Below are 72,089 nucleotides of genomic sequence, written 5' to 3'. Positions count from 1 at the left end.
GACATCTATTAGAAATGCTTCTGTTCTTTTTGATCTAATGAGAAACATTTTATTTTAAAGAACTCTTGTCTATTTTTTATATCAATGAGACTAAAATATCTAAGGAATTCTTTATGAATTATCCTAAGGGATGAGGTTTTATCAAGCTGGGCTGCTTGAATCTTTTGGTACTCACTAAGGTTCTAGAACCATTCTATCAAGTTTCTAGTCATTCTAGAGAGGAATTCTAAGAGTACCCCTTGTAAGCTTACATTTAGTCTGGTCATCTGCAAATCAAATCACGTGCCAAACTCATGAAGTCTATCTCTCCATTTATGCAGAGGTGGATCATCAAAAGTAAACCAATGTTTAGAAGTAGGTCAAGTGTTATGATTAATTTTCTCCCATGATTTCTAACTCATCATTATGAAGATCTTTTACCACAATTATTTCTAACTAAGGCTAAACCATAGAAATTTTTAATAGATCAATCAGATGCTGATCTTCTTCAAAATTTGTGTTTTTTATTGAGAGCTTGATTGAACAAAACTAAGTCATATCTTCTTGGTTGAAATAGACCTGGTCAAAGATAGCTTTTCAAATAGAAGCAATAGTTCCTAAAGGATATGGGTCTGCAATCCCTTTTACCTTAGTAGTCATTGAGGGTGGCTTTTATTTCGGTGCTGAAGGAGGTGTCTTGATTGTCAAAGGTTTTTTAAGTGGTTTGGTCAAAGATGGTGAGGCTTGATAATATGATGGTTTATAATGTGGAGGTTTATGAGTAAAAGGTAGATTTTCTTGATGTGTTAAAGGTGTTTTTGTTTTCTGAGATGGCTTTTTTTGGGCTTTTCTGTGGACAGGGTAAGACATCTTAAATGCCTTACTATAATCACTTTCTGTTGAGTAAGTCGAGTGTATAGAGGTATATGAAAGGAGTTGTTTGGACATAGTTGGATAGGTAGGATAGGACTTATAAATGGTATTGGATTACTCTTGAGCCAAATCTGCTTCTATTTACTTCAATTGCTTTTTTACTTCAAAAATTTCTTTTTCTTTTTTGAAGAAATCAATCCCATCATACCTTTCTTTGATATACCTCTAAAGTTTTGTATCCAAATATTATTCTTGTTTGTAGAGTTTATCATAAAGGCTCTTAACTCTTTCATTCATGTGATTCACTTGTAAAGGAAAATTATTTGTCCTTGTTGTAAGATGATCAAGCTTAGAGTCTATCTTGTGAAAGACTCTATTTTGGTTGACAGAGTTTTGAGACTATTAGTTTAGAACTTCTTCTAGTAGTAAAATAGGCATGAGAGTACCTTGAGGTGTTACCTCTATTGTTGGAACAAGCACTGGTGACCTTTACTTTATCATCAGTTCTTCATTCTAGAGGAGGAAATTCTTCCTCATAAGGTCTAACTATTGCAATACAAGGTGGAGCTTATGCTTGTGTAGGTGGGAGTGTTGGAATAACTTGTTCTGGCTTCTCCAGGGGGAAAAGATCTTTATGGCCAAGCTCCTTTTCCTTCTTCATTTGGAAACAATTATATGTTATTGTGTGGTGATTATGTTTCTAAGTGGATTGAAGCTATACCTACTCATACTTGTGATGTTGGAATTATTGTGAAGTTTCTCAAATCTTTCATTTTTTGTAGGTATGGGGTCCTTAAAGCATTAGTGAGTGATCAAGGCTTACACTTTCGTAACAAAATGATGAATGCTCTTTTAGCTAAATATGGCGTTAAACATAAAGTGTCAACATCTTATCGCCCCTAAACTAATGGTCAAGCTGAGATCTCTAATAGGAAAGTCAAAGCCATTCTCTTAAAGGTTGCCAATACAAATAGGAAGGATTGGTCCTTATACCTTGAAGATGCACTTTGGGCATGATTACATTAAAGACAACTTTAGGGATGTCCTCTTTTAGGCTTGTCTATGGGAAAGAATGTCATCTTCCAGTTGAGCTTGAGCATAAAGCTTATTGGGCAATTAAGAAGCTCAACATAGATGAGGAGCTCATGGCTAATGAGAGGTTCTACCAAATTCAAGAGTTGGAAGAGATGAGACTTGGTGCATTTGAGAACTTAAGAATCTACAAGGAGAAAACAAAGCTCATCCATGATCAAATGCTTCTTAGAAAGGAAATCCATATTGGTGATATAGTGCTTTTGTATTAAAATGGATTTATTCATAAGATTGCCAAACTCAAATCTAAATAGGAAGGTCCTTTCCTTGTAACCAAAGTTTTTCCTTATGGAGTGCTTCAACTTCTTCTTGAGCCATTATCATCAATTTTACAAGTCAATAGACATCTTTGCAAGCTCTTTAAGAAGGGCAATGGAAAAGATAGGGGGAAGCACAACTTCAAGCCACCATGACAAGCTTCAAAGGTTGTATCTATCCTTGCTTATTATTTGATTTTACTTGTACACATCGCACACAAGTGGATATACTTCTTGGCATATGCTTGCTGCTACTTTTCACACATGTAGAGCAATTTTCTTGCATTTGTTTTGTAACATCTTGATTTTTTAATCCTATAATTAATTGTTAATCAAGGGTAAAGTGGTAATTAGTAAAAGAATTAGATATTTGAATGATTAATTATTGGTATGTGTCCTTTGAATGTTGAATGGGCATATACGGGTGGAAGGATCTCATTTTAGGTCGAAGTAAGAGTACATGGTGAGGATTCACCTCACTATGCCATATGTCATGGCATAAGTTACGTGCACCATGGTGCATTAACTTGAAAATGACCCCTTAAGTTGTGAAATTCGAGTGAATTCTATAAGGAAAAATTAGAAAAACATGAGAGGGAGAAGAGAAAAAGCTAAGGTTGGCTATGAAAAAAGGTTTTAGAGCATTGGAAGGCACTTTTGATTAGTAACTTATTAGGTAAGCTTTGTATAACCCTTATCTTCCATTCTACCCAAATTTTTCTTAGTCTAAGTTATAAAAAAATTGAATTGTGGAAATTTAAGGGGTTTGATTCTTACTCAATAGTAATAAAAAGGTTCTTGAGAGTTAAATTAGAGCTTTATGACTAGTTTAGAGCTGAATGATAGAGCTTTGAACTCATAGGCTCCATTTGGCCCTAATTTAAAGGAAAACAAGGGTGGAAATTGTGTTCAAGCAGAATGGGATTATTTAGAATAATAGAAAGTGGTGATTGAGTGATAATTAACTTAGACTGACTAAGTAAAAATGAATGGACAACTAAATATAGCTATAAGTAACAAATTAGTACTTTGGTCAATTGGACCGATTGACTAAATGGTGCCAATTGTGTGTAAATTGGCATATTGTGCATGTAAGTTGAGAAAAGAAGCTTGTAATGCACTATAGTGGTAATGGAATTCATGGGTAACCTTTCTAGTGATAGAAGGGTTGAGGTAACTAAATAACTTCTTTTATTTGACTATTCATTATAATTGTGTGTGAATATGCTATCTATTGTATGAAACTATTTTAAACTAAGTATGTTTTATGGAATTGCATGGTTACTGAATGAAAATAAACTTTGATTGAATAAACACGTAAAATTGTGCAGTTATGTATATATGTATGTGCGATTAATGGTGATTGAGAACTTATGATTGGTTTGAAAAGTATGATCATATGGGTGAGAGTTCACTTATGTAGAGTGTAGTGATAAGATCATATGCCATTATTTTTCTTAATGCTCGACTGGGTGCGGTATTGGAGAATTGTATTTCCTTAGTGTCTTTCGAGTTGTGATATTGGAGATTACCTCTTTAGTACCTATTGAGGTACGGTGTTGGAGATTGTTACTCTTTAGTATCAAAGTGATGTGGTGTTAGAGTCAACAACAACCCATTATATGTATTGGGGGGAACTATAGTCCAAAAGTGAGACAGAACGCCTTTGGTTGGGCGATTCTACTACTAAAGGTGAGTTCAAGGTCAATGAGCATGTATATTGGTTTAAGGTGAGCCTATGATTTCAAGTTGGGGTGATTTAGAGATACGTGGTAGTGATCGTGCTATGTGTTAGAAAAGTGATGAATAAGTGATAAAAGAGGTGAAATGATTTATATAAATGAAATTGAAGTGAATATATGATATATGTTTTGTTTAACTATATATTATACTATACTTCCATATAGTTGCATGTGATAGTTGATAGTAGAGAGTTATTCTGTTACTGAGATTTTTATTTCACCCTCGTGATTACATTTTACAGGATTGAGCAGTGAGTAAGGAAGTATAGCATAATATATAGTTAAACAAAACATATATCACGACACCACTATACTGGTATAAACTTTGATTATATTACACAAAAGAGTTTAAAGTAGTATAGTGGTGCCGTGACTGTGGGAATCTCTGAGCTTTGTGTAATGAACTACTTTAACATGAATTTGTGTAAATGAGTTGCCATATGGATTGCATGCATGTTTTAAGTTGTAAATTATTGAAATTATAGTGATTCTATGTAAATCCTAGCCCATGTGTATGAATATGTAGTGAAATGATTATCTGGGCTAAGATTATAGTTGTGAATATGCAAAGAAGTGATTTGTGGTGATAATGACCAAGTGGGCTAAATTGTGCAAAATTGTGAAAAGTTAGGATTTATGGAAATTAGCCGTTGAATAGCCAAATTTTGATATATGTGTGTATATGTAATGAAATGTGGCCAATTAGGTGTAATAGGTCCTTTTAGACTTGTTTCAAAGCTTATTATTGTCCAATGAGAATTAGGGATCGATTTGAGCGATTGGATGCTCGAAATTTTTAGAAAAAGTAACTTTTTGTGCCCAGGTGTCCAAATTTTGATCGAACTATTAGATCGTATCCAAACCTATCTCATTAGTTAGCTTATGAGATGAGCTATGTGTGGGTGCTTAAACCACTCTGATTGAAAGTCATATATGAAAACAGCACATGCCGGAAGTTCATCATTTGTGCTATTAAATGACAGTAGCAAAATTAGACTTATGCACCTCGACTTATGACATGTCACATCGTGGCGCATGATATAAAGAAGGTCAGAGCATATGGCTTTGTGCCATATGCCACAGCACAGGTGTTGTCTGCTGTGGCACATGGCCCATAATCTGACCTAATTTTATAGTTTTTAATGCATGCAATGATTGATTTAGATGTATAGGATTTATTTTTGCTACGTAATGCTCTGATGTAATATTATTTTGGTGGTTTTGCAAAACAATTCTTGGGCCCAAGTTTTTCAAATAAAGTATTTAATTACTGAATGGTATTTGTAATGAGGTAATTTAGTTAATCCTTTCCTATATCAAGTGGATATAGGGGAAGGTTACATACTTGTGCTTTGTGTAATCCTTGTTAAAGCATAAGTGTAAGGGAGGTACAACCGAGTTCTCTAGTTTAGGAAATTTTAATTTTGTTTTCCTTTGTTTTGTTTTAGAAAATAAGTTGTATCAATGTTTTTGGTGAGTTGGTTTGGTCAAGTTGCAATTTTTAGGTTATTATAGTAGTGTTTTGTTTTCAATTTTGCAAAAAATAAAATAAAAAAAATTGCCTTTTAGTGTGTCAAGTATAGAGCTTATTAATACTCTATTTCTAGTATCTTTACCTTAAATTCAAAATTTAACTGGGAATAAGTCTGGAGGAGTTTTGACTTGGAATTTGTTCTTTTGAAAGTACACTTCTTAGCTTCAATTTAAAATTGGTTTGGTCAATTTTAGACGTGAGGATCATTCTGTGCATTTTCTAAATCTATCAAGGTTTCGGGAGCCTTTACAGAGGATTCCAAAATCTTGAGGTAACTTTGAGTCAGTATATCTCTCACACTGTGTCCATTTCACTTGGTTCCAGTTTCATATTTCTCCTCATTGTCTTGTCTTTATCTCTTGTGTTTAGTATTTTCTTTGATTTTTCCTTTATTATATTGGAAAATTTGTGAGAAACTCATAAGGTTATCTGGATGAAATTATATTTCTCTAAAACTGTAGAAGAATTTGTAAAAAATTTTGGGACCAATTGGGACGGAATTTTGAGTTGAAATTTTTATATCATTATCTTGTATATCTATTACGTCTCTCAAAATTTTCATAGGAACTTCTTGTGTCGATCTACTATTACAAAATTCACAAGTTTACTGTCTCTAGAGAGATACTTGCAAGATTTTTAGAATAGTCACAACTTTGATCTTTTAGGCCATATGTCCGTTTTTGCACCTAAATTTTTTTTTGTACTTTTCATGCATTCATTCATGGAATTATTTTCCTAGGACATAATTGAGCATACATTAAGGACAATGCATGGTTTAAATGTGAGGGGAGAGATATAAAATTCACTACTACAAAAACAAGCAAAAATGACTGTTATTTTTACCTATAAATGACAGTCAACAACTGTCATTTAAAGTCTACCCCTTTATATAACGGTTATTTCCTTGTCATATATATTTAATTATATATGACGGTTAAATATCCCCGTCACATAAAACTCCTCCCACTAAAACAATATATGACGGTTATTATAAATAACTGTCCTATATTGGCAGTGCAATATATGACAGTTATTGCAAATAACTATCATATTTTCCTCCCACTAAAATAATATATGACAGTTATTTATCTGTCACACCCCAGCACAAAGGGTATGATCGGCATGAAAACTGAGATAAACTCACATTCCATATGCCTTAATTATATGACATTAAGTTAAAATATTGATAACTAATTTATATATATATATATAAGTTTAAAAAAAATCTTAAATATTCTGTAAAAATTTCAGCAGAGTCTCCCCTCTAAATTAGACCTCTTAAAATTTTTACAATAATAAAACCTATCAGCCAATTCAGTAAAGGAGCTTAGCTCCACACCATTAGATTATATATCAGCAAAATAAAACTAGGATCTAACTATGATATACGGGAAGCACTAAATTACGACCTAATAATACAATATAGTTTTTACCTAAGAGATGATCAAAAGGTACTTCCACTATCCAAAAGGCTATGGGGCCTCTCAATGATTAGTAAGAGGCACAAGGTTAGCTCTTAATATCTGAGACCAAAGAAATTTTTGGTAAGTAGCGTTCCAATTTTATCAAATGTCCCCAAATAACCGTCATATATTGGCAATACAATATATGACAGTTATTGTAAATAACTGTCATATATTCTAGCAAAAATGACAGTTATTTATAATAATTGTCATTTTTTACACTTTTTTCCCTTGTAATAAGGGGTTGTTTCTACAAGCAGCCCTCTATAAATATATATTAGCTATACAGAATCTATATCCAGACAAAAATATACTAATATTTCTAGAAAACAATACCAATTGAATTAGAATGGAAATCAATTCAAAAGAAACAAAAATAAACTCATTAAAATTATTAAATCATATTATCATTAAAAAGCACAAGAACTTAGCTGTTCATCCATGGCTGTGAACATAAAAAACAAATTCATCATGGCTGTAAATATTGGATTCTCTTTTCATTTTCATTTTGATATTCAAAATTAGACATGTATCACTCAACAATATGATGAAATTGTAAAATAATTAACATGTTATTTTTTTACTAATGAAGACAAGGCAGCATATAGTATATAATAACTATATATTAACATATTATTTTTTTACTGGATATTGATTAAATTGATAATTCAAGCAACACAAATAGAACATTCTGAATATGGAGCCTACTAAAACTATTTTTGACAAATCTCATCTTTTTTGGCCAAAGAACAAAACTCAATTCACTCCCCCAACAGTAACAACTAATAAATCTGGTCAAAAGAATAATAAATAAATGGTGACAAGATTATTATAAATAAAAATTAAGAATTAGAAAGTATTAACTATATACAATATTGCGAATGGAAAAGAATGAGATTTTAGATTTTACCCATTCAATATGCACAGGGTAAAGTGAATTTTTCCACTTACATTTTGGAAGAACAATGAGATCTAATTTAAAAAAAAAATAGAAGAAGAAGAAGAAGCAAGAATTAAAAAATGAGGAAGAAGGAGGGATTAACCTTAACGTTTAATCACTGGACCTTTGCGAACAAAAGCATGAGAAGGGTCAACCTTGGTGAAATTGGTGGAATCAGAAGGAAAATATAAGCACGAATCTGAAAATGAAAATGAAAGAGGAAATTAAACATTTTAAAAACAAGCATATATGATAGGATTTTAAATCCTTGTCATATATTGTTACACATATATATGACGGGTGTTTGAAACACCCCTCATATATAGTGTTATTAATTTTTTTTGAAAAAGATTATAATTTGAAGCATTATATGACAGGTTTTTAAACACCCATCATATATTACCATATCTATAAATGACGGGTATTTTAAATACCCATCATTTATTTATTAACTATCACCCACCTCATCATTATATGACAGACTTTTTTATAATCGTCATATTTTTAGGTATCTTATATTTAAAATTCTGTAGTAGTGATTGGTTTTGATTTTGCTTGGTTTTGATTTTTTTAGAAATTTATAAAAATTTGGTTTTGATTTGTCTTAGGGAATTGAAAAAAATTATTTTGGAATTTAGAATATGAACCTTTGAGATGATGTTGCCCTAATTTTTATACTTTATAAAGCAAGTTTTCTATTAAAATATGTGCATTTGATTAGAAAGAAAAATCAGCCAATATGGAAGGGCTTTCAACCAATGAGAGATATGTCTTTAGTGTTTGCACCCTCTAGAACTTGTTTTTCCTCTTAATCTAGGCCACATCATTGCATTTTTTGTAGAGAAGATGAGTTTGACATTCATATAAAAAGCAAAAGGCCTTTTAGCTAAACTTAATTTGATTGATTATCCCTTATTAGCCAATTTAAACCTTACTTTTATTTCATTCATTTTTAAACACTATCCCTTTGTTTCTCTATGGATTGCATGTATTCTTTTATAGTGTTCTTCAATGTCCTTGATTTTCTTGGTTTAACTTAGTGGATAAACTTATTCCTACATCATTTTCCTACATATAGTCCATCTTCTTAAAGGAACAAGGCTTTCTTTTATGTGACTCTTATCTTTAAACCTGAGGCATTTCGTAACTTTTATATGAAAGAAAAGAAAAAAATATATGGAAAAGAATGGCAAGAAAAATAAAATATGAAGAAATAAAAATAGAAAGAATAAGAAAGATCAAAAGAAAGAAATGAAAAAGGTTGCCAAAAAAAGGAAAAAAAGAAAAACTGAAATCAAGAAGAAAATGAGAGAAGAAAAGAAAGGAAATGCAAAAGCAAAGTTCAAGAAAGAATGTAAGGGTTTCTTGAGTTACAAGTCATCTTACTACTTTATTCCTTATTCTTTTATATCCTTCTTATTCTCATTATTCACTTGAGTTTATATTCATTTAGTTAAGGTTTGGAAAGTTTTGAACATTGTTGCATGCTCACATTGTGGCTAAGATATGGTTTCTTGAACCAAAACCCTACCTTTCACATAGAAATCAAGTATATCCTTTTGATAACCACATTACATCCATAATAAAGACCAATTGATTCTTGAGAACTTATGCAAATTAGTAGTGGAGAGGTAGAAAAATTACAAGCTTATGGTAGGGTGCTTTACTAATGTACAAGGAGTGAAATGATATACCCTTCAAACACTTGAGTAAATTGAGAGGAAACACTATATCTTTGTGAGGCTTTATCTATGATTTTGCACCTCTTTAATGGTTTATTTGTGGGGGATAATGTTCTCTAATTAGGGAAGAAACATTTCATTTATTTATATGAAAAATTTCCTTAACTTTTGGTTTCATTTCCCTTGGCATTTCACTTACGTTTCTTTCTTTGTCTTTTTGATTTTTGAGGAAATTGTAAGGTAAGAGGTATTATTTTGATTTAATTTTGCCCGAAGTACAAAAGATTAGAGTGTGAGAATTTTGATAGATCATATTTGTTACACACTTTTCTTAGGCATTTAGGACCACATTTCATAGTAAGAAACTCTAGAATGTGCATCTTGGTGTTAAATTAGGGTTTTGAGCCCTAGAGAGAATTTATGCATATTAAGGGTATTTTGGTCATTTTTTACTTTGTTGGGAATTGAAGAGAAAATCTGGAATTTTATATGTGTATTGGTATTAGATCTATTTGGGTTGAAATATTTGGTCTTGAAAGTTGTATTAAGCCTAGGGTTAAAAAGTCAGCATTTTGGGTTAACTTGTCAATGTGACAAGTTTGACTTAATTTACATGCACGCATAGCCATCTTATACTTCTCATGTGTTGTGAAGTCTTAAATGGATTTTGAAGGTACATGCAAAAAGATATTAAGGTTTGAATATTTTTATATTTTATCACATATGCAAACACCTTAGTCAAATTTCATGTTGTTATCTTAGATGACACTTTGCATGGAAGAGACTTTTGGTTCAAGACTTGGCTTCTTGACACATGAAGAAGCTTTGTGGCACATGAATCATAACTGAATTGGTTTCAAAAGGGTGTGGAATTACAAGGTCACAAGAGGAACACTTGAGTTTTACCATGCACTTACACACAAGGGATCAAGGTTGACATCAAGTTGACTTATCTTGATTCAAGATGGTTGCAATGTGTGAAGAGGCTTGCTTTGGCATGATTCCAAGGCTGATTAGGGAATACGAGATCTTACAATGGTCATGCACGTATGAGATTGGAGGAATTAGCTAGAGCAATATTGGAATTATCACTCTAATTGACTTGCAACCTAGAATACCCTTAATCTCACCGTGCCTAATCACTTATGTTTAGTTTTAAGGAAACTTACTAACCAAGTAGCCCATGGTATTTTTTGGCTAAAAAAGATTTTAATGAGGTCTTGGATTAATTTTTAGATCGTTCAACTTATTTTCTTAGTTTTCAAGTTTCAAGTTCATTAAATTTTCTCACTTTTCTCTCTACACTTTCACTTTCTCTCCTCTATATCTTTCATTCTAACCATCCTGATGTCACAAAAATTACATTAATCTCTTCCTCACATCTTCCTCTCCATAACCTAGAGCTTTCACAGGAATTAAATATTGTTTTCTTTGGGCGATTTCAAGAATAACAATGGCCATGATTTTGGAGCTTCATCTTGGTGATCACTTGAAGATGCAAGGCTAGGTTCTTGAAGGAGCTACTATCACTACTACAAAAAGGCAATTCTACTACCCTAATTCAAGTCGCATTTTGAGAATGAGACTCAGAAAAAACATAATTCACGTCACCCAAATGAAAAGAGGATGTGAATTTAAAAAATTATTTTTTTTTTAATTTTTAATAAGCCACATCCCCCTACTATCTAGTTGACATGGATTCTAACTAATCTACATTCCTCAAAATAATTTGGGGGATGTGGATTTGTCCCATGATTTGGGTGACGTGGATTCTAAAATAATCCACATCCCCCTCCTCTCTGGGGGACGTGCCTTCTACAAAAGCCACATCCCCCAAGAGGAGGGGGATGTAGCATCCTTTTTTTCAGCCCCATGTCACCTTGTTTTCAAAACCCACATTCATTGTCTTTCAGTTCAGTCTTATTTCTCCCAGTTGCTTTGCCTCTTGTCTCTCTTAGCTCAACCTCATCTCTCTTAGTTACTTTGTCTCTTGTCTCTCTCAGCTTAGCACTGTCTTTATCTTTGAACTCCCTCCCTCATTCTCTGTCTCTGTCATATCTCTCTAAGCTTCCTCGCTATCTCTCGTCTCTCGTCTTCATCCTCGTCTCTCATAGCTCAGTTCAGTGTCTCTTGTCTTCATCTTCTCTTGGCTGTTGTAACATCCTGATTTAAATTTTATTTGTTAATTTAGATTAACAGAAATTTTGGAAAATATTTTAGAGGTAAGTAAACTAGTAAGAGATGATTATTAGATTTAACTTAGAATATAATTCTAAGTTAAGATTTTTAAAAAAATTATTATTATTATTATTATTATTATTATTATTATTATTATTATTATTATTATTATTATTAGGAAAGAAGAAAGAGAAATATAATAGAGAGAGAGATTGAGAAATGAAATGTGTGTGTGTGTGTGTGTGTGTGTAGGAATTAAAAAAATAGAAAAAGGGGAGGTGGACAATTCCGCGTGCATAGGTGTAAGGTGTAATGTACATATATATATATATATATGTACACACACATAAGGGAAGGAAAGGAAAACAAAAGGCAGTGCGACCTACACTTTTTAAAACCACACGCACACCCTTCTCTTCTCATTTTTCCTTCGTTTCCTTTCTCTTTTGTGCGCTAACAGAAGGAGCATCTGGGAGCACGTTCACCAATGTAGGGGAGCTGGGTTTTAAAGGTGAGACTTCCTAATATGATATTTAGGGTGAGATTTCAAGTTTTTCAAGACTAAGTAAGTGTTCTAAAATTTTTTCTTATTCATCTAGCTCCTTTCGTTTCTAATTTTGTGATAGTGAAAAATTTAGAGTTTGGAAGAGGGATGAATTTATGTTGAATAAATGTGATTGTTGAGGTTGTTAGTAATATAATAAATGTTCTAGAATATAAATTTATTGATAAGCTTTGAATTTGAGGCTTATGGATCAAACGCTAGACTAGATTTTTTAAATCCGAAAACATATGTTAATTTATTGAGATTTAGATGATTATTTGGGATGAGAAATGGATTATTATGGCTAGAGGATGATGATTCTAAGCTTCAGACTCAATTTTCAATTTTGGGTATTTTAAGTGCGAATTTATGAAATAAAAAGAAAAATTTTGATAATAGAAATTGGTTTAGAGGTTGATTTTAGCTTATTAATATTTATTAATGACTAAAAGAGAATTTAAAAATTTTACTTAATAGTACTAACTCTAGATTTGTATTAGGATTGAGATTAAGAATTATGTTATATTCTCTAGTTCTATTATTAGAGTTATTTTATTAGTTTCAATAATTGAAACTAATATTTATAAATAATATGTTATTTGTAGATTGTGTTGTTGGTGAAGATTGTGATGGGAGAAAAATTGTAAGGAATAATTTATTGAAAAAGTCACGAGATAACTATACTTTTAATTTGTGATTAGTATTATTTTATGTTAATTGGGTGATTATTGAGAAAATTATGAATTAGTGTTGAGAAATTATTTTATTATGTTTATGAAAAAGAATTGTGAAATTGTGAATATGCATCTTGAAGTATTTTTTCCAAGTGGGATATCATGTAATATTGTTGAAAATGAGAAAATTGTGAATATTGTAATATTGTATAATTGTACAATATTGATATGAATTTGTTTGATTATTGTGGGAGATGTTGGGAGACTTGTTATTATTGTTGTATTTATGTGTTATGTGGTACGCCCCTATTGGAGGCCCAATAGGTGGCTTGTAAAAACTCGAGCTAATTTACCTTTGGCCGAGTAATTTAGCACCAAGTGAGAGTTACAACTCGTGGTTAATGGAGGGAGATAAGAATGGTTGTTTGTTATGCATTGTAATATTTCTTGTAATTTTGTTGGAATTATATGACTGTTGTTTCTCCACTTAGCAAGCATACGTTTAATTGTTTGTATACACTATCATAAATTGGCATTGGTTACTGGGACTTTTGAGTCTCATTATGTGGTTAACAATTTTTAAGAGAAGAGCTACGGGTGGCGCGTGGAGGAGTCCCTGAGGCTTACTGGCATAGATCTACTATCTCTTTTGAGTATTTGATTTATGATTTTCAATATATTATATTGCCAATACTAGGGCTTTTTGTTTATTAACAATTATATGAATGTAATGATGTAATCATGCCTTTTAAACTATTTCTGCTTTTGGTACACTTTGGATGACTGTAACTTATAATTTGATTTATTTTGAATGATTTGAAATGGCATGATTATGAGGCCAAATAATTGGCTTGTTTTGGAAATTGATTAAGTTGTTTATTTTAGTTGTTAGTCTATGGTTTGCACTTGGGAAATAAGGATGGAAAAATGTGGTTTTAGCCTAATGACATGTGTGAGGTAAAAATTTATTTGAGATATTGTATTGTGTAAGCTTAAGCCAATTATAAAATTTTTATATTGAATTTATTGGTATAAAATGTGTTGGGTGGCTATAACCTAACTATGATTGTAAATGTGTATTAGTTGTATAAAATTGTTTGTATTATTTGAATGGGGTTTAATCTTTTCTACCATGGTAGTTAATTTAAAAGGTGAAATATTTTATAAGGCTATGTTTTATCATTTTTTATCATGGTAGTGTTTTAAATTATAGAATTGTTTAAAAAAAAGGATAAGTTGACTTCTATTTTCATGGTAGACACTTTTCTACTATGGTTGAGTTAAATTGTTTAAAAAAAATTTTTTTAGGGTGTTATAGCTGCTCTGTGTCAACGAAGCCCCAGCTTAGTGTCTCTTCCTGCTGCCCCTCTCCTCTTCTCTTCTCTGCTGAACAACGAAGCCCCAAGTACTGTTTCTTTCTTTGTTTGTTTTTTTATTTGAAGTTATCTCACACACAGCTTTGCCTCTATATTATCCACAATTTATTTTTTCTAATTTATTTTTAATTTATTTTCCCACATTATGTCTTGAATGTCACTATAAAATGCTTGGCTGTGAAGAGTTTTATGCTTGTGATTTATTCATTACTTTCTCCAATATAAATGTTCGTCATACACTTCATGCCTTGATGAATGGGTAGAAGGAAATGTTTTTGAATCTAAATTGTCCTAGAATATTTGCAGTATGTATTTCTATGTTCCCTTGGTAGAAGCTTAGGACAAATATGAAGGGGAAAAATCTAATAAATTAAGTAGTGCGATCTCCACTTAGGTGAATTATTTGCTCTAATTTAATTAGATAGTTTAATGAAAATTTAGATAATATTGGACCTGAATATTTGTGATAATGGTTAGGTCTTCTTGCATGTATATATTTTATCCAATTTTATCTAATTGAATTATAGATTTATAAAAAAATATATAATATTTTGATAATATTATAATTATAGAATTATAGGTCCTCCTTGCATTAAACCTTCAACCCAAAATAAATAAGAATATGCTTTAATTTTTATTTATACAATGAATATATAATATTAGTAAAAAAGAAATTCATGCATTGATTTAATTTGAGAATTAGTTTAAGTAGGAAATATTTGTTTAATTGCTTGCTACATCTATTGATTTATAATTGTTGTAATTTTAGGATGTTCAATTTTTAATGGGGGACTTTGGTTATTTTTTTAAATTTAGAAATTGAACTTGGATAAGCTAAAAGTTTGATTTTTTCTAGCTTTAATAGGTAAAATATTTATTTGAAGAAATATCATATGACCAGGGGAAAGAGCTGCCCACCAAAAAATAAATCTCAAAAAATTCCTCATTGACTTGGATTTTTTCAAATGTAAGTAATTTCAATTCAATACTTTTATCCACAACTTTTTCGTATATATTTTTGTTTATATTTATTGTTCGATTTTAAATTTTTAGTGCCATCACCAGATAAGGAGTACAGAGTGTGGATATTATATTATCCATTATATATATGAGATTATTCAATCCAAAACTAACGAAAATTTACACATGGTAAGTTATATTGTTATTTATTTTAATAATACTAGTTTTGCAAGGCTTTAGAATTTGGATATCTAATGAACATCTGATGAAATTTTGCAGCTTTTTGATAATGAGTACCCCTATACCAGTGAAGACATGCATAACTAACATTCAAAATAATTTAGCAGGTTATCTTCTTCAAGAGTTATTTACATAGTGATTTCATAGTTTGTCCATTAAGTTAGAATTTTAGCAAAAGCAATGGAAAGTTAAAAGGATATAAACACTAATGTGTTCAAGTAGTTTGTTAAAATTTGGCTATAAATATTTGACACTTGAATAGGTGACAATAATTTTGTTGCAATACATTTGGTATATTTGGTTGTAATAGTGTATGAATGGCTGTAAATGAGTTACCATTTGCTGGACTTTTGCTAATGAATTTGCTGTTCCTATGGCATACTTTAGCAGATTCTATTTTGTAGGGTGAGCATTCGATCGGTTTGGTCGATTCGGTTCCAATTTCTCTAAAACCAATCGACCAAGTTATATAAAAAATTGGATCAAATCGAATTGAAATACATAACTGATCTGAATTTTAATGGTTCGATTTAATTGGTCTATTCGGTTCATGGGCTTTGATTCGAGTCTATGAAGTCTAATCATTCATATATTCTTCTATCTAATTTTTTTCCCTTGATGTTGAAGACCCAACAAAAAAATAGCAATCTTATACCATATTTATGAGAAAATTAATAAGACTAAATACTATTACACTAAAAACTAAATTATAGAAATAAAAAATTAGAACATCACATTAAATTTTAAAAAAATACTACTACTACAAGTAGTAGAAAGATGTTTCTTACCTACCTAGATGAGAATTTATTCATATTTTTAAAAATATGGATAATTTGATCGATTCGGTTTATTTGATTTAAGAATTCTTAGACTGAATTGAACCAATCAATCAAAATTTTCTTAAAAGAAAGCTGAATTGAACCGAAAAATCAAATAGACCGAATCAAATAGATAAAATGTAATTCAATTTTTGATTTTGATTCGGTTTTGCTCACCCTTACTATTTTGGTTGTAAAGCAATTGCAAATTGTATATTAAAAAAATTATAAAAACCATGTCACATTATTAAAAGAGAGACATAATACATAATAAACTATATCACCCCTATGAAAAGGAGGATGTGGTGTATCAATGCAGCTAGTGTAGGCTGATAAACCACATCTCCCAATTGCTAGAGGGTGACGTGGTTTCTTAATAAATTTCTCAAACTGGGAAATGAGAAACCACATCCCACTCATCTCAATCTATCAACTACGGAATAAGAAACCACGTCCCTCTTACTATAGAGAGATGTGGTTTCTTTACAAACCACTTCCATCTCCTACAATAGGGGACATGGTTTGTTTAAAAACCACATCTCTAGTTAGCAAAATTGGGATGTGAATTTTGAAAAAACCACCTCCCTTAATATTAAAGGGGACATGGTTTATGATTTTTCACGTTATAGACATTTGTGACATGGATAAACTATTATTATATGTCGCCTAGTATGATTTCATTCTAGTTGTGATGTGAAAAGGCCTAAAAATGCAACGTGAAAAGTTCATTTTGTAGTAGTGTATGTGGAGAAGGAAACCTTAAGTTTGTATTGCTTTCTAGTTAGATTTGAATTTCTCTTTCTAGAATTACAAATTTATATAATACTTTGATCTTGAAATTTCAAGTGATGATTCATATGATTGAGAGATGCTAGTTGCAACTTGAGTTTTGTTTTCTTGAGCACATGATGTCAGCCTTGTCAAGTTTATCCATAACCTTGGTGTATCTCGATGAGATTAACACATTTCCTTGTTTGTCATAATCTTGCCAACTTAAATGCATGTGAACATCTTCATGTATCATAATTTTGAACATGTTGATTCCATTAAAATGTGCTTGACCTAATTGACTCATGCTTGTAACACTTTGGCTTAGTTTAATGCTAGCTTGGCCATGGCTCACTCTAAGACTAAAATCTTGGATTAGGGTTGGTTAAGGTGTTAGCTAAGTCTTAATTAATATAACTAAGTGACTAAAACCAAAGAGAAGAGAGAGGAGACCAAACTAACTAGGTTGTAATCTAACAAGGATAAGTGACCAAATCCACATAGGTGTTCATACTTCTAATAGGTTTTCACTCACCCATTCCATTCACTCTAGATTTAGGTTTATTTGCTCATTTAGTTTGAGTTTGAATCTGTCCCAATTATTCCCTAACTTGTAGCACACTTAACTCAAGCTTGTCCAACTAAACCTCCTCATAGAGAGTGACCTAGGTTCATACTACTACTACATTAGTGTAACTTAGTACTATTTTGCTAAAGTAGCAACAACTCTCTAGTCATATGCAGGGTTGGTAAAATAGTGAATGACGAATAAAGGATATAAAGGAAGCCACAAATTTCATGTGGAAGGAAGTTCAAGGATGTGGTGTGGTGGAAGTGTGGAAGAAGTTTGATTCTTAAAGAAAAGAGCAATTAGTACAGATTTTATGTGTTTTGTATTCCCCCCCCCCCCAAAAAAAGGACGCAATGATTGTGGGATTTTTGAAGGCACAACTCTTTTTTGTGATTTTGTAATTACAAAACGAGTGTAAACAACATTGACAAAAAAAGTGGTTACTGAGCATCTTACCTCATGTTATTCGATGGTAATTATCAATGGTATTGCTTGATAAGAAATGGAGGTACTACTCTACTGATATTTCCTTTCTTGGATTGGTTCATGATGCAAAGTTGCAAATTCAACTTACCTTATGTTATTCGAGCAGCCCTTAATTGGTATCTCTCGTCGCTAGAGGTGACCAGAGATCCTTGGCTTCAATAGGATTAGTGGGCTTTCGGAGGAATAGTCTCAGCACCAAACTTTCAGAGAAGACGAAACAAGTTAGAAATGTTACTTGGCAGGACATTCTCTCTCTTCTTTCCCTTTTTGAAAACGTGTTTTACTTTTCCTGTAACTCTTATGCCTTTTTCACGTTCTCTTTTTCGCCAGGTTGTATTTCTTTAAACCATATGTAATCTTTTTATTTAGTTGTTAGCGTTCCCTTTTCAGCTTCTACCAAAGCCAGTTTGATGTTCACTTAGCCACAGTGAGGTTCTCGATCTTTAGCCCACCTCATCGGTGATTTTTTTTCTCCATCACGTCTCATCGACGCTCTCTTTATTTGTTGTCTATCTTTCCTGATTTCTTTTGCTTAACCATCTCTCTTTCTCCGCGTCATCGATAGAGATTGGAGCTCATATCATTAGCTCGGAGGAACTCCCTCTTTTTAAAAAATAAAAAAAATAAAAAATTGACAGCGTGGAGGTACTTAGACTAGATGTTAATTTTTTTATATTTTTTTGTTAATATTCTCTAATTTCAAAGAACAAAGAGGCTTTTCAATTTCTAGACTTATTGGCCTTGATGCCTAATTGAATCTTTTCACCAAATTAAGGAAATGAATTGCATTTTAGTAAATTAGCCAAGAGGAAAAAAGAAAAGAAAAGAAGAATCTTGCTTTGTCGAGATTGTGTTTAGGGTGAGTTTTTTTAAGCTTGTTTAAAAAAATATTCTACTAATTTAATATTGAGTTAAGATTTAATTTTATCCTATACTTATTTTTGGAAAATAATGAAAACATTATACTCTTAAATGGAGCAATTCTCTTCATAAACTATTTTTTAAATAAAGAAGCAAAAATGTCCTTCTATTACTTAGCTATCAAATATTCTATTATATGATGATGTATCATCATGTGCGACCCAGCAAATTGTCAAAAGCCAAATCAAGAAGGCAAATCATGAATTCTTTTTCCTCCTAGAAATATGTACCTAGAAAGATCTCACTCCATTGAGGAGTCAACAGACCTCAATGTGCCCAAGTTTCACGGATTTCACAACACATTTGGGTTGTGGTTCTAGTATGCACGATTGGAATCTTCTATGCTAGAAGGGAAGGAAGCAGAACACTTCAGATATTAACATCTTGGTTTTTCTTAATGACAAGGTAGTTATTGCAGTTACTTGGGTCAAACAAAGAACAGCTTTTCAACCTTCATTTGCAGATAAGTTCTTGCAATCTCTTAAAATGGATTCGAGCCGCACAAGAGGGCATGCAAATTCCAAATTCAACAATTAGTATCTTAAGCAAGCAAAAATTCATATTCCAAACCAGTCTGGGCAATTTTTCGAATGATGTTATATCTGAAGACATCAAGCAACTCCTTTCTGGCTTTGCATTCCCTTCTTTTGAGGATGCTAGTTTTAGCTTTTTGCGTTTTATTTGCCAGCTATATGTGTTGGAATTGGTGGCAGCAGAAAAATTAAAATTTTAATATTCCCAATTCCATTCACAGATCGGACAACATTGTTTAAGTTAGAGTAGATAGAACTTTACTTTTACGCTTGCAACCTTAAGGATCTTTTCGTTTGGATCTAAGGAACTGAATTTACACAATCAATTCCCTCTACCGATATTCACATGAACAACTTTCCTACTTGAACAACATGCTAGCACTCCAAACTTCTAACGTCCATTTGTTTGTTGTCGAGCCTAAAGAAGTCACGATCTCCTTTTCTGATACAACGTCTCTCTCTTTTCTCTTAGAGTGAGGGTGGCTTTCTCAACTTTTCATTAGCCTTTTTTTTTAAAAAAAAAAAAACCCTAGCCTGTATCTTATATAGAAGTTGATTATTTAATTTCTGAAGAAATATTTAAATTTAATAAGGATTAATTTTGAAGATTTGATTTCTTTGTTAATCTTTATTAATTTTGAAATTAGATTAAATATGTTAGTTTAAATTTAGATCATTAATTTAAACTATTTTATTTAATCCATCTAAGAGCCAACAAAAAATAATTTAATTTATTTTCATAAATTAAATTTAAGATATCATATCTTATAAGATTTTTTTCAACTTGACTTTATCTCATAAATTCAAATTTTAAAACTTATATGATATCTTTCTATATCGTATTAGTTATTAAATTTATCTTATAATATATAAATAAATTTAATGCTAATATAATATTCTAATATACATCTATATGATATATATTTTATAATATTAAATTTGAATTTTATATTATATATAGATAAATATTTATCACATAAGACACACACACACACACACACAAATATAAAATCTATTCACCCTATATTAAAATGTTGTATTTATTAAATCTAGACACAAATTAGATCAATGAATCTAAACATTATAGCTAGATTGAGTTAGGCTATTATTGTGTGTGACCCTGTAGGCCTATATGAAATTAGTAATGGGCTAATAGCATCGTTAGTCTACAAGTTGCAGCAGCCTCTAGCAAGACGTTGTAACTACCCAAATCATATAGGGATTTGTGATTTGATACAACCTATAATACAACCACATCACGTCCCTTTGTCATATGATATTTTGGTCAAGTATGAGGTATGAAAATGTCATCCTTCTTTATGTGACTATTACTTTCTCAATCCTTGAGTAGATGGATTATAGAAATGGAAACCCTTTTCCACTATAACATGGCCATGCATTTCTTAGTTTCACTCATCAAGGGACCTAGTAATATCTCTCTACTAATGTGAGTGACAAATTCCATCTCAATCATTCACATTCCTCTACATAGAATCCACAAAACTCAATTATAGTCTCTATGATCACCCAGTCAAAGGTGACTTTTGACTAAGTCAAAGCTTCGCGATTCTCATGATCTCAAGTCAAAGGGCTTGGTAACATGGTTATATATAGATAAGCTTATGACTTGATTTATATATGCAGCTTTCTCATGATGGATCAGTCCAACACTTTGTACTCTTACAAATGCTTATGATTTTGATTCGTATCTCCATACATCAATTAAAATCATGCCAGTCTTATTTTATCTTTGTTCCCATAAAGATGATTGACTAGGGACATTTAGGACAATTACTACAAATTATCCTAAGATAGAAACAGCAAATAGTATAATAATAAAGGAAAAATTCATTATAAATTATAATGTTCATAATAAAATGATTGACCTAGGGCACAATTGAAAAATTCATTATAAATTACAATGTTCAAATGGGCCTAGAGTACAATTTCCAACAATATATTCATCATTTTTTTTCATTTTTTCATTTTCTTCCAGCTAATGTACTGTTTGCATTTATTATATAAATATTTGATCTCCTTTCAAAAAAATATATTTCATTATATTCTTTTCCAACAAGCAAACAGGCCTTTTAAGGTTTTATTAAGTAGCTTTCTCCATAACAATAGAGCTAACATTTTGCAAGTGTAGACACTGTTAACAAGTTGACTCTCAAAATGAACATTTAAAGTTTAGTAAATTGACAAGTACGCTTATAGTTGTAACGAGTAACCCTCTGCTTAATAACCCACATATACCAATTTGCAACTGCACAGCAAGTTTCCAACGCTTCCTTATGTATATTGACAATTGAACTATACTATATAAAATTACACTTGTGTTTTTCAAAAGTAGCTTGCTGAATTATAACCAAATTGAAAGTGCAATCCATTAACAACCTCTAAGCTTGAACTGTTGCCGTAATTAGTTACTTTAACAATAGTTCCTTTATCGATTGTTGTGAAAATTCTGTAATTACAACTATACTTAGTTCTCCTATACTCTGTCTTATGTCTCAAAAATTGCTTTTTGCACTAGGGTTAATAGTAACAAGTTTGTTATATTGATTTCACAAATACGTTTCAAGCTTTTAACCACTTGAATTATAATCAACTCCACTGTGAAAGTGCAGGGAAAATTGAAAAGTAGGCTCATCAAAACAACAAGTACATGAAATGAACAAATACACTTTGTGACTTAACTACTAACAATAACATGAAAGTATGGGGGCTGCAAGTAGATATAGAATTGTCGTGAATTATGAAATTAGTATGTATCATTTTGTCATTAACAACTAAGTTCCATCACTGGATTTGCTGAAAAAAAAAATCTTGAATTTCCTTAGGCTTAAAATTTGTGGTTTCCTTTGTCCTCGTTTACAGTTAACCATTTTACTTATTTACAGTTGTAAAAATAAAAAGCTTTCTCAATTCAGACAAATCACATAAATGACATATCTTAATTAACCCTGCAAGTATTTTAAGAACAATCATAAATGTTCTACACTCAACCTGTCATTTATTAAAAAAGAAAAAAGATACCTATAAGTGAGTTACGTCAGTTTACATAAATCAAGCACATACTTTTTATGCTTTTACTTGTAAACCTTATGTCACGAGTCCTACATTGAGAAACTGAAAATCTATAGAAATTTATATCATCTTTGCTCATTTTCCTACAATTTCATATGTTTTTTTGATGAAATTGTGCATACTTTTGGTACATATAATAGAAAAATATGCATATCTCATATTTGGGTTTAAATGACAAAATCTTGGTGTAAATTGTGCATAATTCTTATCTTGGTATAATTAATCTTAGATTTACAAAATTTCTTGCCTTTTTAGGTTTTTGAAGCATTATTTAAGGAGTAAAGAAGGGTTATGAAATTATTACATCAAGAAAAAGTCAAGACAAAGAGTGAAGAATTAAGCTTTAGCCTAAGCACTTTCAACCTCAGCCGAAAGCCAGAGACAGAATACTATTAACATTTTGGCTGTAGTCGAGGAAGAATTGGCTACAGCCAAAGTCTTGACTGAGAGGTTTTGGCTACAGCTAAAGAAGAATTGGTTGTAGCCAAGAGATCCTGACCGAGAGGTTTTTTGGCCAAATCTTCTTCAAGAACCCTAAATCTTAACAAAGCAAGCCTCAAGGAACCTCTCAAAATTGCAGCTCTCCTTTTAAAGTGCAAGAATTTTGCATTTATAACCCTAGCTTCAAGTCTGATTCAAAAATGCATAGTTTCATTAAAAGGCTTTTGGCCGTAGCCAAGGAAGAATTGCTTAGGTGCTTGTTTTAAACCCTTCAAAGTGCAAGAATTTTGCATTTGTATACAGTTCCTTTTTAAATTTTCTTTCAGACATGTGAGAAAATTATTACTTTTAAAATATAATTTCTTTTCTTAATATCAAACTTGCATGAAACATATAAAAGTATCAATATTATTAATAAAAGCATTTTCATCAATATGAAAAGTATAAGCCATGACTTCAAGAAACAAAGCAATTTAATTAATAAAAGTAGCTAAAGCAAGAGAAATATATAAATATCTATAAATTATTAAAAAAATATTTTGATAAAGAAAATTTTTCAATATATATTGATTGGGACGTTATCTACTTACAATGTTCTCAATTTCAAAGATTTTCTTCCTTTTAGTTCCTATCAAAATTTTATTCTTCCATACCTCCCAAGAATTAGTCCTCCCACAGCATCAGACCAGCCCTTCATTCACTTATCACTTATGAATGGGAAGGATGAAGGAGGAAGAAGAAACTTCAACAACACAAATAGTGAAGAAAGGCATAAAGATTGATGGCAGAGTGAAGAACCATATATTCATAACACACGTTTGCAACGTTGGCGACTTGACTCTCATGCACACCAGTTACGTGCACGTGAACAGAAAAAACAAAGTAGTAATAGAGAAGACAAGTAGAGATAGAGAAGCACGATGAAGAACCTGGGTACCGCACAGCGGCAACGACCTCACAGTAACTCATCTCTCTTGTTGGCAATAGCAAGGGATGAAGAAGAAAGATCAAAGGTCTGGAGATGGCAGAAGAAACGAAGATAGAGATTGCACCGGAGGTTCCAGACTTTTCTCTCCCTCTCTCTGATACAGAAACATGCTTCCGCAAAATGGAAGAAGAAAAAAAATTATATCTGATAGGTCGATGGCATTTTGGTAATTTTAGAGGCTGAATATAATAGTGAAAAAAAACTCCCTATATGCTTCAACAGAATCAAACTCTGGACCCATTGGATAAATCATGTGCACACTTCCATTATACCATCACCCCCTCTTATCATAATTATCCCAAAATTAATATAACTACAATTAAAACATAATAATATATTTAATTATTTTATTTAAAATCCTTGGATTATTACACCAAACTTTCAAATTATTACACCACCACTAAGAGTGAATATATAACCACTAATGGATTTTGTCTCTTTTGAATCCGAGATCTAGTTAATATCACTGTATCCTTCCAATACAGAAAAAAATCCACTATACAATATATCATAGCTCATAGTACCTCTTAAATATCTCAAAACTCTCACCAAAGCCTTTTAGTGTTTACTACTTGATAGTGGGTATATATACTCAATCTGCCTACAGCATAAGCTATATTAGGCCTGGTAAAATTCATCAAATGTAATAGACTCCCAATAATTTGTGCATACTCAAATTGAGCAATTGGGTCACCCTTGTACTTTTTTCATTACAAACTCAAATAATAAGGAGTATTCAGAGGAGTATTTTCAAGATGTTAAAACTTCCTGAGAATTTTCTCAACATAGTGTTCTTAGGAAAGTAAAATCTCATTATCATTTCTTATGATCTTTATAACCAATATTACCTTAGCTTCACCCATATCTTTCATATCAAAATTTGAAAATAGAAATTTTTTTGTTTCATTAACAACATACAAACTATAGCCAAAGATTAGCATGTCATCCACATGTAAGCAAATAATCACACAATCATTATTCACAAGCTTTGTATAAACACATCTTTCTACTTCAACAATAGAAAATCTACAAGTTATCAAAACTTGATCAAGTTTTTTATGCCATTGCTTAGGTGTTTGTTTTAAGCCATACAAAGATATGACAAGTTTATAAACTTTATTTTCTTACCTAGGAATCACACATCCCTCAAGTTGCACTATATAAATCTCTTCTTCCAAATCACCATTTCAAAATGTTGTTTTAATAATCATTTGGTGAACAAAAAGCTTGTAAATCAAAGCTAAAGCACCAAGAACTCTTATAGAAGAAATTCTAGTAACAAGAGAAAAAATGACAAAATAGTCAAAATTTTCCTTTTGAGTAAAACCCTTGGCCACAAGCCTTATTTTATATTTATCGATTAAACCATCTGAAAAATATTTTTCTTAAAAATCCATTTACACCTAAAAGCCTTAGCTGCTTGAGGAAAATCTGCTAAAACCCAAGTTCTATTTTTCCTTAAGGAATCAATTTCAATTTCAATTGCTTTTTTTTTTCAAAACTTAGCATCAGGGGAAGGAATAGCTTCATAAAAATTCAACGATTCATCTTGCACCAAATAAGTGTAAACATCATCTTCAAAACTTGTTTCTTTTCTTTTCCTTTTACTTCTCCTTAAAACCAAATCCTCATTTGAATTTTTTTCAACCTCAGAACTCTAGACAAGTTTAGAAGCATGCTCAATTTTTTAAGAAAAAATATGTTCAAAAAATTCAGCATCCTTGGTCTTAGCAATTGTGTTTTTGTCTAAAACATCACTTTTCAAAACTAAAAAGCAATAAGCTACACTTTGTTCAGCACATCCAATAAACATGAATTAGAAGTTTTAGAACAGATTTTTCTCTTTTTAGGATCAAGCAATAAAACTTTTGCAAGACACCCTCATACTTTCAAATATTTTAAATTTAGTGTAAACCCTTTCCACAATTCATAAGGTGTTTTCTTTCTTTTCTTATGAGGTATCCTGTTTTGTAAAAAACATGCAAACAAAATAGCTTTACCCTATAAGTTATTAGGTGTAGAAGAACTCACAAGCAAACCATTCATCATTTCTTTTAATATTCTATTTTTTCTTTTTGCAATACCATTAGACTCAGGAGAATAAAGAGGTGTTTTTCTTGAATAATACCTTCTTTTTCACAAAAATAATTTAATAAAACATATTCTTTACCTCTATCAGATCTAACTCTTTTAATCTTTCTGTCTAACTAATTCTCAACTTCTGCTTTGTATAAAAGAAATTTTTCAAAAGCCTCATCTTTATTTCTTAACAAGTATACCTTAATATATCTTAAAAAGTCATTAATAAAAGTGATATAATATTTTTTACCACTTCTAGTCATGGTTTGTTTCAAATCACCTAAATCAGTGTGAATTAGAAATAGTAATTCAAATTTTCTTTGACTATAAAAATGAGATTTTTTACTTTGTTTGGTTTCTGCACACACTTGACATTTTTCAAAATCATTGTTTTGAATTTCAAAAAATAGTCCAAGTTGTCGCATCCTATTTATATAGCCTTTACTAGCATGACCTAATCTATCATGCCACAAATCAAAAGAATCAATCATATAAACAAGCATATACTCAGAAGACGTAATATTATTCATTTCAACATTCAAAACAAATAGTCCCTGATTATAATACCCTTTCCTCACAAATACATTATTCTTTATCATTACAATATTGTCATATTTAAATGACACTTTAACCCAAGCTTTCCCTAATAAAGAAACTAAAACTAAGTTTTCTCTAACTTCAAGCACATGTAGAACATCCCTCAAAGCCAAAGTCTTCCTTAATATGAGCTTTAAGACTACTTTCCCTTTTTCTTGAACTTTAGTAGTTTGTAGAATTAGCAAGGTAAACACATTTTTCTCCTTCCTTTATAGGATCATAGGAGGTATACATCTTTCGGTTAGCACATATGTCCCTAGTAGCCCTAGAGTCTACCACCCATTTCATCACATCAAAAATTAAGAGAGCTTAAAACACCATTGCAACAACGATGTCATCATCTCGTTGTACTAAATTTACATTTGGCTTTTGAGACTTATCATAGTTCGCTCTCTTCCTGCACCGTGTTGCATAGTGTCTTAGTTTACCCTAAACAAAGCAATCTCCTTTTTTTTAAAGAGGGGTTAGAAGCACTAGGTTTGTAATTAGATTTTCTATTCTTTTTATTATCTTTGATTTTAAGATCATATCTCTTATTATTAGGCTTTGTCTCTATTAGATTGGCTTCGGATGTCATTTCTTTGGTTCAAGCTACACGCACTGCCTTACAGTTGGTGTAATAACCCAAGAATTTTAAATAAAATTAAAACATATAATAATATTTTTAATTGTAGTTATATTAATTTCAAAAATTATTTTACTAAGAAAGTTTGTTGGTTTGGTGGGATTTCATTAATATTTTATATATATCAGATCACAAGGTCCACAAGGTCAGTTCTTACTCTTTCAAAAAGAAAGATTTTTATTTTGGTTTTAGCTTTGCCGATTTACCATTTTGACCTTAAAAGCAATCAAATTTTTTTCTCTTTCCTAGACCATTTATTTTCTTCATTTTTCATTAATCCATCAGAAATAGAGGATAGAGATAGGAGAGAGAGTGAAATCTAGATTTGAGCCTTTTATTCTTCTCCTTGCTTGGCTTTCCTCCATTATGGTGAGTTGTGCATCGTCTTCTGCCACTGCAAGGAGTTCCGACGAGGTGACCAATGGCCTTCTCCCCTAGTGTGTGAGTTAAGAAACCGTCATTATTGATGGTAGGTGTCGGATCGTTCTCCTTCCTCTATTCTTAGTGTCACTGGCATGGGTGGCAAAGATTTGACTTGCTACCACCACTTTCTCCCTACGCTTCACTTCGTTCAGGTTTTTCTGCCATCTCCTTCTACTCTTCTTGTTCGACCGCTATAGCAAATTGAAGATCGTTCCTCTTTCCCTCACCGGCATCGATTGCAAGGAGTAGAGCTCATCCTTTCTTCTATCCGTGTACTACTGTTAGTATTGCCATTGAGTCCCTTATTCATTATCTTCCTCTATTTCAAGTGCATATGAGCTTCTCCCTTCTTGTTTGTTTTCCTTGTGCATGTGATTTAATGATAAAGATTATGATATTTTTTCCTTTTATTCTATTCTGTTATGCTCAAATGGAGAAGAGGGATTTGGGCAAGCTGAAATGTTTAGGCTATTTGAGCTAGATGAAGTGGTGTAGATTTAAATTTTAACTAACTTATTTTGATTTGGTTAAAAGAATGAAACTTATAAATTAATCTAAATATTGATATGGAGAAATTTTGGAAAGGCAATTAAGAAAGCGGCTTGGTGCTTGTTTGAAGTTTGATGCATATGAGATGTTTGATAAAATGCCTATACTACAAAAAAAATTGACTTTCAGCAGCAACAAATGTCGCCACTGAAAGTCAAAAAGTCACCGCTAAAAACAAAAAGTCGCCACAATATCTTCACAAGAGCTCCTGTCGCTAATTCAATTTGCGGCGACAATAAAAGTTGCCGCTGAAAGTTGTGAATCTTTGGTGACATCTATCACTATCGAAAGTCAAAAAGTCACCACTAAAAGTTTTCAGTGGCGATAAAAAGTCACCACAATGTCGCCGTGAGAGCTCCTGTCGCTGATTCAATCTGCGGTGACAATAAAAGTCACTGCTGAAAGTTGAGAATCTGCGGCGACATTTGTTGCCGCTGAAAGTTTTTAGTGGCAATAAAAAGTCACCATAATGTCGTCATAAGAGCTCCTGTCATTGATTCAATCTATGGTGATAATAAAATTCATCACTGACAGTTGAGAATTGGCAATGACAAATGTTGCCACAGAAAAGAAAATTTGTTGCAGCTAAATAATAGTCGCCGCTGAAAGTTGAAAATTGAGGACGACATTTTGTCGCCGTAAAAACCACACATCAGCGGCAACTATTTTTGTCGTCACTGAATATTAAGTATTAGTGGCGACATTTGTCACCACAAAACCTACCAATTAGCGGCGACTTTTTTGTCACCGCTGAAAAGTAATGTCAGTTTACTTACACACATGGCACCACGTCATTGTCCACGTGGCGCCCCACCTCACGCTATGTGGCGTCATGTCACCCTCTACGTAGGGCCCCACCTTACACCACATGGTGCCATGCATTCTCCATGTGTCGCCCTCACCTCACGCTACATGGCACCATGTCACTCTCTATGTGTCGCTCTCACCACGCGCTACATGTCATCATGTCACCAATTTATATTTCCATTTTAAAAGTTAGCTCTTCCAAGGTTTGAACCTGTGACCTCCTCCTTTTGTGTCTAACCGTTTTGTCACTAAGCTGGAATGAACCTGTAGTCTATTATTGCATAATTAAATACACACACACATATTATTAAACTATACAAACACACACATATATTAAATATTAAATATTATAAAATATCATTACTATCCTTAAATACTTCAATTTAATTCTTTTAATTTATAAAATTACAAATTATATTATTTATTTTGTTTAAAGTAAACTATAAATATAATTGATACAATATCATTTGTATTATTTATTTTAATTTTTTACTTCTTGAGGTTGTTATATTATTTATTTTAATATTCATATTTATAATTATAATATAAAATATCTAAGAATAAATAGTAAAAATACTGATAATTATATATTAGTTTATAATTATTTATGTTTCTAAACTAGCATCAAGCTTTAAAGTTACTGGTGCTAAATCTAGAATTTAAATTGAAAAATTAGATTAGATGAAATATCATTCTATGAATGAATAAATTTAAGTATCACATGTTTAATTAGTATAAACAAGTAGTGTTATTGACTTCTACATTGATCTGATGACTAATGCTTTCTCTCTCTTCTCTTCTATCTTGAATATTTAAGATTTTCTACTTATTAGTTATAATTTTAAATTTAATTTGTTTTAGTTATTAATTAGTCAAAAAATATATATTAAAAATTTCATGCTTATTTTGGCCATTAAACATCTTAACTGGCTTTTAAATAAAATTATTCAAATAAATTTCAGTTTATCTAATAGACTTCTAAAAAAACATATCTAAACATAAATCATATTACATTTACTGACTTTTTTTCTAATCTTAGCTTGCTAACCTCGGTTGAATCTTAACCTTAGTTGTAAATTTTTTAATACAAACACACGCGTAAAATAATATGCTTTGGCTTAATTCTTTACTTTAGTTCATTAGCATTAAATAATACCTTAATCTTATCTTAAAGTTAAAATTTAACCATAGAATATATTAAATGAAAACTCATTATGTAATTTTATATATTCATTATAAAATTACAATAATACAAAAAAATTAATATCTTAAAATGTTAAATATTAGATAAATAAAACTAAAAAATTATGAAAATAATACAAAATTAAACTTTTAGCGGCGACATTCGAAGTTGCTGCTAAAAGCCTCATTTTCAGCGACGACAGCAAAAATTTGCCGCTGAAAGTCGACTTTCAGCGGCGACTTATATGTCACCGTTGAAACTTACAACATAATTTTTTTTAAAAAAATTATAAAAATATTGACAATCAATGGTGACACCAAAACATCACTGCTGAAACTTACAACATAATTTTTTAAAAAAAATTATAAAAATGTTGACAATCAACAGCGACACCAAAAAGTCGCTGTTGAAAGTCGACTTCCAGCGGCGATTTGTATGTCGCCGCTGAAACTTACAACATAATTTTTTAAAAAAATTATAAAAATAGTTTGATAGAAAATATCAATAGAAAATAAAACTTGTAGAAATAGAAATATGAGATGGTTTGATAAGATATTAGGATCTAAGTCAAAAAAGAAGAATAAAATAAGTCTTAATAGTCTCAGTCTACAGCCAAATAGGAATAGTAAACCTGAAGGAGAAATAGAAGAGGTAGAAATAAAGAAATACATTATAAAGAATTGAAGAACAAATAGAAATCCCAAAATAGAAAATAGAATAAATTAAATAAGAGAAAAATTTGAAAGAGATATTTGTGTAGAATATCCAAATTCTTTTTGAAATAGAAAAAGACACAAGAAATCATGGGTGAAAAACAAATATGACAAAAGAAGAAAAAGAAAAAGCAAGAGAAAAACAAGAGTTGAATCTTGTCAAAAAATAATTTAAGCACAAAAAAAAGGTAATTAGGTGAAGCAAATCAAAAGAGCTAATTTAATCATGATTTTTCTAAGCTTCTATAAAATTAGAAGACTTTTGATTTTGCAGGCATTGAGTTAAATGGCCCCTTCTCTATCTCTTAATATAAATCTCTCTCCACTTGTAATATTACAAGATATGTATGTGTATCTATACATACATACATACAACTTGGTTAAATAAATGGAAATAAAAATAAATTGAAATTTAAATAAAAAGAACATCATGAAATTGGTAAAACAAAAAATATATTTTTTTCTATGAAAAATACTTTAATCTAATTTTGAAAACACATAAATTGAACTTGTCATAAAATTTAATTTCGAAAGCGTAAGAAATATCACTACAAAAAAATTATAAAAATGTTGACAATCAACGGCAATACCAAAAAGTCACCGCTGAAAGTCGATATTGTTTCATGGGCTTCAAGGATCCACACATTTTTATGGAGTGGACACGAGCTAGGATTGTACATATAGCCACGACACTGTTTATGGCATGCAGTGGCGTCTCTACGCTATTGACTTTGATGATTATCACCAGACCCGATTACCATGCATACAGGATGCTGATGACGATTCTCAAACTAGTCACTTTTTTAGTGACTTCGATATATTATTCTACTTGAAAGTAGATTTTTATGAATGTTTTAGATAGATCTCTGTCTTTCTTCCAGTTGCTTTTTTGTGGTATCAGCCACTTATCTGGATGAACTACATATGGTTGCTAACAAGGGTACATATTTTTAGATTACCAGTATTTGCTGCTCTTATCATAGCCGTTGGAGCTATAGATAATGTCATCAAAGCATGTGAATGCTCAGAGTTAAAGCCATTTTGATTAGACTGGCATAGTTGTGCACATATGATTTACATTAAAGTTTGAACCTAGGATATCTTCCAAGTGGGGGAGTTGGTGTTGCTACTAGGACAACTAGCCATTGATACAATATAATATTTTTTTAAGTACAAATTATGCATATATTTCTTTGATTACTTTATATGTTGTGTATTAAGTTTCTTTAAATGTATAAGACTTCTTAAGAAAAAGGAGATGTCTATATAATTTAGACAAATTATTAAAAATATGTGTTATTTTGTTAACAAATTAAAACTATATTTTCAATTTAAAAAAGTTCAAAAAATAAACGTACACCGTCTGATTGTGATAAGAAGTAAAAAAAAAATGGAAAGAATTTATTTTAAAAAATTGTTATTCATTGAAGAATGAAGAGGGAGCCTGCAGTAAGTTGGAAGACCTCTCATGAATTTCATGTTTTATATTGATATTAATATACATGTGTGGAAACTTCCAGCATTAACCTTATGCTTAGTATAAAAGCTTGTTGTAAGACAGGGTTTCTTTTGTCACGTACGTTTGCCATCCCGTGAGTATAGCTGACTTATGTACATAGTCGGCTCCAACGTTTGAATGCGACATGCAGGACCACAACAATTATATTTGATCTTAATTAATTATTATCTCTTCTTCTAATTTGATTTATTTATAAGTCATTAATTCTACCTGTCTTATGAAAACTAATGAAAATTTAAAAACTCGTTGACTGTATTTAAATTTTAATAAATTTATAACTTTGCCTCTATTTATAAAGGAATGGGTGAGAAGTCTGACAAAATTTTCAATAATGCACACCAACATTTAATTTGAGATAAAAATATGTTTCTGTTGGTCTTTTTTGTAGTAGTGTTGTGATAAAAAAAATTAAAGATATGCTTTATAATTAGGATAAAAAAAGTGTTATTTTTTTGGATCCATGTAATTTCTCATTTTATTACTCAAAGATGCTTTAGACCATATTTGGTATACAATAATCTTGAAGATGGAAAAGGAATTGGAAGAGGATTCCATACAGAAGCAAGTTTCGTACAACTGAATTTGCAATCTCAAGAATCCCAATTCCAGCAAATTAGGCATAATCCGATTCCATCATGATACCCAAATTAAAGAATATGTTTGGGAATCTCAATTCTAATTTTAAGTCCGATTCTAATTTTTTTTCCTCAAAAATTCTTCCATCATACTAAACAGGGCTTAGGGAATCCTGAAATCATTCCACAACGTCCTTGGAAGATGATTGATTCACGGGCACATGTAAATGTCTCTTTCTTGCATCGTTGCATTACAGCTTTATGTCTCACAACTTGCTTGAAAGATCCAAACACTACTTCGGAAATATCTTCATCCGCCAAAGGTTTGGGGACCGTGGGGAGGCGACAATGATTTTTGATGATTCCTCATTTTTTATTATGACTAAGGTGTTTTTGTTTGTATTTTGGGAGTCATCAATGAAAAAGATTGAAAAGTATTTCCTTGCTTTTGTAAAGACAAGGTAACTGAGTCGATCCAAAAAAAAAAAAAGACAAAGTAACTAAATGTATCATATGGGTTTAATGCATCATTTTTTAAGAAAATGGTTTGAGATTGTTGAAATTGAAGTAGGCAAGTGGCTAGCTCACTCATAAGTAATAATTTTGATAGGTGTGCATGAAAAAACTTTAGGCAATAAAGAGGAGAAATGATGGAGGTAGAAATCAATTTTTGGAAGACTCACTGAAGATGGAAGTGCCACGGCACCTGTCGGAACTCAAAATATTGAGTTTTATTTTCTGAGTAAAAAATAATCCTTTTTTCATTTTTATTTTTTGGGCAGAGAGAGCCATCTTTAATTACAACTTTTCAATTTTTCCTTTTATTAAAATTAATGACATAAAATGTTGTATAGAAATTAAAAGGATGCTAACAACTTGTTACAACTAATGAGGGGTAAGGCTGGAAAAAATTAAATAATTTATGTTTGCCATATATTTAATTTAGAACCATAATATAGTGTTAAAACTTTGTCCTATAATTAACACTAGAGAAGTAAGTATGCGTTTATCAAATAAATCATATATGGAACATTTGGAAAGCGGTAGATATAGAGAGAAAAGAGATGGTAAGTGTAATGATGTTATATTATATGGGGAGAATCATATTCAAAGACTATTTAAGTAAATTAATCATAGGTAAGGACTAGGAAGAACTTCTATTCTAAAAAAAAAAGTCTCATTCCTATTTTGATAATAATCCATTTCATAATGGTCCTTATCTAGAAATCATTTAATTGATTAGTCCTTAAATATGATTCTCCTTATTATATATCACATATGAACTCCCCCGCGCGCGTGTATATATACATACATTCACATTTTTTTTTAAATTATTTTCACTGTCTTCAATTATATATAGGCATGGTTAATGTAGAAAAATTATCTCAAAAATAAAATTGAGTTGGAGCCAAATCTCTTTCGTTATATTGATTATTTCGTGGAGAGATGAGGAGTGGGAAAAACATAGAGCTAATCAATTTTTTATTCAGCATTATCAAAAACTTTTTTTAAAAAAGTACAACGCGATATTACGTATCTAAGTCTCATTTAGACTTCTTATACATTATTAGTATAAAAACACTTGCGGATTTGAAATGTTCATTGCGTCTCCCCAACCTCATCTAATGTCTAAAATCTCAACCCTTTATTTGAGACATCAGAATTAGATGAAATTTCAACTTATCATAATTTTTCCCATTCAACAAGAGAATTAATAGACTTTTCAATTGATTTAACTCTCTCTCAGTGACGATAAGAATTGAGTGTGTAAATAGATAGAACTTAAGAGACTAGAAATACTGAAAAAAATTAAAATACTAATACCAAAAGACCGTAGAGACCAACAGTTATATTTTTTCAAAATTATTAAAAAATATTATTAGATTGAGTTGGAGCCCAACCTCTTTTGATATTGATGGTTTCGTGGGGAGATGTGAAGTGGCCGAAATTAAACAGAGCTAATTAACTTTTCAATCAGTATTATATTTATTTCAAAACATTTTTTTGGAATACAAAACACGTATGAAATGAAACATTTAAATCTGATTTAGACTTTCTACACATTGTTAAGATGAAAACACACACACAGTGCTAATAATAACATGACTCCAATTAAGCAGATAAATCCAGATATAAAATCAATACAAACTCTCTCAGTGCGCGCGCGCGCGAACATGCTCTGCATTAAAAAAACAAAGCTTATTCAAGCATAATTACATGGTGCTGAAAAATCATAAGAAACATAAAAGTTCCCTAGAACAAGGGCGGAAAGAGGGGAGACAGCAAGGGCCATGGCCCCCTAACTTTTTAATTTTTTTTAATAAAATATAGAAATTATATATTTTCAATCTCCTAAATTGATATATTATAAAAGTTATGAAACACTGGATAGAATTCTCATTTGAATCATACATGTAATTTTTTACATATGTATAGAGCAAATATTTTAATAGTTTGAAAATATGATTGTCATAGAATTTACTTATTTTCAACAAAATAATGCTATATATACTTTTAAAGTATTGATGTCATTTTATTTTACTTTCATTTTATATTTGATGAATTATTATTAACAAATTTTGTTAAGTATTGCAACAAAAATCTCAAGATATATTAAATGCTATGTGCTTGATATTTTTTATAAAATCACTTATTCAAAAGTTGAGAAGTTTGGTACAAGTGTTCTTCTAGAAAAGAATTTACTTTTTTTAATAATCAACCTATTGAAATTTATGATATAAATGATTTTTACTCTGATATAATTCAATCTCATTGACCTAAAGATTTTATGACAATTGAGCACTATTACTATATTGATATATTTATTTACTATGATTATCAATTGAAAGAATTAAATAATAAATTCAATAAGCAAGTAATAAAGCTTATTATATTGAACAGAATTTTAGATTTCAATGACACATGTAAATCATTTAATGCTCATAGAGATAATAAATTTTTACTAATTTAATGATAATTTATATTGGGAAGGAAATTACTAAAATGTTTATCGTAGACGTAATAATTAATGATTGTTATATAAAAAATTGATGAGAAAAACTTTATATATATATATATATATATTGTTATATATGTATAAAATTGAATATAAATAATATAGCTTTTTTTTAATTATCATATATACTTTGTCATCTCAGTCTCTTCTAATAAAATTTTTTTACTCCACCCCTGCCTTGGAACACGTGGGTGCAACAAACTAAGTAAACTAGGAAATGGAAACATACATATGTAAAACAATGGAGAGGATTAGGGATACACACAAACACACATATCATTATGATCTTCATCCGCGGCAACCTTTGGTAAAGTCGCCACAAGGTTGTTTAGTTGACGGAGGACTTTTCGGATGGACGCTGCTAGTCGTATATCGTGTGTTTGGAGGGCAATTTGGAATAGCTTTATTATTTCGATTACCTGTACCACCCGTAACAATTCTCATTCTAGTAGCCAGAGAGACTGTGAGAGGATCAACGGACAAACTCGTCTCCATTAGATCTTTCACATAGCTCATGTTCTTATTTTGAACTAATGCTATGTTTGGATGCATAGAGATTTGGATTTGGATTTGAATTCGAGCCAAATTTATTATTTAGGTAATTAAAAAAGTATGAATTTGAATTTGAATCAAATTCAAATTCAAATTTTACCTCAATCTCTTTGTAATTTGAAATTCTTTTTAAACTTATAGTATTTTAAATTCTACATCAATCTCTTTGTAATTCAACTGGCCCATCCAAAAAACAAAAAGAAGAGAAAGGAGGACCATTCCAGTTTTTTGATTGATATCTTTATGGTTTAAAATCCTCTAAAGAAATTGTGAATTTTATGAATTTTTTTAAGAAAAAAAGTAACAATTTATATTTTATTAAAAAATATAATGAACAAAAATATTAAAAAGTGAAAACTTCACATTAATTCATAAATTTTAATTTTAGAAGATTTAAATTCCTTCACATGGGGCATGCACATATACTTAATAAGACATGACAATTTAATTTTTTTAGTACCAATTTACATATGTTTCTTTCATTACTTATTTTGATACAATTATTCGATTACTTTTAATATTATAAAGTTTCGTAATGTATAAATATATTATACTAATAAAGGAGATATATCTATCTAATCTAGAAAATAATCATAATTTATTTTCCTTTTGTAACATGCATTTATAAATCGAAATCATTAATATATATATATATATATATATGTGGTTCCTGTTATTCCCCGCCTGAGTGAGCCTGTAAGTTGGATTGACTCATTCTTTATAATTAAGATAAAAAAAAAAAAGTGTTGTTTTTTTGGGATTCATGTATCTTCCCATTTTACTCAAACATAGTTTAGGCCATGTTTGGAATACAAAAATCTTGAAGATTAAAAAAGAATTGGTAGAGGATTCCATACACAAGTATGCATGTTTGGTACAACTGAATTTTATTTTCAAGAATCCCAATTCTAGCAAATTAGGCAGAATTCGATTCTATCATGATATCCCAAAAAAACATGTTTGGGAATCCCAATTTTATTTTAGTTTTGATTTTAATTCTAATTCTAAATTCAATTCCAATTTTTTTTTTAAAAAAAATCTATCATTATAACCAGGACCTTAGGGAACCCCAAATTCATCATAACGTGCTTGGAAGATTTTTTATTCACGGGCACATATATGTAGGTGTCTCTTCTTGAATAGTTGCATTACAGCTTTTTATGTCTCCCAACTTGCTTGAAAGATCCAAACACTGTTTTGGAAATATCTTCATCCGCAAACGAGCTTTGCCACATGATGTTTGGGTCCAGTGGGGAAGCGCCAGTGATTATATATTATTATTTTACATTGTAATATCAGAATTACTATTTTAAACTAATTTTATAATTTCAAAAAGAACATTACATAATAAATAAAATTTAGATGTAACTATTTAATTTGGTGCATGGATGGGGTGCGTGCTTCCTTCACGGAGTGTCATATACGGACCACCTTCTTCTTGGATTTCGATTGGGATGATTACTATAATTGTTTTACAATTTTTTTTATGGCAAGAGAGTAAATTTTGGTTCCTACTTTACATTATATTCTTTTCCATTTTATCACCTAAACCAACTCGTGTGGCTTAATAATAATATCTAAATGACTAAATGAGATTAAATTTAATTTATTCTGGTGGCAAGCATGCCCCCATAGCTTTGATATTATATCTATGAAATTTGTTTCTAAATTTTATAGTGTTTAATACACATAACAGAATAATATTGATGAAAAAATAGATAAAAATAATAATTTTATTTAGACATTATTATTTATATTTTAAAACTAAAAGCATAAAATATACCAACATTCTCAAAGCTAAGGGAGAATTATTTTTATTTTTATGACAGCTATCATTAACATCAATCTACTTCAGACATCTTTCAAAGTTAAAAAAAAAAAAAGGAGAATTGCTTTTTTTTTAATTGCCACAATTTTGTCTGTGGCACAGAAACTGAATGAAAACAAACACTTGTTTATTTTTTCAATCTGAGATGCCAATACATAAAAATACTATACTATTTATACTGTTTTCTAGTCTGAAACAGAGCAAAGAAGATAAATGGTAAGTTACAAATGTTTTTATTATCTGTGTTAATAGTGGTGACTCAATGGACGACAGTTTTCTACTCTTCCATATGTTTCTTCCGTTTCTTCACTATCGTTCCGTTCCAGTTCATCTTATTAAAAGCAATCTTGTTTGGTATACAGAAAAGCAATTTTATTTGAAGTATGATGAGGCAACCTGTCAATGAAAGCTATGTAGTGCTTTTAAGAATATTACTACACACAATTATCATGCAATGCTTTATTTTCATTACTCCAAGTTACATATACAAACTACGTACGGACATATCTTCAATAAAATTAAGATGGATTATTCAAATTTCATAATTACATAATGCTGCAAAATCTTAAACAATAATAAAAGAAACAAACTTACTGCAGCGGAACACGTAGGAGAGACAAGTGAAGACCCATCACCTTGTGACACAATGACAATAAACATCTCCCTTCTTTAGGATTTGTGAAAGCGTACTTTTCAACAAGTTTTCTTATAAATGTCACAGGTGTCTGGGATTTGACCACCTGACATGGTATTTTTCTTGGCTATGCAGTTTTTATAACGGACGCCTGGAGGGCAGGTAGCAATAGCTGGGCTATCTTTATTACCAGTAGGGCCCAAAACTTGGTCCTTTAAGGAAGCCGCCAGAGAGACTGTGAGAGGATCTACGGAGAAACTGGCCTCCATATGGTCTTCCACGAAACTGAAGCTGTTCTAGTGAATATTCTGCCATGAATCTGCAGCAACAGCTCGGTGGCTAAGGAATAATATGGTCAACGCCGTCGTTGTAAGAAAGAGAAGCGCTTTCGAGACGCATTTCTTCATGATCTCCTGATAGATAGACCTCTTATTTGCTACCTTCAGTTTTCTGTGCTGCTAACTAGAACTTGCATTTGTAGTAGGCTGTCGGCCAGTTTTTCTTAGGAGAATAACAATTAAATTCTTAAAAAAGATAATAAATATTATATTCGAATCATAATATAAATTATAATTAACTAATTCATAGTTTATAAATAATATTAATAAAAACTTTGAGTTCTTAAAAATATGTACATCTTTTTATTTATATTCTTATTAAATATTTTATATAATAGCCTTGATAATAATAATTAAAATTGTAATACATATTTTTAAAAAAATAATAAATGAAGTAAGGATAATAGTTGAAAAAATAAATATAAAAATTATCAAATGTCCTATATTTTAAATTAGGTAAGGTTTCTAAAAAATGTCATATATTATGGTCCAGAGGGGGAGTATCATTTAGATTTCAAATAAAATTTTTTTAAAAAATAAATTATAAATATCAATTTAAACAATTACAAATTTTAGAATTTTTAAAAAATTTTGTAGGGAATCTAAGTATAATAAATTTCTTGTTTTGAGATATTGATATTCTCCCAATTTCTTTATTTTGGGGCTTTGGCATATTTTTTATTTTGAAAAGACATAATAACAGCCTTTTCATTATTTCTTTCATTCTTCTTGTTTTCATTTTTAATAATAATTATTAATATTTTGTAATATAACTAAAAAGTAATTTTTATAATGGATAATGTAGGATTTATAGGTAACTAATAATTAAAAAGAGGATAAGAAAACTTTTAGTTGATCAAATTTATCTTAATCATGGATGTAGACTTTAAAACTTACTTCATCTGTTCAAAAATGTAAGGCATTTTTAATCAAATTTCACCTCCAATAAAGTTCTTACCTACTTTCAAACTAACCCTATCTTTTTATATTTATTCTTATTAACTACCCTATAATAAATATAAAGTTACCATCAATATGGGCACTTTTGAAAAAAGAAGCAATGATTATACCTCGAAAGACTAAAAATATCTTATATTTTTAGTATCGAACTCCTTAAAAAATAGTTTACATTTTTAAATGGAGGGAGTAATATTTATCAATAAAGCATCTAAAATTTCAACATTATACATCATTATTAGCCAATTGCAAAGCCATTGTATCTTCCAAAAACAAGTTGTGAAACACAAAAGGGTATGAATGCCACAAGAAGACAGTGTTTACATGTGCGCCTCGCTTGGATTTTCTTGGTCTTTTGAATATTCAAATGAATCAAACGCTTTATGCTTTCTCCAAGTCGCCATCTCCCCATAAAATCATCAATCATGAAAAGGAGTACCCCAGCTTAGTTATTTTAAAATAATTATCAAATGGATACATTCTACAAAAAGTAACTGCGCGCGCGCGCGCGAGAGAGAGAGAGAGAGAGAGTTCATATTTCATCGTTAATTGCACTTATCAATCATCTATATATATATATATATATATTCACTTTTGCAAATATAAGAGATCTATATATGTATGTATGTATGCACCATGTATTTTCCACATTAATATTTCAGGTAAGATTTGGATAGTTCTAGTAAAATTGAAGTTGTAAGAATATTCTTTCATATTTTGATCCATTTAAGATTAAAAATAATAAATAAGAAATTTAAGGATCCAAGTGAGGAGCACCTGATGCACATGTTAAACACTTTTTTTTTCTTTGATATTCTTTGGTCTGAGATGCTAATTATTGACCTAGATTGAGTGTCGTGTACTTTTATTATATTGGAAAAACATAAATGTTTTTTAATTACTTTATTTTTTTTATTCTTTTACGTTCGATGTATAGTGAGAAACTGAGTAATGTTACGTAATTTTTCATATCGCTTATAAATTTTATTTTTTTAAAAAATAAAAAATTGTAAAGTGCTTTAAAAATAATAGTGAGATTAAAAAAAATCCTATTTATGTATTAATATTCTTTGTATTATTTTCAGTTGTATTTCAAAAACACTTTAACTTACCTTTATACTAGCTTAAAAAGAGAGTTGGATTAATGCTCAATCTCACGATCAATTTATTTTTAGAACAAACAAAACTTGACACTGCCTTGAAAAACAGTTATACTGAAATAAATACATAAAATGATTAACGATGACTTTGAAGGATTTTTGAATTTTGAATCCACTCTTCTCTAAATTTTTACCCAAAGGCATGTCCTAACTATATTGATAAGAAATGAATGGTTACAGTCCTATATACATACTGGTAAGAAATGAATGGTCATAGTTGAGAAGACAATAATACAACCAACAAATTGAAGTGCTCCAGTACTCCAGGATTGATTATTTCATGAAGAGATGGCACTTGCTGCAAGAAATAACATTGGTCGTTTCATTTGTTCAATATTCTAATAAAACAAAAAAATCTAAGCAAAGCGCACATGCAAATATTGTATAGCTACTATATTGCACGTGAAAGGAAAAATGACAAACAATACCTCTAAAATATGCAAATGACAATTAAGTACCATGAAACGTAATAATTTTTATTTAGTAACTATTATAGGAAATAATTACTTTGGTTATGTTATTGACTACTCCCTCCATTCAAAAATGTAAAGCATTTTTAACCAAATCTCACCCTCAATAAGTAGTTACCTACTTTTCAATCAACCCTATCTTTTTATATTTACCCCTATTAAACCTCCTACAATAAATATAAAGTTATTATCAATAGGGGCACTTTTGAAAAAAAGCAATGATTACACCTCGAAAAACTAAAAATGTCTTACATTTTTGAACGGATAAAAAATGACTAACTTTTTTTACAAATTTATTTATCAATCAAATGCAACTAAATTATTTATTTTCATAAAGGAAGTATAGTCGTTTTCTAATCCACTTATAAATTGCAAATTTGCATAAGGAAATAGTCATTTTCTATTATATTTTAGTCAATCAAAAATCGAAGTAATCACTTTTTATAACAGTCAATGAGGGAAAATATGTAATTTTGACAAAAATCCAAATGTCAGACAATTTTCTAAGGACTAAATAATAATTATCACATTTCACAGTATTTAATTATCATTTTCATATTTCAAAGGTATTTTTTATTATTCTCCATAGCAAAAGTGTGTAAGAAATAATATTTAATGTCTAATACATTTTGATCTAAAATTATATAACCCCCATTTTCAGACCAAAAGATTATATCCTCCATTTAAATGAATAGTTCCACGGCTTAATATATGCTCAAAATTAACTTTTAATCCATTCATGTAAGGTCTCCCTTATATAATCATATTTAACTCTATAATTAATGTAATCAAGGGATTAACTCTCAAAGGTTTGTCAAAGTTGTAAAATTACATAAATGAAAAAAATTCTCAAATCATTTACAATGAGATCCCAAAAATTCAATTTTCAATCTCTATCACACACTTAAAATGTTTAAATCAAAGTTTGAAAACAATGCAGAAGCTTGAAAATTAAAAGGGACTCAAAACAATGAGTTTCAAAACTCAAAACAATGCTTTGTACATAAAACGACCCATGCACCGTGACTCATTCGCTTGTGTATCATGCACCGTGGCGCATTGCACGAATTTGACAGCAACATTTGTTGTTATTTAATAACAGTGGAAGCGAATTTCTGACACATCCTAAATCTTCATCCAACGTCTGATTGAGGTGGTTTCGGTGTCTATACGGAGCTTTCTCCTAACTCTAGTTAAATAATATAAGTTTTACATTCAAATTTATTTTTTATACAAAGTTGGACATCAAAACTCATTTTACCATTTTTTCACAAAAATCTCACATCAATGGTATCCCAACTCAACCACAAAGTGTCAAAAGTCTACACTGACCATCCAACCACATTCAATGGACTCTAGCAGACTTATGCAATGCACCACACTCAATCAAAAACCCATATATCATAGAATCATCACCCAACAGCCACTTCTTACACATATTGTCTAAGCTATATTATATTAATTTAGCAACATTATTTCTACAAAATTTTTCTTTCAAGCATTTCCTCAAACATTTGGAGTACATCCAAATTCAGCTCACAATAATCATCCAACTATTTAATCAACTTCCAACATTAACTCTATTATCAATATTCAGCTCATCACAGAATTAAAATAATACACAGCATCAACCAAAAAATAGTTTGATTTCCTAAAAATTATGACAGCGACTCTGAGGAGCAGAAACGTGCTCTTCGGCCAGGGAAAAAGAGAATAATTCGTGTTGTTATAACCAGTGACTTACCTCAAACAAAAGTACAATAGCTTCAGCCACACCCCAGCTCACAAATGACACCAAAGGAGAGGAGAAAAGCTTCGTCCCCTGCTGCTGTCAAACGAGAAGGAGAAGGAGCAGAAAATCAGTGACCCGAAAAGAGAAAGACTTGAGCTCACCACACACACACACACACACGATGTCTAGCAACTAAGGAGGAAGAAAAGTGGAAGCTGAATGCACGCACCCTGCTGCTGTCAACCCAGAACAGAGAGGAACAGAAAACGGTCACCCTAACTCTCCCAACAGTAGAGACGCAACAGTGAGGATCCACGCAGACCAACGGCAAGCAACGAAAATTGAAGAGAAGAACAGGAGGAGTGGGTCGATGATGAAGAACTAGAGGAGTGCAATGGCGGTGAAGAGTCAGAGGGTTTATGTGAAAAGAAGGAAGGAAATGAATCAATCAAATCATCAACAATATATATATATATATATATATATAAATCTTGTAAAAAGTCATTGATTGGTGAGAATCTCTTTGATGCTATTGGTTAATTAACTTTGGTTAAATTTTAGTTCTTTTCGTTCATTGATTCATTTTATTTATCATATATCTTATTATTAATTTGAAATATAACATTCAAATTTTACGGTAGCAATAACTCCATCCATCTTAACTTTTTCATTTATCTCATGTGTCTCAATATTCTCCAATTTCTATCTTTAAGAATTCATGTATTTTATTATTAAATTTTAAATATAAAATTTAAATTTTATGGGAGCAGTAAGTCCATCTGCCTCAACTTTTCCATTTATCTCATGTCTCTCAATATTTTCCAATCTTTATCTTTAAGAATTCATGTATCTCATTATTAAATTTTAAATATAAAATTCAAGTTTTACAAGAACAGTAACTCCATTCGTTTCAGCTTTCCCATTTATCTCGCGTCTCTCAATATTCTCCAGTCTCTACCTTTAAGAATTCATGTATCTCATTATTAAATTTTAAATATAAAATTCAAGTTTTACGAAAGTAGTAATTCCATTTATCTTAGCTTTTTCATAGAGTGACAATGGAATGAGGTTGAGTATCTGAGGAAGTTTGTTGTATCTTTTGGCAAGCATCTTTGTTGTCACTTGTACTGGATGATAGAAAATTATCTTGCACTTCACTATCACAAAATGAAACAAAAATGTATCGATTTGTAGAACTTTTTTATATTATTGATGAGTGTTTATCTATATTACTTGGTTATATCTATATTATTACTTACAGTTTTCTTATATCAAACCTTAGCAATTTACAAAGATTAATTCTCTCACTTTTAAGTTATTAGACATATAATTATATACAATTTAAATAAAAACACATTTGTGTTATAATTTTTCTAACAATACACTATAAACATAAAATCAAAATAAGAAATATAATTATGTTGTATATATTTTAAATATAAAAAAAGTACATAATTTACATTTTCTGCATCATGAAAGGATACTTATTCAGAAGTTTTCGCGCTTTAATCATGTATGATGAAATCATCAAAAATTTAATCTTTTCAAACTCTATTTATAATTTACTATAGGCTTGAGAAACAAAGACAAGATGTGTGTGAACAAAATATTCAAGAAGAAGAAAAATGATTAAATAGAGGAACTTTAAAAAATTTAGCAATTTTAAAATGTGTCGATATCAATAATATCCAAGGTATTTATTTCAAATTTTTTAAATCCACTTGTGCAACGCACTGAAAATTGTCTAGTTGAACCAATGCTTTGTTTTCGCATAAGTGGGATAAAATTCTGACAAAAAAACTAAGTGAAAAAATTACAAGAAATGACACAAAGAAAAATTACAAGAAAGGACACAAAGTTTTTTCATAATTTTAAACAAAATAAAATCATACTTTTATTAAGTAGAATTCAAACCTTAAACCTTCAAAAATATACTAGCATAGGTTCCTCTAAACTTTCACTCTCCACTTGCTATAAAACTAATTTAAATAAAATATCAATTAGGAAAAAAATTTATTTAATTTAATTAAAAAAAATGTTGAGTCATTACAATATCGATCCAAGTTATTACAAATACAGGAGTTTTAATTATAAATAAATATTAAAATTTCAAATGTAACTTTAAGATTGTAACAAAAATTTCTGTTTATAATTGCTTGAATTGATATTTATAATTTATTTTAGAAAAAAAAATTATCGAGGACCTAACTCTCATCAATTCATTCCTTTGATACCTAACTGTCATTCTCCCTCAATTTTTTTGATTGATATCGTATTTGTATTTCTAGTAGTTTGAGTTTATTTCTTTTGGAAATGCATAAGTGTCTCTGCAGAAATGCCTAATATTTAGTTAAAAATAAAAAATTACAAAAGCAAACATTTATAGTTAACATATTAATCTTATTTAAAAATATAAATAAAAAGTTCATAAAAAATAGGATAAATAAGCAAATTGACATCTAAATTATATGTTTAGAAATGTTTGAAACTTTATACTCATCTTTTGTGCAATAGTTTTCCTTCAACTTTTGAAAACAGTGTAATGTGATCTTTTTTGTTAACAAAAATTAATTTTGATCGTTAGTTGACTAGGAAATGACAAAAGATGCTTCAAAAATTGTAGAAAAAGACCAAAAAATTCTATAATTTGTTGGGTCATTGTCTATCATTTTTGGATCTTTTTTTGATAATTTTTTAAGTTATTTTCTAGTTAATGAATGGTCAAAGTTAATTTTTTTTAATGACAAGTAGGTCAGATTGCAACATTTTCAAAAGTTAAAAAAATATTGTACAAATGATGAGTTTAAAAATTCAGACGCTTTTGGACCTATAGTTTAAAGATAAATTTGATCATTTACTCTAAAGAATATGTAATCCAAGCTTTTAGTAACTTTAGAGAACAGATCGATGAAGGTTTTACATCAATATGCCTCTCATGTGTCTGTATGTGATTTATAAGTATTACCAAAAATCATTAAAATTGTCTGTATATTAAATAATGAACTAAATACATTCTGTTAAATAATTTATAGATATTTTAAATCAAAGAATATTAAATTATACATGTTTTAAATTTTTTTGAAATTATATTATATTTTGGAAAAAAGTAATTAATCCTCATGAAGATACATGAGACTCCGTGTAATTTTAATAAATTCAACTTAATTAATAAAAGTATGTGTTATTATTTAATTAAATTATAAAAAATACTCCCTCCATTTTCCCTTACTCACACATGTGCGTGTATAACTTTTCCTTATGGTTTACGTCCGAGAAACAAATTAAGCAGAAAGTGGATATACGTACAAGTGAAATGGACGATTTTCAGAAACATGTTTTGGTCCTTAATATAAAGCAAATAGAGGGTAATTTCTCGTCATTTTCCAATTTTACCTATATTGTAAATTATTTTTGCAACTAATCATATACTATATGTCTATAGATTTGAATTCGGCGACTGTACTTAATACAAGCACGAAGTATTTGTCTCATCTAATCTATTAAAGTCCATATCAATAGTTTTAAATTTATATTTCACTTGAGATTAATAAATGAGTGAGTTTATCTAAACCATTAATATGAATTTTAACAATTCAAATTGTATAGGTACTCAGAATCCAGATCTTGTATCTCTCTCATGCGGCTATGAAAGGACGCTTTTCTAGTGATGATGTTGACGACGTTTGATGTTGTGTGATGGCTTGGGCTGGTGAATATTATCTGCCATGGATCTGCAAAAGCCAGATCGTGACCAAGGAATAAGAGATGAGTTTGTGTGTTTGATGGTTATTGAGGGTGTTGAAGAAACCCATAGGCGTGTCTTACTCATCCTTTTTGTAAATAAAAGTAGTCATTTTTCCTTTGGCATCATTTTCTTGCAAAACTTTTTTAAGGTCACTTGCTGCAATTATTCGCAAAGCTTCCTCCACTTATTTCATTTGAAAATAATGATAATAATAATGCTTCGGCCACCTCTTTTTTTAAAGTAGTCTTCCCCTTCTAAAAACATGAGCTGGACTTGGGCCAAAATAAAATTAGAATTTAGTCTTATAATTTCAAGACAAAAAATAAAATTTGGGTTTGGTGAATGTCCTAATTCTACTTTTCTAATAAGTGTTTCACGTGACACAATAATAATTCTTCAATTAATTGAACAATTGTAAAAGATTTTATCATATAATACTTAAAAGTATTAAATCTCCAATTTTTTTGGAGAACAACATATGTGAGGAGTGTTTTGATTGAGAAGATTAGATTGTTTTGAATTTTTGAAGACAAATATATCTTGACAATTTTTATCAAATAGTTATAAAATATACTAACTGTAATTAAGCTACTCACTGAGTGAGTAGATTTAGATCATTTATGAAATCCAAATTAAAAAGAAAAAACTCATCCATCTAATAAATGGGATGAGAGGTAGTATCTTTTACACACATATATATGAGATAAAGTATGTATTTAGCACACCGTCTGGAGTCTCCTTGTACGTGTGCATGGCAAAAAATGAGACCTATTTTGCAGTCTCTGATGTGTTTTTTCCCCCCTTCTTGTGTTTCACACAATTCACTGAATGGGAAGGTAAAAAAAAAAATCACAAAAAGAAAACAAAAGAAAAAGAAAGGCGACTGAAACAAAAAACACAATTCACTGTATTTTTATGGGATTCATATGTCAAAAATAGGGTTCATTTTAGGGTCCATGCATATGTATCTTCTCATTTTACTCAGAGATACTTCAGGGAATCCCAAATTCATTCCATACCGTGCTTGGAAGATGATTCGTTCATGCGCACATGTAAATGTCTCTTTCTTGCGTAGCTGCAATTTTGCAAGGGAACATTATTGAGAAGTCCCACACAAAAACTTCAATTACTTTAAAATCACATGAAATATTCAAATTGCTGTCAAGTCTTAAATTCTGTGCAAATAAAAATTAGTAAAGGAAAATGATAATTTGATATTAAACTTATATCAAAACTTGTCATTTTCCTTTGACAAGTTGTCGTTTTTTTATATCAAATTGTAACTGCACAAGAATTAGAACTTGAGAGTATTTTATGTATTTTATGGGATTTTTTGATAATTTAAATCCTTACACGTGACCTTGGAGTGATTTTCCCATTTTGCAATAGTACAGCTTTTTATGTCTCTTACTCACAGGTCATAACTTGCTTGAAGGATCCAAACACTACTTCGGAAATATCTTCATCTGCCCATGATTTTTGCCACATGAGGTTTAGATCCGGTGAGGAGGTGACAATGATTATTAAGAAAAAAAATCATTTAGTTTATATAATTTTACTTGACTGTAGACCTGGATGTCTGTTATAGACGTAACAAGGTTGTTTAGTTGACGGAGGACTTGCCGAAGGGTCGCAGCTAGTCGTATTTCGTGTGTTTGGAGGGCAATTAGGAAAAGCTTTTTCATTTTGATTACCTGTTCCACCCGTAACAAGGTTCATCCCATTAGCCAGAGAGGCTATGAGGATCAACCCAGAAACTCGTCTCCATTAGATCTTTCACATAACTCATGTTGCTGCTGCTTCTGCTTTGCCATGAGTCGGAATGAGCCACGTCGAGGTTAAAGCAATAAGGTCATTGTGGTCGTCGTTGTAAGAAAGAGAAGCACTTTGGGTGACGCACTTTGATTTCTTAATTCTCTTGGTTATTGATCTTTGCTTCTTAGCTCCATGTGATATGCACTCTCTTGAGAAACCGCGTATCTACTTAATATGACATGACAATTTAATATTTTTTTTTAAATACAAGAAGTAGACTTTGCCAATAGCAGAAAATATCTCTTTCAAGATACTGAACACAATAATGAGAGTCTCTATCACTCAAGTTAACTTTAATTAGTTTGTTTTATTTTTAATATGCCAACACTGTTTGAACTTAGGATATCTTCCAAGTGGGGGATTTAGTGTTGCTATTAGAACAACTAGCTGTGACACAATTTAATATTTTTTAAGTACTAATTATGCATATATTTCTTTGATTACTTTATATTTTGTGAAAGAAGTTTCTTAAAATGTATAAACTTAAGAAAAAGGAGATGTCTATATAATTTAGACAAATTATTAAAAATATATGTTATTTTGTTAACAAATTAAAACTATATTTGCAATATAAAAAAGTTCAAAAAATAAACATATACCCGTAATTTATTTTCATAAAATTTATATATATGGATTTTCTGTTCATGATTCGTACCATGCCTGATTGTGATAAGAAGTAATAAAAAAATTGGAGAAATTTTTTTAAAAAATTTGTTATTCATTGAGGAATGATAGGGGAGCTGCCTGCAGTGTTGGAAGACCTCTCATGAATTTTATGTTTTATATTGATATTAGTATACATGTGTGGAAACTTCCAGCATCAACCTTATGCTTAGTATAAAAGCTTGTGTGTGTGAGAGTTTCTTTTCTCACGTACGTTTGCCATCACGTGACTATGGCTGACTTATGTACATTGTCGACTCCAACGTTTGAATGCGACATGCAGGACCACCACAATTATATTTGATCTTATTTAATTATTATCTTTTCTTCTAATTTTATTTATAAATCATTAATTCTACCTGTTTTATGAAAACTAATGAAAATTTAAAAACTCATTGAATGTATTTAAAATTTTAATAAATTTATAACTTTGCCTCTATGTATAAAGGAATGGGTGAGAAGTCTGACAAAATTTTCAATAATGCACACCAACATTTAATATGAGATCAAAAGATGTTTCTGTAGGTCTTTTTTTGTAGTAGTATTGTGATAAAAAAAATTAATGATATTCTTTATAATTAAAAAGTGTTGTTTTTTGGATCCATATATCTTCTCATTTTATTACTCAAAGATGCTTTAGACCATGTTTGGTATACAATAATCTTGAAGATGGAAAAAGAATTGGAAGAGGATTCCATACACAGGTATGTTTGATACCACTGAATTTACATGCTCAAAAATCCCAATTCCAACAAATCAGGCATAATCCGATTCCATCATGATACCCAAATTGAAGAACATGTTTGAGAATCTCAATTCTTTTCCATTAATTTCAATTCTAATTTTAAGTCCGATTCTAATTTTTTTCCCCCAAAAAGTTTTCCATCATACTAAACGGGTTTAGGGAATCTTGAATTCATTCCACAACGTCCTTGGAAGATGATTGATTCACGGGCACATGTAAATGTCTCTTTCTTGCATCGTTGCATTACAGCTTGTTATGTCTCACAACTTGCTTGAAAGATCCAAACACTACTTCGAAAATATCTTCATCTGCCAAAGGTTTGGGGACCGTGGGGAGGCGACAATGATTATTGATGATTCTCCATTTTTTCATTATGGTTAAAGTGTTTTTGATTGTATTTTGGGAGTGATCAATCAAAAAGATCAAAAAGTATTTCCTTTTGTTTGTAAAAACAAAGTAACTAAATGCATCATATGTTAGAATATTTATTTATATATTTACATTAATTAATAAGTCCAAATACATTGGTCTTTATGATCTTATGTGGACCGTGATAGATGGACCATACAAGTGAGCCTAATGGGTGGAGGTTCAATCTACAACTTAGTAGCTATCAGTTATTCTCTATTTCTTAACTGACTGAGTCAGAGATAATGAAATATAATTAATTAATTATTTAAAAAAACGATTACTAATCTAGTCTTTATAAGCTGATTAGTCGATAACTATTTAACACACGATAGTTTTCATTTATCTTCATTATATTTGCACTCTCTGAAGACTACAGAGGTCCAATGAGGGTGTATGTTTGCTTATACTCAAGATAATTGAGGTCTTGCATTCAATCACGGATTCTTCAAACACGCACGTCACTTTACTTGAATCTCATATGTCTTATATGAATTAAGATATTAAAATAACATGTGGCATTAGAGTCACATTGTAAATGTTAAATTTAAAATATCTCAATTTAATAAGATTATTTGAATAGAAATTCTTTTAATCTTGCTTGCTCAAATCCAATTTAATATGCTCATGGAGAATTCTTCCTTTCCTTTATTATTGAATTTACAAATGAATATGAGATTTTGATTGAAATTCGATGCCAATTAAGTACTGCTGTATTCTTCACTCCTCATACTATCAATTACTACGAGTCTCCCCTTTCTTTCATTTTGTATCGACTTCACCACCGTCTTCAGATCGTGAGGTTTGTGATTGCAAAGGATGGATTCCTTTGTCTCTGAGATTGGTCAGGTTGACGCTGGAAGACTGTTTTCTTTTTTGTTAGTCAAATTTTCTCACCCCACCGCTGTGAATCAAGGCTAGAAACGCCGGAAAATCCTCTTGGGTTGCGGCATCATGACACATCACGATGCCTCTGTCCGTTGCCGAGACAGCTGGAGAATAGTGGTAGCATTGCTGTTGTGGACGTCAGCGTTTCGCAGCAAGTCCTGGAATCGCCGAAAAATGCTTCAGATCGTCGGAGATGTCTGCTGGTGTATCATCGGCAGCGTTCGTCTTTGCCGCTGCTCCTGGTCGCCGTCAGTGATGGGAGTTTTTTTGGGTCACGGTGTTGGGTGCCTGCCGTGTTCGCCAGCGTTGAGTCGTCCGACTTGGTCACTGCGTCTTCTCTGGTTAGCGGCTGTTGGACGGAACAGCCAGCCGGGTCAAGAAGCCAGTCGGATAGGGTCATAGGGATCCGTCTATGAGCAAGCGTGTGAGGGGAAAAAAATCAGTTTCTGTAAACTGCGTTTCGACACCAGATTAAAATTACGTCATAGCACAAAAAAATTATGGAACTTGCATCGTGACCCCAAGAAATTTTTGAAAATTCCATGTTGGTCCCTTATCTTTCAGAATTGCATTTTGGACCCGAATCTCTTCCAGAATTACCAATTTAACCCTGAATATCTTTTCAAATTTCACTGAAGTCTCAAATTTGTTCTCTAATTCTAGAATTATTATTTTTTTATCTTGTCCTAAGGTCATAAAGCTTGTAATTTTGTGATGCTTAAGATCTTTAGTATTAGTAATGGATATGCCTCATAGGTGTGACATTATTAATGTGATTTTGATTGGTTGGCTTTAAAGATAGGCAAATAGTATTTTTTTTAATGTATTAGATATTTGTTATACCTCATATGTATGAAAATATTTAATACATTCTTTTGGATATGGACTTTTGTGTGAGTCAAATCTATATATTATAAGTGCCTTCTTGGTGCATAATGATAGTTGCATAACTAAAATTCGCTTGTTGGGAATTCTATACTATAATTATGTTATGCACACATAATTATAATTTTTCATATTTTATTTTGCGATTTCAGTTTTTGTGTTTTGAGCAACTATCTTTTGTTAAGGCCCTTTTATGGGACTTGGTGCATGATAATAGTTGCATAATTGAAATTCACTTATTGGGAATTATGTACTATAATTATGTTATGCACGCATAATTATCATTTCCCATATTATGTTTTGCAATTTCATTTTCTGTTTTGAGCAACTATTTTTTTGTAAAGACTCTTTATGGGACTCATTATGATCATTTGTGAGTTTTTAAGTATGTACCTTATCACTTTGAAAATTATTTGCCTCTTAGAGAACTGAAACCAACATATCTCTCTTGGCAGTCCAGTGCTTTTAATAAAGCCTATCATATACATTTGTATAAGTCCAACTAGATCTCTTTGGCAGTGATTGAAATCACCATTGACGAAAGGAATTAGGGACAAGACTTTTGACAATATATATTATTTAATACTTGATAGCAGTTAGTTATAATGGGACTTTTGGTGTTAAAGGGCGTATATCTTGAACTTGTATGGGGTTATGGTTTATAAAATTACTACAACATAAGTATGAATTCTTGACATCTTCTTGCTTCACATAAGAAAGGGGAGAGATTGAAGGATCATACAATATTAGTAGTAGCCCATAAGAATTTCCAATCTGAAGGGTAAGGTGTTTTAAGTTTGGAACAACTTTGAAAGATAAGGCTCATTTAAGTGGGAATTACTAGACTATTGTCGTTTTATAAGTTTATACAATTCTAAACTTATGATGAGCTCTTGATACTTTAGGCATGTAAAATACATTATATTGTAAGCCCTGTATGTAATGTTATACAATTAATAATCTAGCTTCAATAAAGGGATGGATAAATTATAAATATTTGAAATTTTCATTTCCATCCACATGCCAAGAGCCATTTACACTTAATGATTGTATGCTCACCTATAGTGGGTCAAATCATGGTAGTGTATTAGTTGAAATTATATTTCAAGATATTATGTTGACAATGAATTTTACCCTATAGGTATGTCCAGTGGCGGAGCCACATGTTAGTGAGGGGAGGCAAATGCACCCCCTCACTTTGGAAAATATTACAAATATGGTATAAAAATTTTACAACTTTACATCCCTTATTCTTGATCCTTTGCCCCCTTTAGACTAAATAAAAGTTTTTGGGCTCAAAAACTTATTAGATATAAAATAGTTGAATGATTTATATAAGATATGAAGAGCATATTTAGATAAAAGATCATATCAACTTGGTCATTATAATTTTTAAAAAGAAAAATGATAATTAATCTATTTATGTTACTATAATTTTAGTCCTATAGTATAATTATTATTTTTAAAAAATATTAATTTTTTTATTAAATTATCTCGCACCCCTTGATTTCAGGTCTTGACTCCAACACTGGGTATGTCATTGTCAAAGTAATTTGTTTTCAAAATTTTGAAATTATCTCTAAATGTCATATTGGTAAAGGACGTTGTCGATAAAACAAAGATTACCATTGTTGATAGTTGAGCATTTATTTTTTGCAAGTTTGCAAATAAGGGTTTAATGTTTTGATGTTTCTTATACCCTATAGGTATGGTGACATTAAATATATTTTGTTAGAACATTTTTTTTTGATAAAGTCCTTAATTCATATTTGAATTGGATGCCCAATAATCTAGTGTTCAAAATAATATAAGATAAATTATTTGTATTAGGTTGGAAATCATAAGTGAGATCTTTAGTTGAAAAAGCTTAATCTCAAAATCTATTAAGGGATTCATTGTTTACTGTTGCATAGGATCAAGAAGGTGCCAATTTTATTGCTCATTATCAAGTTAATCGAATTTGAATCTTATTTTCAAATAAATAGTGAGAGTCATGGGCCTAGACTATTGGTCTACTTGTTAAAAGCACCACCTTTATCTAAGCATGTTTATTCATTAACTTCATTTCATAATGATGAGGTTGTTAATGAATCCACTTGTTAAAAATAAACCTTTCTTGTTATATATGGTGAGGACATTATCACATTGCTTATGGATGTCATAATAATTTGCCATTAAATTATCTCAAACGAATAGAGACTTGAGGAAAGCAATTGAAATACCTTAATAAGATGGTTTTATAGAATTTATTTGGGAACATTTAATGTGCAACTATCTAAAACCATCCCTAATAATAAGCAAGTCTCTAGGTAATGATATCTGAAGTTTTGATGAGGCTATTAGCTCTCTTAAATTTTAATCAAAATACTTTAGATTTGTGTATATTTGTTAATTGTTTGGGAAAAACAGTCTTTTGCTTCTTATGCTCCATGCTAATAGCCAGTCACTAGCCAATAATCAAGTAAATGAGATAACATACTTGTGGTCGTGCCACCTTGATATAAAATTTTCTATTTGACATATTTATTTAAGGATTAATATCCATTTAAATATGTCTAATTACAACCTTAATTTGTCTTAAGCAACCTATTTTAATTGAGTGTTCAGAAATCTAATGCACACTCGATACCTATTTAAGGGGTGTAAATTTGCTTAAGTTTTCGCATCCTCAAAATTAATGTTGAGGAAGACCATTTTAAAATTTATATATAAAGAATTTTATACGCTTCTGCTATGAGATTATAGTAATAAATTATCCGGAGTGTTTCAAGTGTCGAACCCACAAGAAAGTTACACTTTTACTAATTTAAATAATTAATAGTTCAAGAAAAATAAACAAAATGAATAATTTTGATGAAATATAAAGAATAAAAATAAATTAAGAAAATAATGATGATGAAAACACAATCACTTCAAGCGTTGGGGTTTAAGATTCACCTTATAGGTTGCTAGTTTCTACCCTTTGAGTTGACTCTGATCAATTATAGTGACAACTATTCCTAAAATATCCTAATATTCTCTCAAATTATTAGTCCCTTTCTAATTAGCATTAAATTTGTTCCCATGATACTCAAGCAACTAATTAAACCGTAAAGCTATAGTTTAAGTCACCAAAATTTTTTAGAACTATCCCTAGCTTAATTATTTATGTTTATTTTTCTAGATCTAGGTTCTCTCTTCACCTCCTAGTCCATCAAGATTACCCATAGATTTGATTAAATGGTGGTCAGTCATTAAATCAATATAAAGAACAAGAGAAATAAATATAATTGGAAAAGAAAAAAAATTCATAAATATAAATGCAAAGAGTCAAAATAAAGAAAATAGAAAACTAACTCCCCAATTGGGCTACATTTCTACCCAACTGGGTAATTTAGAAATGCATAATAAAATCAAATAAAACCATTCTAAAATTTCCAATCATGAAAAATGATTGTAGAGAAAATTAAGGAGTAGAAAAGAAATAATGATGATTTGTAGAACTCCTCAATGATCTCACCTCCAGCCTTTAGAATGCTTCTACGAATTCCAAATATCTCAAAAAATTTCTTAAGGTACTTAGATAAGTGATTGGATGACTTCCCTCTTAATGGAGGGAATATTTATAGTCAAATTGGAGGCTTCTTTTTTTTCCTAGTATAATATCCTCCTCCTTCTAATCCCATAATTAAAATCAAATCCCAAGTAATTAGGGAATGGGATTATAGTAATTATCAAAATACAAGTTTTCATTGGTTAGTAAAATGGGGACCTCAAGTTTACGAAGCAAAAATTATTTTCAAAATCTTGCAACCAGATAAGTTAGAGTTTACAAATATGCGAAAGCAAGGGATTATTGCATAAGTGAGTACATTTGTTTAAAATTTTGAAATAAGAGAATTTTTAAAAAATTTTGGGGCGTGCACTGTGGCTCATGGCACCATGCGCCGAGGCGCAATTGCATGAATTTTGATAGTGAATTCTGCTGTCAATTTGACAGCATTAGGGCCAACTTCCAACGCGCCCCAATTCTCTGTTCGACGTCCAAATGATGTGAACTAGGTGTCTACAGAAAGCTCTTCCCAAGCTCTAACGAATGGCATTGGTCTCAAACTCAAATTCTTTCTAGAACAAAAATTAGACACACTTTTCAAAACTTAAACTTCTACAACAATTTTCACAGAATCAAGTGTCCAAAACAAATACCAAGGGCCAATAGCCTCCGACACCAATTTGACCACATACAAATTATTAAAACTAACTCGTGCAATGCACCATATCACATGAAATACTCCCAGATCAAATTTTCACTACTCAACCCCTTAAACTCAAAAACATAGAAAGGAGGAGTTTACCACACTTTTCATCAAGTTCTCCCAAATCATCTCATAATATGCTCTACTCTTACTTGCATTAGTATTATGGCCCTATAATAATAATACGTATTCATTAACTCACTCCCTAGGGCCCAAAATACACTTACAATTTACAATTTGTATAATGTAAGTAAGGTACAAATGAAAGTTCCTAATTGGAAATTGAAATTGTCATACACATAATTACTCAAATTAAGAGGCCTACTACAAAAGGATCGCGGTCCTAAGCCTCTGGGTGTTTTCCTCTATCCATACCTCTTGAGCTATTTCCTATAATATTGAAAATAATGGGGTGAGTATAACTACTCAGTAACTAAGGTTCGATTAACCCATACTAATGCATATCAATTAGTTCAAATGTAAGTGGCAGTTAATGTCAATACTTTAACCCATGTAAAACATTTGAAAATAGATATTCTCAATTCCACTCACATAATAGCATTTACTTGAGAAACAATGCTTTTTAGCACTTTTCATATAAATAGAGTTAGTCACACAAATCATTAATGAATATATGGGAAGAAATTAAGACTCAACTCATGATATCATCATTAGGAACACAATATGGACAACAGGTTCCCTTACTCACTATATGCATGATCACACCTCTCTTATATCCTCCTTATTCCTCTGATACAAAATTGTGGGCTATAACTCAATGGGAAAGTCTATATTTTATGACTTCCTAAGCCTAAACACTTGTGAGGGGATTACCCAGCCAAGGCACACCCAACTTACTTATAGAACACAATTTTCCCCATTTTTCACACTATAGGGTGTCATACACCCTAAACTAGCCTCCTCATTGAACCGGTGGAAAGCTAGCTAGGTTCGAGTCCCTCGTTGAACCAGTGGGACAATCCCTCGTTGAACAAGTGGGACACTATAGATACAATCAATCCGACAATCCATCTCACAGATGGGTCTTACCATGTGAATTTTATCATCTACTCTTCTTCCTAGGCGAACTCCCGCCTCTCAAGATCATGCAATGCACATTCATGCCATAATTCACACATAGACCATTCATAGAACTTCATATTATCAATTTTCATGGAACTTCATCATTACACAAATCATTGAACTTCTTAAACATGTTTTTATGGAACTTTAACTAAATAAGTCATTGAACTCCAACTTCACAATCATTGTACCTCACACTTTCAAAATCATTGAACTCCACTATTTTAAATATCATTGAACTTCTCATTAATAAAGATTCATGTTACTTCTCAAATCACAAAATCATTGAACTCTCAATAAACATAATACGAAAATCCACCGATTTTGTTCTCAAAGAAATTTTTACATCACAAGTTATAAAACTCACAAATTTGATCTAGTGGATTTTCTAACAAATCAAGCCATACTTGCATTACTTTTTATTATACACATTTCAATGATAAATCATAAATCCATAAACTAATAAACACACAAAAGCATAAGATAGAATTCTCCCAGTTACCTCAAACCTTTGAGAGGTCAAAGATTTCACCCTCAATTACTCACTTCCAAAGCTTCCAAGAAACTTGAATGGTGCCAATGGTAGTTACTCTACAAGCATTTCCCGTGAAGAACGTCAATATCCATTTTTGAGCTATTTTCTACTAACACTTCATCATTTCTTAATACTCAAGATTTATTCTTGACTCATGCAAAAGTACCCATAAGGCTTTTTAGCTCCCTTTAACTCTTATAAATAACATTGAGCTCTTAAATGGTCATTAATGAAACCACATTGTTCTCGACTACCAAATTTATGAGAATTTTTAGACATTAAATGTCTTCCAACTACCAATCATCATAAAACTATAAATACCAAGTTTACTTAGCCCAATCTACTCCCATTAACTCTATCTAAGTTAATGGGTTCGGACCCATAGCTTTTATAGACTGAAAATCACTATTGACAATCAAACCCTAACCTCTACCATCAAGAAAATGGAAGAAGAGAGGAAGATTTAAGTAAGAAAGCTTACTTTTAGTGTTTAGGAGCTTTAAAATACTCCCAATAATCAGTTCTCCTAAGCCCTAGCACTTATCCTTTGTTCTCTTCATTTTTCTCTTCCTCTTTTCTGTTTCTTTCGCGCAGATATGCAGCTGATATATCAGAATTTTGGCTGTACACCGCAGCACACGTTGCCTTCTGCCACATCGCATGGCACAGAGGAGCTTGTTGGATTAAATCTGCCTCTGTGAGCCATTACGGATTGACCACGCATCGCGACATGTGGCATATAGAGCAAATTTTCACTTTTTCTCCCTCTTTTCTTGCCCGGGTGGCCTGCCATCAATCCAGACCCACTTCTAAGGCTGAATTTACAACAATTACACCAAGTTAAGCCCCTTTGGCCAACACCTCACTAATACACTTATTTAGTCTATTTGAATGTAATTAATCTTGATTTAAAATTGAGGATGTTAGACCTAGTCGATATGGGACTCTAATATATATATATATATATATCACAACACCTAATCTTAGTGCTGCAATCCTTGGTGAATTTGTAAATCTATATATATTAGACATATTATGTGATGCGGCTGCTCCTTCCATCCCCACACACACACACACACACACACACACAATCTTTTCTCTTTCTTTTGTTTATTGCATTTTTCTCTTTTGTTTCATTTATTATCTTCCTGCAAAATATAAAAAAGAAAGATATAAGTAGATTTTATATCAAAATTTCTTTTTATCTTATAATTAAGTGATGAGGGAAAATATATAAATATTAATTAAAAAGATATGAAATCTTAATAAATATAATCAAATCTAAACCAAAATCTATACCTATTTAATTATAAAATATGCACTTATCAAATTCCCCCAAACTTAATTTGTTGCTTATCCTCAAGCAAATACTTATGTGTTTAGCCTCATTCCTTATATAAGTATATCAAATGCAGGACCTTTGCTCAAAGCACTAGTAAAACTTAACTGTATAACCAACCTACTAAGCTTCAATGTGAGAGAGAAAGTCAATAATTCTGCCAGTACCACCATAGGGAGTGAATTTAGTTATGATTGAGTACTTATCTATATAATAAATTTGTCTATACCCTTGGCCTTACCTATTTGTTTTTCTGAATTAGTACAATGGGGTCACCATTCTTAGCTATTCATGAATTGCCTTTCTTCTTTAGATAATCCTTAGGTCCTTTTCATGCGAACCCTCATATTAGTGATACAAGGGCCCAGTTACTCAGACTTGAGGAACTTTATTGACACACTCTTGACACTTACTAAACTGTTTGACATGAAGGCCTACATTAGTGATGAAGGTCCCCGATTATTAGGCCCAATTGGCATCAGCAAAATGGATACTTAACATTTTTTTTTTCCTTTTTTTAGGATCATTCCCCTTTTTAACTACTTTGCAAGGTGTTAGTTTTCCAAGTATAGACATAAATAAATAGGATAGATAATTCATGCATTAAGTATATTTTTGATAAACTCCTATGGGGTATTGGTAGCATTAAATTCTTTCTCAAACACATAATTGCCCTTAGTAGTTATACAACTAAATAAAACAGTGCAAAAAAACAAAAATTCTAAAAATTTTCAAAATTTCTAGGTATAAGGCCAGTTACAGCATGTAAATTGCTAAGGAAATTACAATAGTATAAACAATAGAAAATTATCATGATATACCCTCCCCCACACTTAAATTCCACATTGTCCTCAATGTTTGTAGAAAAGAAAATAGATAAAGGAATTGAAACTCCCTTGATTTAATTTACTTTGATGTGATTTTGATAACCTTTAAGAAGCTCTTTTTTAAGCATTGTAATCCTAAAATTCATCTTAGAGGGGGTCTTAGTGATCAAATAAAATTTTATGGGAATAACAGATGGTAAAAATAATTAAAACAAATTAAAATAACAAAGAAAAGGAAATAAAAACAAAATTGGGTTGCCTCCCAACAAGTGCTACATTTAATGTCTATAGCTAGACATTGCTACAAAATCAAGAGATGCCTTCTAAGTATGATATGAATCCTTGTCTTCCTGAATCAGAAGACACCTTATCCTAACTAACATTCATCTTCCCCTTCTGAGTATGGTATGAATCCTTGTCTTCCTGAGTATGGTATGAGCAAGGGACTTTCCAATTTGACTCCAATATATGAGTGCTAGAACTTTTGTGAGGACTAGTGGGTAGATCTTTAGGATGCTTTTGTAGCTCCCTCCCTTCTCCATTGCTAATTTTCTCCTCTTTATTTTCTAAAGTATGCAAGGAAGGGTCCTTTGGATGTTTTTCCTCTTCCTGTGTCACCTGTATGCTGCATAAAGATTTCTCAAAAATAGGGAGGTTAGGAGCTTTAGTAAATTTAAATATCTCTTTTTCCTCATCTACTTTGAATATTAATTCTCCCTTAGGCACATTAATTAAGGCACCTCCAGTGGCTAAAAATGGTCTTCCTAATTTAAGTGGGACATTCCAATTTTTCTCAATGGCTAAAATAATAAAATTTACAGGAATATAAAGTTTACCAACTTTCACTATGACATCCTCAACTACACCATATGGATATCTAAATAATCTATCTGCGAGTTGAAAAGTCACATTGATCGGCTTGATATCTATAATACCAAGTTTCTTTTATAAAGAATAAGGCATTAAGTTAACAATCGCACCTAAATCACATAAATAATTTTTAATAATATTAGGACCAATATCATAAGGAATAGTAAAACTCCCTGAATCTTTCAATTTGAGTGGTATCTTTTTTGGAGAATTGCACTACACTCCTCTGTGAGTGTAAACATGGCGTATTCTTCTAACCTTTTCTTGTTTGAAACAAGCTCCTCGATGTATTTGACACAAGCAGGCATCTTTGCCAATGCCTCTATAAAGGGAACATTAATTTAAATTTTCTTGAACATCTCAAAGAATTTTTGGAAGCCTACATCTGAATCTTTTTTCTGAAGGTGCTCAGGGTATGGAATGGGGGGCATATAAGGTTTGGCTTCAGAGGGAGAATGGCCACTTTTAGCTCCACTATCAACCTCTTAGGGTTCTTTACCATTTTGTAAGGTGACTGCCATGATTTGCTATCATGGATTGACTTCAGTATTGGTTGGAAGTTTATGTTGACTCTTTTCAGTAATTAAACTAGCCAAATTGCTTATTTAAGTCTCCATATTCCTCAAAGAAGTACCCATTTGAGATTTCATATTCTTCATAGAAGCTTGAGTTGAAGAAACTATTTGTTTTAGTTGGTCAATCTCTTAATTGATGCTCTTCATGCTATTCACTTGGTATGAGCCAAAGCTTCCTCCAATTTCATTGTACGATCTTCAATTGTGTTTCTTTGTTGTTGGAAGCCTAGCTATGCTTGTGGCCCTTGAGTGGAGGAATTCTTTCAAGAGAAATTTGAATGATTTCTCCATCCAGGGTTGTATTTGTTGGAGTATGGGTCATTCCTTGGATTAACTCGATCATTACTAGCTCCCATATAATTAGCCTCCTCCACATAGTCACCATCATAACCTGTATGTAGAGAATTATTAGTAGAAGAAGAAAGGGAATTAACATAATTAAAATTTTTCAATAATAAATTTAAACTCTTTGTTAAATCCCGTAGTTTATGTGAGACATTTGATGTAGAAACTTCATTAACCATCGCCCTCCTTCCTCGAATTGCTTTCTGCCTTGAATTTGCTGCTAGCATTTTATAAATCTCCTCACTTTCTTCAGTTGTCATATTACTTGGATCATTTCGAGCTGCATTATCAACTTTTGATTGGATTCAGCATTTAGCCCATCATAAAAAAAATCCATCAAGAGTATGTGTGGAAATTGGTGATAGAGACATTGGCTTATGAGGAGATTATAATATTTCCAGGCCTCATGGAACAATTCATTATTTTGCTGTGTGAAGAAGTGAATCTTGTTCCTTAATTTTGAAGTCTACTGAGGAGAATAATATTTCAATATAAATTACTCATACATTGTAACATCTCAATTTAAATTTTTAATAGTTAATTTGGGTTAATAAAAATTTTGGAGAATATTTAGAGGTAAGTAAATTAGTAGGAGATGATTATTAGATCTAACTTAGGATGTAATTCTAAGTTAAGATTTTAAAAATTATTATTATTATTATTATTATTATTATTATTATTATTAGGAAAGAAAAAATAAAAATATAATAGAGAGAGAGATTGAGAAATGAAATGTAAATATGTGTGTGTGTGTAGGAATTAAATAAAAAAATTTAAAAAAATAGAATGGAGGGGCGGACGTTTTTTCGCGTGCTGTGTAATGTACATACATATATAAAAGAATAAAGGTGGGGGGCAGTTCCGCGTGCGCAGTGTGATGTACATGTATATATATATATATATATATATATAAAGCAAAGAAAAGGAAAGAAAAAGGAGGTGGGACTTACAGTGTTTTTTTTTTTTTAAAACTCACACCCCTTTTTCCTTCGTCTATTCAATCTTTTCCTGTGCGCAAGCAGAGACAGAGAGAACGCGAGTCGCTAGTGCGGGAGATCTGAGTTTTAAAGGTAAGAATTTTTAATAGAATATTTAGGGTGTGATTTCAAGCTTTTTAAGACTAAGTAAGTGTTTTAAAAAATTTTCTTAGCCATCCTTCCTCTTTGGTTTCTGATTTTGTGGTGATAGAAAATCTAGGGTTTAGAAGAGGGATGAATTTATGTTGAATAAATGTGATTGTTGAGGTTGTTAGTGGTATAATAAATGTTCTAGAGTATAAATTTGTTGATGAACTTAGAATTTGAGACTTATGGATCAAACCCTAGGCTAAATTTTTATTAAATCTGAAAATATATATTGATTTATTGAGGTTTAGATAATTATTTAGAATGAGAAATGAATTATTATGAGTATAGGATGATGATTCTAAGCTTGAAATAAAAAGAAAAATTTTGATAATAGAAATTGGTTTAGAGGTGGATTTTTGCTTATTAATGTTTATTGATAATTAAAAGAGGCGTTAGAAATTTTACTTAATAGTACTAACTCTAGATTTGTATTAATATTAAGATTAGAAATTATGTTATATTCTCTAATCCTATTATTAGAGTTATTTTATTAGTTTCAATAATTGAAACTAATATTTATAAATAATATGTTATTTGTAGATTGTGTTGTTGGTGAAGATTGTGGTGGGAGAGAAATTGTAAGAAATAATTTATTGAAAAAGCTACAAGGTAACCATGTTTTTAATTTATGATTAGTGTTGCTTCATGTTAATTGGGTGATTATTGAAAAAATTATGAATTGTTGTGGAGAAATTACCTTGTTATGTTTATGAAAAAAATTGTGAAATTATGGATATACATTTTTAAAGTATTTTTGCCAAGTAGGATGTCATATTGTAACATTGTTGAAAATGATAAAATTGTGAAGATTGTAATATTGTGTAATTGTACAATATTGTTATGAATTTATTTGACTATTGTGGGAGGTGTTAGGAGACTTATTGCTATTGTTGTATTTATGTGCCACGTGGTACGCCCCTATTAGAGCCCAATAGGTGGCTTGTAAGGGCTACGGCTCGAGATTAATGGAGGGAGATAAGGATGATTGTTTGTTATGCATTGTAATATTTCTTGTATTTTGTTGGAACTATATTATTGTTGTTTCCCCACTTAGCAAGCACACATTTAATTGTTTGTATACACTATTATAAATTGGCATTAGTTACTGGGACTTTTGAGTCTCATTATGTGGTTAACAATTTTTAGGAGAAGAGCTACGAGTGGTGCGTGGAGGAGTCCCTGAGACTTAGTGGCATAGATCCACTGTCTCTTTTGGGTATTTGATTTATAATTTTTAATGTGTTATATTGCCAATACTAGGACTTTTGTTTATTGACAATTATATGAATGTAATAATGTAATCATGCCCTTCAAACTATTTCTACTTTTGGTACACTTTGGATGACTGTAACTTTAATTTCTGATTTATTTTGGATGATTTGAAATGGCATGATTATGAGGCCAAATAATTGGCTTGTTTTGGGAATTGATTAAATTGTTTACTTTAGTTATTGATTTATGGTTTGCACTTGTTGGGAGTATAAGGATGAAAAATGTGATTTTTGCCTAATGGCATGTGGGAAGTAAAAATTTATCTGAAATGTTATATTGTGCAAGCTTAAGCCAATTATAAAATATTTTTATATTAAATTTATTGATATAAGATGTATTGGGTGGCTGTAACCCAACTATTATTGTAAATGTGTATTAGTTGTATGAAATTATTTTGTATTATTTTAAAAGGGGTTTAATCTTTTCTACCATGGTAGTTAATTCAAAAGGTGAAATATTTTATATTACCATGGTAGTGTTTTAAATTATAGAATTATTTCAAAAAAGTATATAGGATAAGTTGACTTCTGTTTACCATGGTAGACACTTTTCTACCATGGTTGAGTTAAATTGTTTTGAAAAAGAAAAAAAAAATTTAGGGTGTTACATACATCTCCGTCCAAGAGCTTATGGAAGCTTCTAGTAATCATAAAAGTCATTAATGAGCTTTTCCTTTTAAACAGTAAGGAAAGCAGCGTAGTTTTAAATCATCATCCAATAGATTATTTAGCAGTAGTGTATCAATTACCGCATAAAATTCTCGTATAAAATCCAATGCATCTTCAGTTTGGTGCCGTTGAAATTAGGTAGCGTATTTAAGTGAATATTCTTAAATTCATAATTGCGCACTCTCATACTTAGATGTATGATGGGTTAGATGTGATGAATGGACGTTGAATATCTCTAAATGTAATAGGTGGCTCTAGAATAGTTTCGTCACCCATCTTTCTTCTTCTTTGATATTTGTTTTTCCTACAAAACCTTTCAATTTCTAGATTAATAGGAATCAAATTTAAGTCACCAGAATTTCTTAGTTGCATAAAAAAATAAATAATTAAATAAATGAATAAAATTAAAAGGGAAAAATTGAAAATTAAAATGAACTAAAAATTAAGTAGCTAGTAAATTCATAACTTCCTCGGCAATGGCGCCAAAAACTTGATCACTCTCGCAAGTGTGCGAGATCATAGTAATAAATTACCCAGAGTATTTCAAATGTTGAACCCACAGAGAAGTTACACTTTTACGAATTTAAATAATTAATAGTTCAAGAAAATTAAATAAAATAGATAATTTTGATGAAAATATAAAGAATAAAAATAAATCAAGAAAATAATGATGATGAAAACACAATTACTTGAAACGTTGGGTTTAGGATTCACCCTATAGGTTGTCAGTTTCTACCCTTTGAGTTGACTCTGATCAATTATAATGACAACTATTCCTAAAATGTCCTAATATTCTCTCGAATTATTAGTCCCTTTCTAATTAGCATTGAATTCGTTCCCACGATACTCAAGCAATTAATTAAACTGTGAAGCTATAGTTTAAGTTACCATAAATTTTTAGAACTATCCCTAGCCTAGTTATTTATGTTTATTTTTCTAGATCTAGGTTCTCTCTTCACCTCCCAATCCATCAAGATTACCCATAGCTTTGATTAAATGGTGGCTAGTCATTAAATCAATATAAAGAACAAGAGAAATAAATATAATTGGAAAAGGCAAAAATATTCATAAATATAAATGCAAAGAGTCACAAAAAATAGAAAACTAGCTCCTCAATTGAGCTACATGCCTACCCCAACTGGGTAATTTAGAAATACATAATAAAATCAAATAAAACCATTCTAAAATCCTCAATCACGAAAAATAATCACAGAGAAAATTAAAGAGTAAAAAAGAAATAATTATGATTGGTAGAACTCCTCAATGATCTCGCTGTCAGCCTTCAAAATGCTTCTACGAGCTCCAAATATCTCAGAATTTTTTTTTTGAGGTACTCAGATAAGTGATTGGATGACTTCCCTCTTGATAGAGGGAATATTTATAGTCAAAGTGAAGACTTCTTTATTTTTCCTAGTCGATGGGACTCTAACACACATACACACACGTTATCACAACACCTAATCTTAGGCGCTGCAATCCTTAGTGAATTTGTAAATTTATATATATTAGACATATCATGTGATGCGGCTGCTCCTTCCATCCATATATATATATAATCTTTTCTCTTTCTTTTGTTTATTGCATTTTCCTCTTTTGTTTCGTTTATTATTTTCTTGCAAAATATAAAAAAAAAAGATATGAGTAGATTTTACATCAAAATTTCCTTTTATCTTATAATTAAGTGATAAGGAAAAAATATATAAATATTAATTAAATAAATATGAAATCTTAATAAATATAATCAAATTTAAACCAAAATCTATACCTATTTAATTATAAAATATGCACTTATCAGCCACCTCTCTACAACTATTATTTAATAATTTATAAATTTAGAGTATTTTTATTTAATCAAATTAAATAGATATATATATATATATACAAATTTGTAAATATATTTATCTACAATATATAAAATAAATATTTGATATTATAAATATAATATATAATGGAATATAAAAGAGGTTGCATTTCTAATACATTGAAACGCCACCTCTCTTATTTTAATTTGTAAAAAAAAATAGACAGGTGGCATATTCAAACTTCTGAAATGCCACCTATCTTAATTTAATTTATTAGTTAAGAATATATATTTGTTATTAATTATAATTAATTAATTATGGCAAAATTATTTTATGATTTATTAAAACAATTAGACAAATTAGATAGGTGGCGTTTTGTCATTGAAATGCCACTAAATATGGAATTAACCAGAAGCTGTTGCATTTCATTTAATAAACACCACCTATATTTATTTATTAAAATTTTAACAAAATGTGTAATTTATAAGCAGTGGCATTTGATATTAGAAATGCCACCTAAGGTGTTTGGATTTTAGTATTAGTAGCGTTTTGTTTTTTATTGCTACAAAATGTATGCTACTAGATTTTATTTCTATAGTAGTGACTCCATCTTTCCCTACATATAAAAGGTTTTTCAAGACATTTTTTTATCCCTAAATATAAGAGGTTGTTATCATATTTTGTAATGAATGGATCATTATATTCTTATTAAATTGGAAAGAGAAAAAGATAAGCACTCTCATTTATTTACTTTTAAAAAAGAGATTCATTTTTATTTACAATAATTAAGAGTAAAATTGAAACGCTTTTAATTATATAATTAACTTTTATTAATTTGTATAATTCTATTAAAAAAATCTTATATATAAAGACGAAAGGAGTATACAAAAGCATTTAATGTGAAGTTCGAGCTCGAGACTTCTTTTAATCAAGAGAGGTGGCGCCTATTGGAACAACTTGTTGATTGTTGTTGACCTATCGCCAAATTTAAAAGATACAATATTGATAAACTATGAGCAGGAGTCTTCTGCTTAAAAAGGATTCAAACTTAATTGCAAGGCGCTGCAAATTGAATCTAAAAAAATACATAATTAAACGAAAGGACGAGAAACAAATTAAGCATTGAAAAGAGAGAGAGATATATATATATATATAACCAATAACTAATAACTAGTTAAGATTGCATGCATTTGGGATCTTTATTGTAAATGTAGCAATTTGGTTTTGTTGGATCAACATTTTGCGTGCGAAGGCAGATAGTTTTGTGGGGTGTGTTATCAGGGGAACGAACAGAAGGTTTACTTCTACCATTGGCCTGCAAAATCTCATCGGAGAAATCAAGTGAGACTATGACGAGAGGATCAACGAGGAAGCTGGCCCCCACAACATGATCTTCGACATAACTGATTTTGTTGTACATGTTGTGCGAGGGCGTGGTCTGGTTCTGCCATGAAGTATGATGCAAAAACCTTGATCTGTAATATGGCCGTCGTCGTCGTCAGTAGAAGCAGAAGCAACTTGGAGATGAATTTCTTCATTCTCTTTTATCGATGAAGAACTCGCTCCCACTTGTGAGCTAGTTTTTCTATGATCTACATTCTACACCTCTTTGTAGAGGCCTATAGCTTGAAATGTGGTGCCTTTCGTCACAATGAAGATATTAATTTTCTGTCTTCACTTGTGGCGATTCATCATGTCATCACAAGTCGCATTCACTGATTCCAAATTTTTATCTTATTATTTTTCACAAAATAATTTATACAATAAACAAGTTTAAAGTTTATGATATTATTAGACTTAAAACTTTTGCTCATTTATCTTATATTCTTTTACGTAATTTTTATAACTAAAAGTTTATATAATTGGGTTGTCTTTTAAATATTTTTTATGCATATATAATTTTCATAAAACATAATAAAAATATAACAATGTATTAAATCAAATTTGTTTCAATGTTGGCTAAAAGTATTAAATTAAATGTTCTGTGAACTCCAAGAATATTTTTTGTTTGTGAAATTTAATAATTTATTATTAATTTTAACCTTCAGAGTGATAATCAGGATTGACATATATAATAGATCAAACCATAAGAGTTTAATTAAAACAAAATAAATTACAAGAACCTCATTGAAAATTTAACAAAATTATAAGGACTTGCAAATTAATTTTTCCTTTCACATATTATAATTTGTTTCTGACCAGTCAAGGGTTTTTGATTGTTTCCTCTAAAGGCTGGTTTTATATTTAGAGGAACATTGGACCGTTCCTGATCCAATCCATTGAAATGGCTGGTTCAATTATATCTTTAAAACCCAAAAAATTACTTTTTTTTTATTTACTTATATTTAATATAATATGTTTATGATAGATTCAACAAAGTTTTACATTAGCTGTTGATGGCCTAACACAATAAGGTTGAGGTGATTTTTTTTTTTTTTTTCCCTACGAGACTATAGGGATTAGGGAGTACGCCTTTTTATGTTTCACTCACAACTTGCTTGGATACAATCACCAATAATTCTGGCGACATCCATGGACCACAAAACCTCCCGCCGGCCTGAAATGGACCACCTTAATAATTTTTTTATTATAAATTAATTATTATACATTTCACATCACCTCAAGTCAGCCAAACAATATATATGTATATATGAGCATGTTTTCCACAATTAGAATAAAAAGATTCACAGTTCTTTTAAATTACATGCAAAATCATAAAAAAGGAAGCATAATTAGTACGTACAGCAGTGGAACACGTAGGTAGGCGAAACAAATGAGGAAGGAAATGGATATAAAAGTGCAATACATAATAATGAAGGAGAGGATTAAGAAGACATAGGTAGTGTTTGATTTCAAAGCCAAGCCATGGAACAAAATAAGCAGAGAGTCGGAAGTCGTACTATCATCCATCGCAAGTTCTGAGATAATTTGAAGGGCAGTTCATCTTGCCGCTGCAGTCTATATAACGCATCTCTCTCTTGACAGCGCATGCTGGCTTATTAGAATCACTGGTACCGCTCGTGGCTCCTTTCTGAGCCAGAGAGACTGTGAGAGGATCAACGGAAAAAACTGGTCTCCGAAAAATCTTCCACATATTCGACGCTTTTGTTGTTGTTCCATGAATCTGCAATAAAAGCCTCGGAGCCAAGTGACTCAGTCATCGTCGTCATTGATACAAAGAGAAGCATTATTGTTATTGTGGCGATGCTTTTCTTCATTCTCTCCATTGATCTTGAATTGAGCTTCTTCCTCTCTCGTTAGCTATCCACTTCGTGTCTTAGCTTGCTGTAGGATTCTCAGCTTTTATGGATGACGGGTAGAGAATCACGAGGAGGACACAACATTATTGTCTTCTTGTGTCACGTGCTCGTTCTTATAAAGTAAAGCACTTTTTTCAGAAATGTTAATTATTCAAATTGTGTAGTCTTCATTTTAAATTTATATTCTGTAAATTAAAAATAAATTAAAGTATATATTTTAAATTTTTTAAAATTTTATGCAATTTTTGATCTTTTTCTCTTGCTAACTAAATTTTTTTTTATCTTAAAGGATATATAAAAAAAAACCCTCCTAGCTATACAAATATAGGAAACATTGGTATACTTTTAACAGAAGTCTTGAAAAATATTTGCACTTACTTCTTATATTCTTTTCCTTCAGAAAATTATATAATATATTTATTTTCCTGCTATCCGTACGAATAGGATGTGACAAGTCTTTCATTGGTCGCTTTTAAAGTTTTGACTCTATTCATATGTATGCATACGTAGACATGATTCCGTGGCCAAGTAATTAGCTGTATTTGTGGGGAGTTAATGCCCTAAATTACTTCATTTTATTTTATTTATAAATTATTTTTTATTATGAAAATAAAGATTGAGAAGAGAAAAAAAAAAAAAAAAAATTATACGAAAGAATAAGAGAATAAATAACTTTCTTATTTTAATGTGTAGAATACAATTGAGATGCCTTCTATTTATAGGCATAACTATATCAATTAAAGTAAATAAAATATACAAGATATTAATAATTAAAAGATATTATAGTAACCTTGGAGAATTTGATATAATGGATATTCACATAATATCCTAGTATTCATAGTACTTTCCTTTGGATGTTCATATATTGTATCTCAATAAAACCTTATTAAAAAGAACTCAATAGGACAAAAACTTAGTGAAGTAAAAAGAGTACATAATATTGTCATATTTATTAAAGCTATTTTATTAAAAACTTTATTAGGAAAACCCAGTGGAACAAAACCTTAGTTAAGGAAAAAAGAGTACATGATAACTTTTACTCCCCCTGATGATGATATCACTATTAATTTTTGAGTCTTATTAAGTCATTGTATT

Source organism: Prosopis cineraria, unplaced genomic scaffold (genome assembly GCF_029017545.1).
Source record: "Prosopis cineraria cultivar Desert tree isolate PC_DT_omini unplaced genomic scaffold, ASM2901754v1 PC1, whole genome shotgun sequence".
NCBI classification, from domain to species: Eukaryota; Viridiplantae; Streptophyta; class Magnoliopsida; order Fabales; family Fabaceae; genus Prosopis; species Prosopis cineraria.
Note: the sequence above shows the minus strand (reverse complement) of the source record.